Below are 72,089 nucleotides of genomic sequence, written 5' to 3'. Positions count from 1 at the left end.
AAGCTGTGCCTATCATGACAGATGGCACCGAGGGACAAGTCCCTCAAAGGCCTCTTGCACTGTAGCACAACAACCATGTGCCACGGTGCGCACCTACTATCATGACAGCAAATTGCTATCATGACAACCCTCTAAAATTCCAGAGCGCGCTGTTTCACCATTCGACGTTTGATTTGGGCGATTCAAGTGTCTACACAAAGCTCTTTGAGTCCTCTAGCTCATGGCACTAGTTTTATACTTAAACAATCATCCATTCAAAAGATAGACACCTGAACCCAAAATGGTTTGTTTTCATATCAAAACACACACAAATGTGTCCAACTCATAATGCCAATTGCTATTAGCCCCGGAGACACTTTGACCACCTCAAATGGACCACACACAACATGACCATTAAGTATTCTTATTCAAAATAACCATTAAAACCCTAATTCACAACAACATAAAGGGATGGATAAATTTCATCACACATGTCACTTAGTCATTTTGGCACATAGATCTCTTCAAATTTTTCACTTGTAATGGTAACTTGGACAAGCATACATATTTAATCCACAACATCAATCTTGGACCAAGATATGCACACTTATCATAAATTCACATAAATGATATCTAAAATAATGTCATGTTCCTGAGTTGGCAATATACAATGACAATATTCATTACAAACCTAAAAGAGAAAGGGAAGAGCTATACTGCAACGCTCTTCACTCTTGAATTGGCCCTTCCTTCCCCTTGCCCCTACCGGAGCCTTCACCTGTAAAATATAACCATAGGGTGAGATAAATATCTTAATAACAAAATAATTCACCACTGTTAATTAATATTCACAACCATAAAAGAGTAAAACTATAAAACTTTAAAATATACATTTAGCATATCACCACATACTCTCTTCATCAATACAAATCTTTTACCACTAGTATGATCATTCTACCATCCAAGCCTCCATATCATAGAAACCAAAACCATAGGCTCCTGGACCAAATGTACATTCACAATAATCCGAGCTCACCTTTAATGGTAGAATCACCCAGCTAAAGATGTCATATCCTACTTCCGGACTATAATTTCCCCCTATCACACATGAATCAAGGTGCCATTACTCCAACACTGCATCATTGATGTTAAGGAGCATTACTCTCCAATGCCATATCCCGTATGGATACTAAAGAAAAAATTCTCCAACACCGTGCCTTACTAAACACTAAGAAAATATATGCCATATGGACTTCCATTGCTCCTTCCTACAGGTGAACTTCTACCCCCTAACATGATCATGCCCACACTCAACATATATATCACATATACATTTCAAATTTCTCAACTTATTCATATATAACTTTCATCATACTCATCATTTACAAAATAGATTTTTATGCACAAAACCACATTTCGCAATATGTAAGGTTATCAAATCTCAAGTTCAAATCCACATATCTACTCACAAACAGTTAAGCAATATAATCAATCATTGTAAATTATTCCATTACCTCAACCCTTTGTCACACATAAAAGGGTTACCATGGCTTAATGTTAGCTCCACACATTCTAAGCAACATTCAATCTACACAATCAAGTGACAATCATCAATTATTACTTCGGATAACTCTAAATTCTCTAGGTTCTAAGAGTCTAAAATACCCAAATTCTTTTTCTAACAATATCAACCATTCTCAAACACTCTAACCATTCTATTAAACATCCCAACACACCAAATTCACTAACTAATATCTCACATTGTCTCAACATCCTCAAATTATAATTAAGGTTCATCCAAACCCTTATCAAAAATGCCTAATCACCACAAAACTCATAAACTTAGGGTTAGAGGCTTGATTTAACTCTCTAAGACCTTAAATAAACTAATAACTTCAGTCTAAACCCAAGAAAATTGAAATCAAAGCCCCTATTGCCCTAAATATCTAATTTTTTGCATAAAAGAAGGAGAGAGAGAAGAAAGGAAGGCTTATCCAATATATATGAAGCTTGAAAGACCTCTAAAATTAGGTTGGAAGCAAGCCCTAATAGCCATAAGTCTCTCTTTATTGCTACTCTCGAGTTCCTTCTTTCTCTCTATTATTTTTTTAGTCTAATTTGTGATTTGATAAGTGCAGATTTTGCATGTGCGCTACAGCACATGGCATAGAAAATCTCACAAACTTTTAAACTCCCTTTCGTGCCATGGCCCACTTGAACATCAACCTAGCTCTCTTCTAAGGCTGTTCAAAGATTCAAAAACTATATTAGTCTCCCATAAACCTCGCTAAATCAATAATTTATCTAAATTGACTAAATTACCCTTGAAAACACTAATAATTACTAATGAAAAAACTTAGGATGTTATAGTAACCCTTTTGTGTGACAAAGGGTTTAGGTAACCATATAGTTTATTATGTTTGTTAACTATTATAACAGTGTAGAAGTAAATACAAATGATAAAGTTGTGGTTTTAAAGAGTTTTTGTGCATAATTTGATATTGTAAATGATTTTAGCATAAAAGTTAATTTGTAAAAGGTTATTGATTTTGATTGATATGTATATACTATGTATAAATGTTTATGATGTGGAAATGTGAAGAAAAAGTAGTGAAAATTGTGAAAGTACAAAATCATAGGGGGTGGGAGTTCACCAGAGATATGTGGAGATATGTGAGTGAAAAATTCATATGGTCAAGTTGGCACTATGAGACATCTAGTGCAGCATTATATGAGACTATTACCACGAGACATTTGGACAATCTGGCAACTCCCTAGTACCCGTTAGGGTGCGGTTAGGAGTTAATGACGCCTCTATCACAAGTGTGTGAAAAAGGAAAAACCATAGTCTATAGGTGAGTTAAATTACCTTTGGTCAAGTGTTTCTACCACTAAAAGTATGCTTGGGTAAACAAGTGGTTGATTCAGGAGAGTCTATGGTTTCATGTTAGGGAGTATTGGAGGTTCAGTGGTTAAATGATCATGCTAGTGTAAAATTGTGTGAAATTGTTTTGAAAAGATGCACATATCTCATAAATATGGTATACTTGATATTACTATAGTTTTGATTTTTCATCATGGTTATTTATGGTAATAAGCATTTGATGAATTATATTGGTTATTGAAATCTTTATCTCACCTCGTAGTTATATTTTACAAGTGAAGGCTCTGGTAGGGGTAAGGGGAAAGAATGAGCATTTAAAGAGTGAAGAGCATAGTTTTATAGCTCTTCCTTTTTCTCATTTTGGGTAATGTAACGAATATTGTCAATATATAATGCCAACTTAGGTACATAATAATATTTTGGATATCACTTGTATGGGTTTTTATTATAAGTATGCATATCTTGGTCTAAGGATAATGTATGGATTATGTGTGTAATGGGTTTAGTTACAATTACAAGTGATGAATTTAAAGTGAATTATGTGCCTAAAATGACCAAGTTGATGTGTGTGCTAAATACAATCTACCCCTTTATGTTATTGTCAAAAGGGAGTTTGGAGGTCATTTGAGTGTGATTGCTTATTTGTATGGTATGAATGAATTTTTATGTGTGTGGTCCTTTTGAGGTAGTCAAAGTGTCTCTAGGGCTAATAGCATTTAGTATTATGAGTTGGACACCTTTATGTGTGTTTTATTGTGAAAACAAACTATTTTGGATTTGGGTATCTATCTTTTTAACAAATGATTATTTAAGTAAGAAACTAGGGCCATTAGCTAGAGGGCTCAAAGATCTTCGTGTAAACACTTGAATCACCCAAATCGAATGTCGGATGGCGAAACAGTGTGCTCCGGAAGTTCAAAGGGCTGTCATGAGAGCAATATGCTGTCATGACAGTAGGTGTACATCATGGCGTGTGGTTGTTGTGTCGTGGCATATGGGGCCTTTGAGGGATTCATCCCTCTATGCCATCCGCTGTGGTGAATGCAACTTGCGCCCCAACAGACAAACTAGAATTTACAGAAGAATGGCATTTTAGCTTAACTTGATGTGGTTTGTTTCTCATGCTTTCGTATTTGCTCTTATTTGATTTTTAACCATAGTTTAAGCTAAAAAAATATTTTAAAAAAATGTTTTCTTGGGATCCAATGTTTTAAACTAATTATCTTTAAACCCTTGAGTTGTGATATCTTTAGGGGATTTTATTTTATTCTATCTATCACAATAGTGTGTGAGTGTTGTCCTAGTAATGTCAAGACGGATATTAAAATTTGGTATTAGTTTCAAGCGTTACGAGACTGGTATGTGTGGTTATTGTGTTGGATGGTTTTTCTTATTGCATTCATGTTTAGAAGTTGGCATATTATATATATTTATTACACTTACCTTCCCTTTGCATAGTTATTTCATTTAACACTTTCTCTTTGTGTGGTTACTTTTATACTATCTTGAAACTTTTAAAGGACAATAAGTTGTATGCCAAACTCAGCAAATGTGAGTTTTGGCTAAGGGAAGTAAGATTCCTTGGTCATGTGGTGTCGGCAGAAGGGATTGCTGTGGATCCACACAAGGTAGATGCTATGTTGACATGGGAATTGCCTACCTCAGTGATAGAGATCAGAGCTTTTTGGGATTAGCAACCTACTATGCAATTCATTTAGGTATTTTCATAGATTGAGTCTCCATGAACTAAGTTATCTCGAAAGGATTAGCCATATGTGTGGATCGACAAGTATGAGTCAGCATTTCAAGAGTTAAAGAAATTGATATCTGCTCTAGTACTCGTTATTCCTAGTCTTTGATTACCATATATAGTTTACATGGATGCATTATTGAAAGGTTTAGGGTGCGTTTTAATGCAAGATAAGTAAGTTGTTGATTATGTCTCAAGACAATTGCGATTGCATGAAGAGAATTACTTGACCTATAATCTAAAGTTAGCAGCAGTGGTTTTTGCCTTGAAAATTTGGTGACACTATCTTTATGGGTCTATGTTTGAGGTATTTAGTGATGCCAAAAATTTGAAGTACTTAGTAGATCAGAAGGAACTAAACATGAGGCAACGCAGATGGATGGAATTCCTCAAGGACTACAACTTTGAGATCAAGTATTATCCGGGGAAAGCCAATGTAGTGGCAAAGCACTAAGCAAGAAAATGGTGCATGTTGCTCACATGATGATCCAAGAGCATCGATTACTTGAGACTTTCTTAGATACTCAAAGGAAAGCACCTCAAATGATGTTTTACAATGTGTATTCTACAATCATAACCAATGAATTTTGGAAAGAGTTACGAACTGCTCAGTTTGAAGACAAGTATCTACTGGGGATTTGTGAGGATATTGAAGAGAGAAGACTTATAAAATTTAGATTTAATGATAACGGATAACAGATATATGACTTATCAAGATTAGATTTGCATACCAAGTGACGAGGAGATAAGGAAGATGATCCTAGAGGAAGCACATCATAGTGAGTATACTATTCACCCTTGTGTCACCAAGATGTATCAGGATATGAAGCAAATGTAATGGTAGCTAAGAATGAAGAAAGATGTGACAGAGTTTGTGGCTAGTTGTCTAACGTGCCAAAATGTTAAGATTGAGCACCAAAGGCTTGGTAGTGTGTTGCAACTACTAGAGATCCCAGAATGGAAATGGGATAGTATATCAATGGATTTCATCACTAAATTGCCTAGAACTCAAGTAGGCTATGACGCAATATAGGTGACTGTGGATCGGTTGACAAAGTCAGTGCATTTCTTAACAGTGAAGACTACCTATTTACTTGAGAAGTATACTAAGGTTTATGTAAATGAGATAGTGAGATTTCATGGGGTGCCAAAAGACATTGTCTCTGATCGTGATCTGAGGTTCACATCAAACTTCTAGCGAGTGTTGTAAAGAACAATGGGCACTAGATTGAAAATTAGCACGGCATATCATCCATAAATGGACGGCCAGACTGAGAGGACTATCTAAACACTCAAGGATATGTTGCGAGCTTGTGCCTTAGAGTTGAGAGGTAGTTAGGATACACATCTACCATTAGTGAAATTTACTTACAACAACAATTTTCATTCTAGCATTGAAATGGCTTCATATGAGGCATTATATAGAAAAAGATGTCGATCGCCTTTATGTTGGATAGAATTGAGTGAGAGAAGTTTATTGAGTCTGGATTTAGTAGACCAAACCACCTAAAAGATTTAGTTGATTAAGCAAAAGTTGTTGATAGCCCAGAGTCGACAAAAGAGCTATGTGTATTGGCGTAGAAGACCGTTGGAATTTCTAGTTAGTGATCATGTATTTTTTAAGGTCACACCAATGACCGACATTGGGAGATCGATAAAATCTAAGAAATTAACTCCTAAGTTTATTGGCCCCTTTGAGATTTTAGAGAAGTTGGGACCTGCTGACTATCGAATTGCCTTACCATCGAGTTTATCGGGTGTGCGTGATGTGTTTCATGTGAGTCAGCTTAAGAAATATCAACTCGATCTTTCTCATGTTATTGAACCGGAAGAGGTGGAACTTCAAGACAACTTGACCTATTAAGCTAAACCAGAGCGAATTGCGGATGTGAAAGACCGATAATTGAGAAACAAGACTATTCGATTAGTTAAGGTCTTTTGGAATGGTATGACACCCAGTGATGTAACTTGGGAGACTGAGCACAAAATGAGGCAGTTATATCCCTAATTATTTACATAGGTATGTGTTTGAGCAAGATTCTAAATTTTGAGGGCAAAATTCCTAAAAAGAAGGGAGAATTGTAACATCTTAAGTTTCCCCATTAGTAATTATTAGTGTTTTCAAATGTAATTTGGTCAATTTAGATAAATTGTTAATTTAGCGAGGTTTATAGCAAATTAATATGGTTTTTGAATCCTTGGACAGCCTTAAAAGAGAGCTAGGTTGATGTTCAAGTGGGCTATGGCACAAAAGAGAGTTTAAAATTTTGAGATTTTCTGTGCCATGCACCATGGCAGATGTGTCAATGTGCCACAACGCATGTGCAAAATTTGTACTTATCAGACCTGAAAAATAGATTGGAAATAGAAGGAAGAAAGAGGGATAATGATAGAGCGAGAGAGAAGAGCTTCTAGTCTGCTAGGGCACGATCCCTAGGCTACTTTAGAGGCATTTGAAGCTTGAATCACCATTGAGTAAGTTGCACATTCCTTCTTCTCCCTCATTATGCAAAAATCTAAATTGGCAGGGTAATGGGGGCTTTGATTTTGGTTCCCTTGAGTTTAAACCAAACCTATTGGTTTATTTAAGGTCTTGGGGAATTAAATCAAGCCTTTAACTCTAAGTTTTTGAGTTTTGTGGTGACTAGGAATTTTCGGTAAGGGTTTGGACAAACTCTAAGTATAATTTAGGAATTTTGAGACAATGTGGGACATTAATTAGTGAAGTTGGTGTGTTGGGATGTTTAATAGGATGGTTAAGGTGTTTAGGAATGGTTGATATTATGAGAAAAGGAAATTGGGTGTTATAAGCACTTAGAACCTAGTGAATTCGGGGTTAACCGGAGTGATAATTGATGATTCTCACTTGATTATTTAGATTGAGTGTTGCTCGAGCCATATCATGCGTATAGAACATGTGGAGCTAAGGTTGAGCCACGGTAACCCTTTTGTGTGATAAAGGGTTAAGGTAACCATATAGTTTATTGTGTTTATTAACTATTATAATTGTGTAGAAATAAATACAAATGATAAAGTTGTGGTTTTGAAGAGTTTTATGCATAATTTGATATTGTAAATGATTTTAGCATGAAAATTTATTTGTAAAAGGTTATTAATTTTGATTGATATATATATACTATATATAAAAGTTTGTGACATGAAAATGTGAAGAAAAAGTAGTAAAAATTGGGAAAGAGCACGATCATAAGGGGGAGAGTTCACCCAAGATATCTGAGTGAAAAATTTATATGGTCAGGCTGGCACTATGGGACATTCGATGCAGCATTATATGAGACTATTACCATGGGACATCTGAGCAATCTAGCAACTCCCCAATACCCATTAGGGTGTAGTTAGGAGTCAACGATGTCTCTATCGCAAGTGTGTGAAGAGGAAAAAATCATAGTCCGTAGGTAGGCTAGATTACCTTTGGCTGGGTGTTTCTAGAACCGAAAGTGTGCTTGGGTCAATAAGTGATTGATTCAAAAGAGCATTGAAGGTTTCATGTTAGGGACCATTGGAGGTTCAGTGGTTAGATGATCATGCTAGTGTGAAATTATTGTGAAAAGATGCACTTATCTTATAAATATGGTATACTTGATATTATTATTGTTTTGATACTTTATCATAGTTTTTTGTAGTAATAAGCATTTGATGAACTATATTGATTATTGAGATGTTTATCTCACCTCATGGTTATATTTTACAAGTAAGAGCTCTGGTAGGGGTAAAGCGAAAGAAGGAGCGTTTGAAGAGTAAAGAGCATAGTCATATAGCTCTTCCCCTTTTTCTCATTTTGGGTAATGTAACAAATATTGTCAATATATAATGCCAACTTAGGTACATAACATTATTTTGAATATCACTTGTATGGGCTTTTGTTATAAGTATGCGTATCTTGTTCCAAGGATAATGTATGGATTATGTGTGTGTTGGGCTAAGTTACAATTACAAGTGATGAATTTAAAGTGAATTATGTGTCTAAAATGACCAAATTGATGTGTGTGCTAAATATAATCGACCCCTTTGTGTTATTGTCAAAAGGGGGTTTGGTGATCATTTTAAGTATGGCTGCTTATTTATATAGTATAAATGAATTGTTATGTTATGTGTGGTTTATTTGAAATGGTCAAAGTGTTTCTGCGGCTAATGGCATTTGGTATTGTGAGTTAGATATCTTTGTGTGTGTTTTATTGTGAAAACAAATCATTTTGGATTCGGGTATCTATCTTTTTAATGGATGATTGTTTGAGTAAAAACTGGTGCCATTAGCTAGAGGGCTCAAAGAGCTTCGTGTGGACACTTGAATCACCCAAATTAGACATTGGATGGCTAAACGACATGCTTCGAAAGTTTGGAGGGCTGTCATGACAGCAATCTATTGTCATGACAGTAGGTGCACGATGTGGCGTGTGGATGTTACACCACGGTGTATGGGGCCTTTGAGGGACTTGTCCATGTATGCTATCTACTGTGGCAGATGGACCGAAATTTATAGAAAAATGGCATTTTAGCCTAATTTGACATGGTCTTTTTCTATGCTTTCATATTTTCTCTTATTTGATTTTTAACCATGGTTTGAGCTCAAATAATATTTTAAAATGGGCTTTCTTGGGATCCTAATATTTTAAACTAATTATCTTTAAACCCTTGAGTTGTGGTATCTTCAAGGGATTTTATTTAATCCTAGTTATCACAATGGTATATGAGTGTTGTCCTGATAATGTTAAGGTGGACATTACAAAAGTTTATCGCTAATCACCATTCTCACAATTGTATTTCAACCGTCTTGTGTGTCTTGCTTCATTAGTCAATAGCTCAATTATGACAGTGATTCCTACTAACCCACCGAAAGCTTAAACCTACGACAGATAGGATCTCTATTTGTCTTTCTCACCTCTTCTAAAGTTTGTCGATGAACACCCTTCTCTGAGTCATATTGCCTCTAGTTGCCCTTTGAGTTTGAGTATTCAACTAGTTTTGGCCCCTAAGGCAATTTTTTATTAGCTAAACCCTATCTTTAATCTATCATTTGTATGGGTTTAGGACTTTTATCTGCTAGAAAATCTAATTACCTCCATAATTTATACTTCTGATGAGAGAAAAGGAATACAAGTGTTGTATCTTAATTGAGGAACATGCTTGCCTTCATAATTTTTGTCTTCTAGTTGTTTCTTTATATATCATATTTGAAAACATCACCATGATTAAAGATGATTTGAAATCATCTAAACTAATTCTTGTAATGAGCTGTAGGAACTAGAAAAGGTATTTAAGCTCAATAATCCAAAATTACCTAATGATGAGAAAAAGATGCGTTGGACAACTAACACTAAATTTAATACAACAAAATTAGGGTCTGAACTCTAAGAATGAATTCCTGTACACCATATCTTGAGTGTGAGATTTCATTTTATTATACACACTTTGCCTAGTTAGCTTTTATCCATATGTTGTTGTCTATTATCTTTGGCAACCACGCAAGACTAATGTAGTATATTTGCTGAATCAAATCAATGACTTTGATAGATCATATAAGCTATCAAAGATTCAAAAGTTTTGAGCTCTCAAAACTATAATTTTGCACTTTATAGATTTTGAGCTCTCAAATTCATGATTTCTATCAAAACTATAATTTTAGCTTTCACAAATGTTTTTCCAAGTATGTCCTAAACATTAGCTTTATATTTTATAGATGTTGAGATCTCAAACATATTCATAAAAGCTTTTTTCTTTTTCACATATCACATTCGAATTTCAAAGTATATAACTAACTCATTGAACCCCTAAATCATGGTTTTTCTTATCAAGATATTGGTGTTGATGGCAAAATTCTCAATTGTGCTTAAAAATCTATAATTTTAAATATGACGACAACTGCTTTTTTCATTGACAACAACCATATGCTCTATTGACAAAAACCATTTATTCTATGAATGACAACTAATTACTCCAATGACTACAACCATAAACTCCATTGACAACAACAGTATGCTCTATTGACTAGTGAACCATTTTCCTCTATGACTTGTGTTTTCTTCTTCCTTATGGATATTAATAAACAATGCAGAAATCTTTAAGTTGGAACTTAGTATTAATGACTAGTATGCAAAAATCTCTTTTTAACATATCTAATTGAACTTTTCTATTTTTTTCTAGATGAAGGAAGATAGAAGAGAAAACAACAACAACAGTGAAGAGATATACCATACCATTTCATACATGCTGCTCTCTAAGACAATTTAGTGAAGTGGCAAAGTATGTTAAGAGAAATGAGAAATTACAAGAAAGGGTTGAGAAGTTAGGATTCCATAAATTTTTTGATGTGTCTTGTAAAAAAATCCAAAGAGATATTTGTGGAGAATTGATGCGTGCTTTTGACCCCCTAACTCGTGAAATATACATAAAAGGAAAAATCAAGCAAATGAAGGCTAAGGATATGAATGACTTGATGGGCTTACATAGTAAGGGTAAGCAGATTACTGGGGATGTCAATGTGAATGACAAAGCTTTCAAGAATTTGAGAAATACTTACTATAGAATGCCTTATAAAGAAATAGTTGAAATGATTACATCTAGAAAGGAGCTAACTAAATTTGAGTTACTTTTTCTAATGTATGCATTGGGAACCTTACTATTGCCAACCGCAAGTCTTGAGGTTGATGACTGTATATTGAAGGTTGTTTTGCATATGATTAGGCTACATTCATTTTCAATGAACTTTGCAAGGAGGTAGAAGACTATAAGAAACAACTGTACAAAAGGAAGGGAAGGATAAGGAATAATATTAGGGGATGTATCTACTTTTTATGGTAAGTGTGTGTTTAATTTACATTAATCCAAAGTAATAGCCTTTCAAAGTTTTCCATGTAAAATTTTTATGTTTATACTAATCTATCAAGGTTTTAGGTATGGGGCTTCTAAAATTTTTTAGTTGGCCAAGGTTGTCTAAAGGCCATAGATACTCTGAAATATTGGGACAATGATAAAGTGAATGCAAGAGTAAAGTTATAGAAAAAGAGCAACCGAGGCATCTTACATGAGCTAACTACTGTAGATAGTAGTTCATCTATCAAGGTGTATCAAGAATCGGCATTTGTTCACCCGATATGTATAAAATGGAGTACAATGGATAGATATATGTGGTCTTGTTTATGCACTGAGCTAGAAATTGTCTTGCAGGAAGTAAGGAGGATGTACGGAAAAGAGTTGTCTTTTGTGTCTAGCATTGGAGAGGAACTAATGAGCTTGCAATCAATACCGCTTAGACAAGGGTCAAGAGAGGAAGAAGGTGAACAATCACAAGAGGAAGAAGATGATAATAAAGGGACAGATTCTAAGGGAAAGAATGAAGATGAAAAATTAGAAGAGGAAGGGCATAAAGAACCTGTTGATAAGGGGACAGCTTTTGAGAAAAAAAATGAAGATGACAAATTTGAAGAGGAAGAATATAACAAAGAAGGAGCTAAATGGAAAGGTTCCGAGGAAGGAAATGGAGATGAACAATCAAAAGAGGAAGAGAATGAACAAGAAAATTTAGAAGGGGAAGAAGATAAAGAAGAAGATGTTGAACGAAAAGGTTCTCCTAAAAAGAAGGTGAAAATGACAATTCAAAAGAGGAAGAGGACAAGGAAGAATGTGTAAGAGGGAAAGATTCTGATGAGGATGAGGAAGGGAAAGAAGAAGAACAATCAAGTAAACATCCTAGAAGATCAAAAAGAGATAAAAGACCACTGCAAAATCTCCATGGGTCAAAACTAATGCTGAAAAGAAGAGAAAAATGGATGACAAGGAGTGATTATTTCGAATATACACAACACTATGTGAGGAAGATGAGGGACACAAGTAATTCCCTATACTACACCTAAAAACTAATTGACTAAAATATTATTAACAATCTATTTATTTTTTTCCTTTTTCTTCAACAGGATCATTGTAGATTTATATGGCTACTACTTGACTCATGTAAAGCCATAATGTTTTGGTGGAAAGAGATAGATTAGTGATAATATGATATTAATAGTTGCTCGAACTTTGGTAGGTGACTAAAAGGAAAATGAAGGGAAAGTCCAAAGACATATTTTTGATTCTGAGTTCATGTTTAAAATGATTAGCAACCCTTTAAAATGGACAGTAGATGACAACAAGGGAGAAATATTTCCTAAGTTTATTGGATATAACATTGCTTATTGTTATTTCATTTTTGGCCTAACTCTTTTCCATAGTCACTGCTTTTGCTATGTCTTCAAGACCAAGACTAAGAACTTCTATGTGTTAGATTCATTGGTCAGTAATATGTAGTATTTACAAAGATAGCAAGAAGAGGAGGAAGAAGAGAATGCTGAGAAGAAGGGCAAGGGAAAGGAGAAGAAGAAGAAGCAAGGACAATTTGATCCCAAAGAAATGATGGCAAGAAGATGCGTATGTCTATACTTGTCACTCAATATTACTAACATCTATATTTGTCATTGTCTTGCTGCTTAAATGTAAATCAACATTGCTAACAATGCAAGTCTTAAGTTTATATAGGAATTGCTTTCACTTTACTTCGTACAGTTAAGCCACAATTGTTTGAGGATGATGTTAACACAAACATTATATGAGCTAAAGTTCAAATGCAAACTGATACGTAAGTTTCTTTTCTGTTTATATATCATTAAGCTTATATTTACATGTGGAAACTAAATTCTACATTATGTTTTTTATTTTATTTGTAGCCATACTTATGGGGTGCATGTTATGACATAGTTACAACCATGGGACAATACTATGAACAAGAATGGGCATACGATGCCAAAATGCTCCCACGTATGCATTCTTTACTTTACATTTTCACTCTTTTATGTATTGCATATTTGTTGCTGTTCCTTATAGAACTTACTTGTGATGCAAGATAACCTCTATAAGAAGAAGGTAGAACTCTTGTAGTGACTACTGAGTCATTGTAACAACGTGAAGGAGCCCAAAGCCATGTCCTTGTTAGAAGGATCCCAGCAATGAAGAAGAGAAAATAGAATATTTTTAATAGAACTTTAGGATCTAACTTTATTGATAATCATATCCTTTTATATAGTTAGCCTATTTTGTGTAGTTAACTTAGATAATGCTGTCATGGATGCTGATTACAAGTTTGTAAATGTGGCAAATAGTTTGTTTTATTAACTGAATGTTGACAAGTGGTTACACTTTATTGACAAGTGGCTATAAGTATATTGACAAGGTAGTAATTCACTATTGAAAAGTGTTAAGGCACTAGGTGTTATTATTCCCTTCAAAAATTAGCCAGTTAAAAGAACCTGTTGACTAATTGTCATTGAAAATTGACAAGTAGTAATAACTATACTGACAAGGTAGTAATTTGCCATTGACAAGTGTTAAGGTACTCGGTGCTGTTGTTCCCTTTAAAAATTAACAAGGTGCAAGAACCTGTAAATTACTTGCTGTTGGCAATTGACAAGTGGCTATAATTATATTGACAAGGTAGTAATTCTTTATTAACAAGTGCTGAGGTACTAGGTACTGTTATTCCCTTTAAAAATTAACAAGGTGCAAGAACCTGTTGACTACTTGCCGTTAGTGATTGACAAGTAGTTATAATTATATTAACAAGCTACTTATTCACTATTGACAAGTGTTGACGCACTTGGTGCTATTATTCCCTTGAAAAATTAACAAGGTGTAAGAACCTGTTGACTACTTTCCATTGGTAATTGACAAGTGATTATAATTATATTGACAAGTTACTTATTCTCCATTAACAAGTGCTGATGCACTTAGTACTATTATTCCCTTGAAAAATCAAGGTGCAAGAACCTATTAACTACTTACCATTGGCGATTGACAAGTGACAATAACTATATTGATAAGATAGTAATTCTCCATTGACAAGTGCTGGCGCACTTGGTGCTATTATTCCCTTTAAAAATCAACCAGGTGCAAGAACCTGTTGACTACATACCATTGGTCACTAACTATAAGGTATCACTTCATTTACAAGTTATGCATTTGCTATTGACAAGTGCTAATACATTAGGTGTAATAAACCAAAAAGTAAATAAAAAACAAATTCTAGATACATAAACAAAAAAATACACTTGTTTGTAATATTTTCTAGCATGGAATAGGATTCCTGCAAGTCTTAAAGGTATGACTAATCTCATGGCATCTTCTATAATGATAAACCTTTTTGTTTTGAAATTGAGATTCTCTTCTTTTACTCTTTAGTACACCCGGAGGCCTTCTAGTCATTGGTGGCTCCAAGAAGGTTTGGGTTAATAAGTTTGTCATCGTTAATGCTTCTAGATGTGGATAGTCATGTGTGGCTACCGGCTTCATGCTGTTGGCATATATCTTCTGTTGAGCAAAAAACTTGTAACATTCATCCATAAAATTATACACATTCCTATGACCTAGCTTGATTGTTGCACAAGCATGTGCATAAGGTATTCCACTCATTTGCCATGCTAAACAAGAGCATGTATGTGCTGCAAGATCAGCATTCAAATGTATTAGTCCACTAAGTGATATAGTTTGCATAGAGATCAAATTTTCTCCATAAAATTATGCATGTAAATTTTTAGCTCTCGCAACTTGCTCCATAACTTTTGCCTCAACATTAGGCCCAATACCATGTTTTTAATTTTCTATAGTTGCTTTGCTAGCAACCATCTTCTTTGCCAATTTCTCTATATGCTCATGTATTAAGATATCAATATTGTGTTTTCTCTCTTTCACAATCCAAGATTTAAAGGATTTTGCAAGATTAGTTGTGATGTTATCCCATCATTTATACCTAAACTTGTATTGAGCCCTTCCTTGGGTTTCAACCTATTGTACCAACTGTAGATAAAATATTCTTAAATTCCCCATTACAACATTAAATTCAGCCTCATGCCTTGTATAGGCAATTGCATCAAGTAATTTCAATGCATCATCTTTCATGTTGCTTGAAGTACGCCTCTTACCTCTATTGATTTTCATAAATGCTATGCTAAAATTTTCCTTCACAAGACGATAGCAAAATGCATGTCTCTCACCACCACCAAATATAGCTTGCACAGTATCAATAATTGCATTATTCCAATAAAAAACAATTGTTAACTCCACTAATCTTGTTATGTCTTTGACACTTTAAAGAAACTAAGACCAATCTTCTAATGTTACTAATAATGGCATTTGTTACCAGAAATAAGTCATTATCTGCGTCATATGTACATGTTGACAGCATTGTTCCCTTATATAGACCACTTAGATGACATCCATCTACATAAAGTATAGCTCAATAACCTCCTAAAAAACCAGATATAAAGCATCCATAAATAATGAATAACCTCTCAAATCTATTATTTAAGACATTCCATTTCGCAACTATCATCAAATCAGTTTCCATTAATCGATCACAAATCTAAGGGATTATGTTATAAGAATCTTCAGCATGACCATGTATTTCTTGCAATGCTTTTTCTCTTCCCCTATAGGCTTAACTGTAACTCAATCGCATACCATACTCTCTATACAAATCTCTCATAAGTTCATTGGCACTTTTGTCTATATTAGACCTTAGCATATCAACCATGATTGATGATGTTAATTTTGACCTTGCCAGGTCTGACATAATTAGGTTGTCTTGTGCATAGTAAATATGATCATTGTTGAATTTTGTAAACCCTTAAAATCTCAGTATCTTTCCCTACTAAATATGCTACAATGTTCCATTAGTAGCCCTTCACATTGCAATATGTAATAATCTTGTCTTTGTTATTTTTCTTAAACTTGTGGGAGATGCTATACTTGTATAATGCTTGTCTAAAGGCATCAACATTAGGAAAAAATTATCCTTTACCTACTAACAAATCCTTTCATTTAATAGAATTCATTTCAGGTATTGATATAGGTACCATTTGTACAGCACATGCCAATTCTAAGTCTTCAATCTCAGGATAGATACTTGGTAGTGACAAAGAGCATTCATCTGAAACTCTTAATAAATCATCAATCCTGTATTTAGTGACAATATTAGAATTATACTTTTCAACATTATTTACATTAATAAAGACATTTACACAACTTACACATGTTGGTTCTTTAATAGGCAATCCATTAATGCTTTTATGGTGTCATTCCTATTTGCAACTACATACACATGTCTACTTTATTTGTTATACTTGATCAGATGTTCTACTTCATCATCATCAACCAGATCTACAAGTGTGCTTGCATCAATGTTAACCAGACCTACAAGTATGCTTTCATTCCCTATAATTGATGATGTCATTCTTGTCAACTCTTTATATGTTGTCCCTTCCTTTATTATTCTTCTTCTAATACTCCCCCCAACATATTGCATACTTCCTTGGTCATCATTTAAAAAATGTCCCCCTATATGGAAAATAAACTTAATATATATTCTCTAGAAGAACTTGTCATCTTACAAGTCAACTTGCACCGCACACAGTGTATTGACAACTAGACACAGTGTATTGATAACACATTTATCCACTATTGACAAGACGTAGTGTTGTTTCATAACAAAGATTTTTCAAAAAAACAAGCTTACCTCATATGCTTGGGAATAATATATAAAATGTCCTATATGAAAAAAAATAACATAATACATGTTTTCCAGTAATACTTGCATTCTTACAGGTTAGCCTGCATAATACAGTGTATTGATAACTATTCGTACCATATTGACAACACAAGAAAACACTATTGACAATATGTAGAGTTATTTATATCAGATATTTGTCAACGTATTAGTGTTGCATTAAATTATTCTATATATTAGTTATGCAAACTAAATGATTGCATGTATACCTAGAAAGCATTATTCTACCCTTAAACAATAATAAAATTATTAACGCACAAGAAATCGTTTACCCAACCAATAATAGATATGTTACTGTTAATCGATAATTCATGTAATCGTTTAGTACCAATAATCGTTTACCTAGAAAAATTATTTTCTATCGATGAAATGTTGCTGATGTAGAAGAAACACTCCCAACTCACTTAGATGAAGATAGGGGCTATAATCATTGATATGAGGAAGTGAAAATTATCCTATCATGATTGACAATCATGGATATATAGCAACCTTCAGTATTGCTGATCATGGGTTTCGTGAGACGTGCGCGCACGAGCAAAATCTCCTTTTTAATGCTAGAGGGCAAATAGATAATTTCATTTTCAGAATTATTCATCCTTAGGTTCCTAGGGACTTAGCAGATATTTCTTGAATTCATGGGACCTTAGCGTATTTTAATTGCTTTCATGGGATCTTAGAGTGATTTTCCCTAAATTTTATGTAAAGGTCTTTCATTGCTATTTCCCTATTTTTCTTTTTTAATTTAAACTTTCTTATTTTTAATATTTTTTTTTTTCACGTATGATTGTGAGTGTATGGTTGACATTTGCGTGAGTGTATGGTTCTTCATTTGATCTTTTTTAGGTTAAGATTTTTTACTTTACCTTTTTTTAAAAATTATAATTTAAAGTTTAATAATTTTTCCCCTAAAAATATTAAAGGAAAAATTAATCATTTAATCCTTATACTTTGGACTTAATTGTAACTTAGTTCCTGAACTTTGACTCATTATGACTCAGTCCTTAAAGTTTTGACTTGATTGTAACCTAGTCTTTGAACTTTACTTCTTACAATTTAGTCTCTATAGTTTTAACCACTTAAATATTAGTCCTTATATCTTAAAAAATAAAATCATAAAAATTAAAATTATGTTGGTCCCCTTTAATCTTTATAAATATTATAAATATTAAGAGTTACAATTGAGTTAAAACTTCAAAAGCTGAGTTACAACGAGTCAAAGTTCAGGAATTAAATTATAATTGGATCTAAAGTATAAGGACTAAATGATTAATTTTCTCAATATTAAATTAGTCACAAAAATATATACAACAAAAATCATGTCTTTTTTTCTAAGGTAAAAAGGCAAAAATACCCACAAAGTGGTCATCTAGGGGCACCTAGTATTTTAAAGTGAGAAAAAAATGGCAAAAATACTCATAACGTTACATAAGTAGGTGCAAAAGCGATCAAATTGTTAACTTTGACCTAATGTCATTAACGTTAACCATTAAATACTGACTGTGTATATCACGTGTCAATCTTTATTAATGTGGACTAATAAAGGGACAAAAATACTCGTGAAGTTATTGGCTAGGAGCAAAAATACCTATAAGGTTACCAGAGTTGGTGTAAAAGTGATTAATCTATTAAATCCCTTAAATATTAATCGTTTAGCTAACACTTAAGTAGAAATTGACTATTTTTTTTTGCTGATATACATAAAAAATATTCTCAAATGAATTTTTATAAATGTTGATCGATTATTTTATGAGTACCTATAATATTACTTTAGTAGGTGCAATAGTGACCAATCTATCAAATTCATGTCACATAGTTTCTTTCTATCACCACGTATCTCGCCCCCTTCCTCCCTCCCTCTCTACTCATTTTTCTTATCTGTAAAACTTGAGGTTCAATATAATGAGAAAGGTTATACACAATCGAAGATCAAGACTAAACATACCTCTTACGCTACCCTACCTCAAGAAAATTGTCACATCTTTAAACAATTTCATTCATGATAAGTTCAAACTTTTTAAATAGTTTTTGCCATTGCTACAAATAAACAAGTTATTTAATTTGATATTAGGTCAAAAATGACATTTTCTCACATAATATTCATACAATGATCGATTAACTTTCAGAGAATTTCATCTGGGAATATTTTTTATCCATATCAGCAAAAAAATGGTCAACTTTTGCTTTTGTGTTAGTTAAATGATCAACATTTAAGGAATTTGATAGATTAATCACTTTTGCACCAACTCTAGTAACGTTATAGGTATTTTTACTCCTGACTGACAACTTCATAGGTATTTTTACCTTTTTATTAGTCCATGTCAACAAATACTGACACGTGACATGCACGGTCAGCATTTAATTGTCAAAGTAAACAGCGTTAGGTTAAAGTTAATGGTTTGATAACTTTTGCACCAATTCATGTAAGGTTATGGGTATTTTTGCCCTATTCTTTATTTTAAGATGCTGGGTACCTTTGGCTGACCACTTCGTGAGTATTTCTGCCCCTTTACCCTTTGTTTTATATTTTAACTAACTTTTGAATCAAATTATCCAAACAAATTTCAATTTGTCTAACTGACCTTTGATAAAAAAAAGATATCCAAACATAAATCACGTTACATTTACAAACTTTTTTTAACCTCAATTTATTAGCCTCAATTGAGTTATAACTTTAGTTATAAATTTTTTAATCCGAACACACACTTATATAAGTGTTTCATGTCTAAACTAAGGTTGGGAACATCCAAAACCTTAGTTGAGGAGTTATCCAAACACCATTATAAGTGCGTATTTGATTTTCAGTTTGTCAAAAATTAGTTTATTGAAAGTTTATTTAACAAAATCAATTTAGTAAAAGTCAGTTATTGTAACCAAATTTATATTTGGATACATTTTTTCAGAAATCAATTTGGCAAACTGAAAGTTGTTTAGATTAATAATGATTTATGCTTTTAAAATATACTTTTAAATATGCAATAATCAAAAAGGATATTAATTTATGATAATTTATAATTTTTATTATACAAACATAATAAATTAGAAATGTTTGAAAAATATGAAAAAAAATTTGAAATGGATAAATAATACTCCCTCTACTAAAAAATGTAAAACATTTTTAATCGAATCTTATCCCTTAATAAAGTAGTTACCTACTTTCTAACTAACCCTATCTTTTCATATTTACCCTTATTAAACACACTATAATAAATATAAAGTTATTATCAATAGAGGCACTTTTGTAAAAAAGGCAATGATTATAGACTAAAAATGTCTTATAATTTTTAACATTCAACTCCTTAACAAATGACTTACATTTTTAAATGGAGGGAATATTAAAAATTTTATTTTTAATAATTTAGATAATAAAATTGTATAAAATAATGTAAAACTAAAAAAGTTGGGAAAACATTTATGATAAAATAATGATACAACAACAACAATAACAACAACAAGCCTTTATCCCACTAGGTGGGGTTAGCTACATGAATTGTAAGATGCCATTATGCTCTATCATTTATCAAACTTTTAAGAATATTATTAATTAAGAAATTGCATTCAATAACTTCCAATAGTGTTCTTTTAGGCTTTCCTTTACCCCTCTTAACAAGGCTCAAAGTTATATGTTCCACTTTGCTCATTGGTGCCTCCTACTATCTTCTTTGTACATGCCCAAATCATCTCAAATGATTTTCTATCATTTTTTCCTCAATAGGTGCTATCCTCACTTTTTCGCATACGTGCTCATTTCAATTTTTATCTTTATGTGTATATCCGTACATCCATCATTCTCATCTCTGCTACTTCAACTTTATACTCTTGCTGTCTCATTCACTACTATACAATATAGTCGGTCTGATAGCAGTATGATAAACTTTTCCTTTAAATTTATTAGACACTTTACGATCGCAAATAATTCCTTTAGCTTTTCTCCAATTAAACCACCTAGTTTGAATCTTATGTGAAATATCCCTATTGATTTCACCATCATTTTAAATAATGGCTCCCAAATATCTAAACTTTTTCACTTGAAGTATAATTTGACCTTCCAATTTCACTTTCAAATTACTGTTGACTAGTCTTTTACCAAATTTATAATATAAATATTTCGTCTTATTTTTACTCAGATGGAAACCTTTCAACTCTAATATCCTCCTCCATAACTCAAGTTTACAATTAACCTCTTCTCTCGTCTTTGCTATAAGAACTATATCATCTGTGAAGAATATACATTATGATAAAATAATGATAAATAATAAAAATTAAATTATTTTTATGATATATTGAACAATAATTATATAAATAATTCAATATATATTAATACTAAAAATTAATATAATAAATTATTTTTAATGTAGTGTTTTTTATGGGTTGAAAATTGATAAACATATGTCATCATTATCATTGAATGGAATGTTTTTCAATAGGCCTTCTTTTTGTTGCTATTTATGCGTTGTTTAGTTTCTTGTTTATTTTTTTCCTCATTTTCTTGGCTTTGTTTCTAGATGAAGTCATGGGCAAAAAAAAAGAATCAAATGACAAAAATATTGAAAGCACTTTCAAAAAACTATCTAAAGTTGAGGTGAAGAAAAAGACTTTTTGAAGCTTTTCAAATGTATTTTTAAAATGAACTTTGAGAAAAATTTTAGGAAACCAAACAACTTTAACATTTATAAATTTTTAAAAGTTCTTTTTAAATATAAAATGTGAGAAAATCAAACAATTCTTTAAATAGATTTGAGATAGACTTTTTAAATGAATTTTTTGTAGGAAATTTGAAATTCAAACAACTTTTTAGTTTAAATTATATTTTAAAAGGACTTTTGCTTTGTTGAATATGAATCCAACAACCACTTAAATCATGAGTTTTGATCTAGTACAACTCAATTCTTGATATTTTAATTTAATAACATTAAATTTTATTATAATCTAAACTATTAAAATCTCCATAGTTTTAACTCATCAGAAATTTTAATTCAATGCAGTTCAACAATAGTAGTCTTTATAGTTTTAGGAATTTAAAACATTAATCTTTTAAGTTTAAAAGAAAATGATTTATATTGTTACATTAATAGATTAAAGATTAATAGGTAGGGGCATGTTTGTTTTTCCATATTGAAGTCCTTCCCGTGGGACCTTGGTAAAATTTTGCCTTTAAAATTTAAATTACCATGAAAAGACAAAAAAAGCAGAGGAACCGAAACATGTCCGAGAAATCAGAGCTGGAATGGAACGCACCATCCCAGTAGAGAAAAAAACTAGATAACGTTCTTTCAGTCTTTCTGTCATAGCTTAGTTGCTGTGCGTGTTTGTACTATCATCTCGCTCACCATTTGATGTGGCGCGCTTTATACGCTTAAATTCCACCCTCTTCAATCATTTTCTTTTCCAATGGCTTCTTCTTTGCCTCTTTCTCAGCCTACTACTCACAGCTTCTTCTCTAAAACCCAGGTTCAATTTCCCTCTTCTCGCTCTTCTCTTTCCTCCACTTCCAATCTTGACATTTTCATCAATTTTGGGTTTAATCTAAAGCAGTTGAAAGGATTTAACCATGGCTCCCGGCGACCTAGCTTCTCATTTTGCCGCGACAACGAAAACAAAATTCGACCTATCAATGCTTTGGTTGATACAGGCCCATTCCCCTTGTTTCAACCTCCCAAAGTTGAAGAGTCGTCGTCTGAGGTAAGCTTCAGACCTTCTTTCAGTTACCCTTTCCTCGGTTGTCTACAAAAGCACGTTACTTACGACGGAGATGGGTCTGTCGCACGTATCACAGGATATTTCAAATTGCATTTAAACATGGAGAATGACATAGAGGTCCAAAAATATCAATTAATTCAATCTAGGTCTCAATTACCATATTTCAGGAATTCAGAACTTTGAGTCTCAATTTTGTATATTGTGATAAATTTATAATTTATTTTTTAAATTTTAACATGGTTGAAGAATATTTTTTTCGTTAAGATTTGGAATACAAGTTGAAGTTGTGAAATTGAGAGCCGAATTTGCAAATTCTTAAAATTGGCACTTAGGGCTACGTTGAATTAATTGGTCCTTTTAAAATCTGTCATTCTTCCTTTAAGCATTTTAGATTTTGTTCTGTTTATCTGTGTTAGTATCAGTGTTTCTCAGCAGGTTGTTGATAGGAAGTAATAAGTGGGACCTGCGTAACTTCAGTAGCTCAGAGTGATTAAAGCTGGTTTTGTTATCATTAGTTGATATAATTTCAAACATTTCAGCACCAAAGATAAGTTTTGTTGTCATTAGGAAGTCAACTATTTTCACCATTAGTACTTGTGGGTCTTTAATTTTGATATGATTAGATAGTGCGTCTAGCCTTTCAAGTTTGATGTGAACCACATTATTTATACCATGAATACTTCAGTTTCTTCTTCCATGAATACTTCAGTTTCTTCTTCTTATAGATTTAATATTACATAGATATATATTTTTGGAACTTGTGTCTTGAAGTTAGTAGAACAAGTTTTGTTACTGTTAGTTGTCTAGGGATCTTCAATTTAATTAAAATTTTCAATTATGGCTTTATGGAAATTCTTTTGTTCCTATAGTTGGAGCCAGCAGACCCTGATTTCTACAAAATAGGTTATATTCGAAGCATGCGAGCTTATGGAGTTGAGTTTAAGGAAGGGCCTGATGGGTTTGGTGTGTATGCTTCTAAAGATGTAGAACCTCTTCGCCGAGCCAGGGTGAGTAGCTTTTAGCATGCATACAGCATCTTAACTAATGCACATTAAAGACTAATTGTACATATAATGAAATTCAGGGGAAAAAATCAGTTAATTATTTTTAAAAAACCGATGATCTGGCCATAGTCCAAATTCATTTTCCATAATAATGGCAATTGTACTTGCTTGAGCAGGTTATAATGGAAATTCCTCTTGAATTGATGTTAACTGTGAGTCAGAAGCTCCCATGGATGTTCTTCCCTGATATAATTCCAGTGGGACATCCGATATTTGATATAATCAACTCAACAAATCCAGAGGTACTTTTACTTTTTCTCTCAGTACAGTAATTCAAAGCGAGATAGACCTTACTGATTTTGTTGTTTGTTTGTTTGTATACTATGAAGCAGCCACATCATCAAACGGCCATGTTTGTTTTCAAGACATAATATACCGTAAAATCTAGATCTACATTGATTTAATTGAAGATTGGTTGTCTAGGAGATTCATAGCATTTTATATTGGAAGGGTTGTATACTTGCAATATCTGACAAATGCATCATACCCAAATCTTAACCTTTTAAGCTCCATATTCAGTGAGTTCCCTCCAAAGAAAAATCACAATAGACCTCTTCCTATATTTGTAACACTTCAAACTATTATTTTCATAAAAATGTATTCTTTTCAAAGATATCAATACAGCAACGACAGCAGCAACAAGCCTTATCCCATTAGGTGGGGTTGGCTATATGGATTGTATGATGCCATTGTGATCTATCATATACTAAGCTTTTAGAAATGTTTTTTAACTAAGAGATCTTGGTTAACAACTTTTAAAAGTGTTCTCTTTAGTCTTCTTCTACCCCTCTGAACAAAGCTCAAAATTATTTGTTTTACTCTTTTCACTGGTGTCTCACATGGTTTTCAAAAATATTAGTTTACAACAAAAATTTGGAAAGAACTTGTGTGATTTCAGAAAGACTGAGCTTTTAGCCTGCCATCTATCATTTATTTTGGTTTCTTTCCCAATGTAGATTGGTCATTAATTTTCAAGTTTTTTCACCCTTTTTTAAACCCTACTTTTAAATATGTCCACTTGTGAGATAAGACTTTTTCTTCTTCTTGTTTTTGCTTTTAAATCCTACTTTTAAATGGGTATGGATGCAAGTCTTTGGGCGGGTGGTGGTAGCATCCTTGTTTAACATGCTGACATCCCTATGCATGTCCTTGCTTCATAGTTTTGGGTATGATTGTAATTTGTTCTTATACGTTTTTCGCTTGTGTCATGTTATTGATTGTTGAATGTGGTCAGGCTCAGCAGTAGCACTTGCAAAGTTAAAATCTTAGCCTTTTGATTCAGATTATTTTAATTTTAATTGCGTGACTCTTTTGTGACAGACAGATTGGCACCTAAGACTAGCATGCCTACTGTTATATGCATTGGATTGTCAGGACAACTTTTGGCAGTTGTATGGTGACTTCTTACCCAGTGCTGATGAATGCACTAGCTTACTTCTGGCAACAGAGGTGAGTACAACCTGTTTTATAATATTACATCTTAGTTTAATAGTAGTTTAAATTAGATGCATTCCTTTCTTTAGATTAGAGGGATTATGACGAGCATGCTGATCAAAGAGACATCAGTATGACCCTTTGAACAGCTGATTCAACTTTCAAGTTTTCCATTTATTCTATGTCATCACAATGTGAACATTATTTTTTGCTACTTACATATGTTGTTTGATAGGTGCAAGATGCATATTCGGGTGTTCTGCAGGCCTATCTTGTGGACCCTCTTCTTTAATTGATTCTTGTCTCTAATTGCATTTGATGGACTTCATCATGATTAGAGTGTAGGAGGAGTCTTGCAACTAATCTTTCTGTGAGATTGCATTTGACTTAGATGTTTTTCCTTGGGTAATGTATTGTAACTCAAGGTCGTCTTCTTCTTCTTCTTCTTCTTCTTCTTCTTCTTCTTCTTCTGGGTTCAAAACATGGCAAGATGAAACACAAAATATATGTTGCCTCTTTTTGACCTGAATCCTCTTTTCCAAGGTTTTATTGTCAAAGATCCTCATAATTCATGTCTATAGTTACGTGCATAGCTGCTTTTTAAGACTTACTTTACATGTTATAGTCTAGCATTATTTATCTGCTCTCCTGTTCATCTGTATACCCTGCAGGCAGAACTTTTGGAGCTGCAGGATCCCAATCTTGCATCTACCATCAGGAATCAGCAACGCCAAGCCTCACAATTTTGGGAGAAGAATTGGGTAAAGGGCCAATTTCCTGTTTTATTTTAGTTAATCTTCTGATAATAGTATAAATGCATGATATAGCTCCTGCTATAGCCTATTTTTGGTTGCTACGGGCTCTTGCACTACATTGCAAGTGTAGCTAAGCAACTTTCCTGTAGCTCAACTATAGCAGATGCTGCAAACAGTATAAAAGCCTGTCTCCATCTGGGCATTTTACTATGCAAAAAACAGCTCAAAAATTAAATGTAATGCCTTCTAAGGATAAAGAACAGCAATCTCTCTTTTGAGGAAGTTTTCAACTTCCCTGTGCTCATAAGTAGCCACGCATAATCTGTTTTCTAGAGATTTGTGTCTTTCTTTTCACTCACTCTTTTCTCTATTACTCACTTTTTTGTCATGGGACATAAGACACCGACTAAAAAGGACCTTTTTATTTATTTATTTATTTATTTTCATTCTATAGGCTTTGTTTTGTCTCCATATGAACTCTTCATCTTTCTCTGCTAGTTTTCTAAATTATGTTGGTATTGTGCATGTTTTGGAACTTATGTAACCAATACTTTTTCTACCCTGCCCCTAGCTGATTGTTTACCTTGTGATACATTTTTCATTCCATTCTATTCTTTTGGGAGCCATTATTCAAAATGATGGCGAAATCAGTGAAGATATTTCACATAGAATTCAAGCTGGGTGGTTTAATTGGAGAAAAGCTAAAGGAGTTATTTGCGACCGTAAGGTGCCTAATAAACTTAAAGGAAAGTTTTATCGCACTGCTATCAGACCGGCAATGTTATATAGTAGTGAATGTTGGGCTCTAACGGGACAGCAAGAGCATAAAGTTGGAGTAGCAGAGATGAGAATGTTACGATGGATGTGCGGGCATACAAGTAAAGATAAAATTCGAAATGAGCACGTACGCGAAAAAGTGAGGGTGGCATCTATTGAGGAAAAAATGGTAGAAAATCGGTTGAGATTGCAAGCATAGTTGATGTGTTAAATGCAAGCATAGTCTTTTTATTCTTTGAATGTGTTAATTGCTTGATTATTATTTTGTTGTCATTCTAATTATATTAAATATATTTGATGTGTGTGTGTGTGTGTAATATTTTGCTCAAAATTCCAATTTAGATTGCCCAAAGTCATGCAATGTTGCATTAAATGTTTTTGCCAATTCAAGTGGATTACTTTTATGCGCTATCAATATGACTACGCTCCTTACTATCGTGTTCCATCAACTACAGCACTTCATTTCTTGTTCTTAACAAATCTTGTCAATCTTGCTCAGCACACTGGTGTTCCCCTTAAAATAAAGCGTCTTGCTCGTGATCCCCAGAGATTCATGTGGGCAGTGAGTATAGTACAGTCACGATGCATTAATATGCAAATGAGGATCGGTGCACTACATCAGGATGCAAATATGCTGATTCCTTATGCTGGTAAGCTTATTTATCTAAAATTAGGCTGACTATATAAAACATTTTTCTTTCATAGTGTAGTTACGCAATTGTCATGTTCTTCTTATAACTTCTTCATTAGTTACAATTCAACTGTTTGTCTATGATGCGTAGTCTGTTTTATGCATTATTAGAATTTGATGAACAAGTAGCAGGAGATTGTGTGTTGAATGAGTTTTTTTTTTTGGGAAAGAACTACTTTCATTTCTGTCATAAATTCTGGTCAAGGATAGGTTAAGGGTGCCAGATATTGTTTACCTCATGGAGTCATTTTCTTTTATTGGGATTGAAGATGGCTACATGTTGGGATCAGTTTGGAGTTCAAATTAATGTCATGGAATCTGTGGTATATTGGGACATAGTAATCCTCTCATTGACAGTCTACTGAATGAACTTAAATACCCCTGACGTACTGGAGTTCTAAGTCTGACAAACACAACAAATGATCTTCCAAAATTTTCCCCTAAACAGAATCTCTAATTATGTTTACAATTTCTCTAAATTCTCAGTTTCCTTACAAAATCTCTAATTTCATATGGATTGTTAGCTGATTGGAATCAGATACAATGAAATATTTCCAAATTTGCCCCAGAAATAGAATCCCTAATGGATTGACAATAATCGTTCAAAATATAATAAAAAACCCATTGCTCCTTAAGCATGCCAAAAGTCCAACTCCGATGATGCTGCCATGCAACCTCAGTGGAAATAAAGGGGACTGTTAAGTCTGTAGCAGGTCATTCTTACTAATTTTATGAAGTAATGTTGCCTTTGAAAAATGTTCAAAATTAATTGTGGATGTTGGTGATCTCAATGTTAGCGGGCAAATAAATAATGGTTCTTTTCCTTTTCTGGTTAATCGAGGTTGTCAACCTTTATCACAGTTTATTTCTATGTGTTTTCCTCTCTTCTGTAGCTCTTGTAGTTAATTCCTTTCCTTTTTTAGGTTCTCAGCCATCAAGATCTATCATTCTCCTTCCCTGAGCTAATTCCTGTATATTTATTGCCCCGTTCAAATAAAGCAAGAATCCAGAGAATAAATTTTCTGAGTTTGCTATAGTGAAAGGGTTGCCGATGCTATATATTTTGAATAAGAACTTCTTGCATAGTGTGATAAATGCATTTATATTTCCTCATTCTGAAGTTCCATCTGGGTCTCATTTATCACAATACCTACAATTTTTCCCTTCATTTTGGATTCCTCCATTTATTTTTTGTGATAGTTTGTTTAAATGTGTTTCTGTCTAACTCTGAGAAGTCCATCTGCTTGTCCTCCCCACCTTACTTGTCATGGCTGATTGCTTTTCCGTCATTTATAATGACGCACTCTGTTTCCTTGTTACAATAAATGATGACTGAGTGAAAATCTTCATTTATGTTTCCTCATCCAAGATCTTGTATCATATTATATAAGTTGTACATCTCTCCATTGAAAAATATGTAGTTTTGTTTAGGGTAAAAGCATATGTGTCCATGGAAATCTGACAGTTGCAATGTGGAATAAGAAATAAAATCATCAGTCACAGAGGAAAACAAGTGAGCATATAGTGAGAAAAAATGGATGTCATACATTCCTAGATTTGTGGAGATATGCTCACTTTTGCGGTTTAACCTCTTGGCTATTTTTATTTGTTTGACTGATCTAGTCTTGTTTTCCAGACATGCTGAACCATTCATTTGAGCCAAATTGTTTTTTCCATTGGCGCTTCAAGGACCAGATGGTTGAGGTGCTTATAAATGCTGGACAGAGGATTAGAAAGGGAGATGAGGTAAACCATACCTTGCTTTTGGAAAACGTGTTTGATAATTGTCTAAAATTAGAGAAAGTAGAACTGTGTATAGAAAACTGAGAGTTGTAGCTATTGGTTTAACTGTTTAAGGGGAAGTATGAAAAATCATTAGTTTGCACAGTGACATCGTTCAATCCATATAACTAACTTTACATAGTGGGATACAGTTTGTTGTTGTTATTGTTGTATTAAAAACTAGGGAGAATTACTGTGGAGTCCCAGCCAATTAATTCACTTACCCCAAGTCCCAAGAAATGCACAAATTTTTCCACCAAGTATCAAAATCATTGTGCAGCTACAAAAATACCGCTATATTATGTTTTTTTTTTAAAAAATAATATCATTCATCCACCACTGTCTCTAGAACTCTGGCCAGCCTCTGCTGGAGACCTCCTGGCCACTACTGCCAGTGTTGGCACACTTGCTGGCGTTGGAGCTCCGGTGATTGGTGGTTTTTTTTTTTTTTTTTTTAAATTAAGGAAAGGGTGGTCTTGGGAGGATTAGGACCCAAGACCACAAGGTTTTCAAAATGTTTGGTAACCATTGGGCCACTTATGCTTATTGATATAATAGTGCAAAATCTTATAAAATATTTAATGGTTGGTGTCAACCTGAGTAGAGGAAAATGACAACTTCAATTTAAGTAAAAGACAATTCAAGTATATGAAAATAACAATTTGGTAAAAGAGAATAATAACTTGGGTATACGAAAATAACCACTTGGGTGTCAAGAAATAACAACTTGAGTTTACGTATATAACAACTTGGTTATTTCATATTTCTAGTTGTTATTTATTTAAAATCAAGTTGTTATTTCTTGACACCCAAGTTGTCACTCTCCTTTGCCAAGTTTTTGATTTTTTTTCCATATATCAAGATGTTATTTACTTAAACTCAAGTTGTCATTGCCGTATGCCCAAGTTGTTTTTCTTTGCCAAGTTGTTATTTCATCTAATTGTTATTTATTACTTAAACTAAAGTTGTTATTTCGTGGTACTAAAGTTGTCGTTCTCCTTTGTTGAGTTGTTATTTCTGTATATACAAGTTGTTATTAATTTTTTGTTTTACCAAGTTGTTTTTTCATATCCTTAGTTGTTATCTACTTAAACTTAGGTTGTTATTTCCTGACACCCAAGTTGTCATTTTCGTATGCTCAAATTGTATTTTACTTAAACTGGAGTTGTTATTTTCTTATGCTTGAGTTGTCATTTTCCTTTGACAAGTTATCATTTTCCTCTACTCAAGTTGATACCAATTATTAAATATATATATATATATATATATAAGATTTTACACTATTATATTGACCAGTATAAGTGACCCAATGGTTACCAAATATTTTGGGAACAAGCATGTGTTTTAGCAACAAGCAGTGGTGGTCGGGAGGTCTCTAGTGGAGGCTGGCTAGAGCTTTGACGACGGTGGTGGATGAATGATATATATATGTATATATATATATTTTTTAAAAAATAAGGCAAGACTATTTTTGTAATTGTAGAGGGATTTGGGATTTGGTAGCAATTTGTACATTTTGGGGGGTTTGAGGGTAATTGAATTAGTTGGCCAGGACTTCACAATAATTCTCCCTAAAAACTATTGGTTATTTTGTTATAGTAGCTCCTAAGGATATTACTGTACGTTCTCTCAGGAATATTTTTGCATACTTGACTCTGCTCTTGCCTATAAATTGAGATCTCCTCCACATTTGTAATGTAACAGAGTGCACTTTGAAGAACACAAATTCTCTTCCCAATTTCTGAATTTTCTTCCTCATTTAAACGGTTTGATAACTTATCTGTTCTATAAGATTTGGCTTAGAGTAAGATTCCTAATATTTGTTCAATGCACGAACTATTATTATATAGTATTGGACAGATGGTGATTTGGCCTGGATTACAAGCCTTGGTTATGGCCATAGGGATTGAGGGGAAATGGTTTTTTTTTTTTTTGTTTATTTTAATTTTTTTTTTAATGTGTAGAATGTTGAGAAAATAGGGGGAGCAGAAGCTTAAGAAAAAAAGAAGAGACAGTGTATAAGAGACTGACCCACAGATTGTCTCAATACATGTGAAAAGGGAAACACTTATGGCATACTATACTTTCCCAAGTTCTTAATGTCTTATAAGGCTATTAAGGAAGGAAACAGAGAGACCAGACGGTTCAGTAATCCTCCTACAATGAACAACCATAAAAAGGAACCACACACACAGAGAGATGATGAGAAACATCATCTCAAAGCTCTCCAATCCCTTTGTATGTAATAATGAAATTGCCCTGCTCCTAGAAAAGCTCATGAGCTGAACCCTTGTTGAAGTAAGAATATCTTTCTCAAAAATCTACCAGTAAGAATCTCTGGGCGCAAATTTGTTTTACATTCCAGCTAAAATGCAATGCAAAACAGCAAAAGTGCAACTCTATCATATTGCTCTCTTTCCTACATCCTTAGTTTGAATTATGTAAAGAGAAAAACTTTCAAATGGTATGTGCTAGTTTATTGTTCCCCAAAATGGCAAACAACTTACTCCATAATCACTGAGCAACCACATGATGAAATTATAAGTGACTGCTATGTAAGTGTTATTGTATGATTGGCCTTTCTCTTTTGCATTTATCTTCAAACTAATGGTCCAGGTACCCTTTGACAGAGGGAAAGTATTATTGTTTATAAGCTATATAATATATCTTCATTGATTTTTTTTTTAGATTGGCTGGCACATTTTCAGAAAGAGAAGTATGTGGAGTGAAGAAATTGTCTTCCATGTCTTAGTTTGTAGTTTGTCTCTTGTTGGCACATTGTGATCCTGATTATATTGTCAACTACTTTTAACAGATGACCGTCGATTACATGAGCAGGCAAAAGAATGACATGTTTATGCAAAGATATGGCTTTTCATCATCTGTGGTAATTGTCCTTCCATTTCAAACTTGATGGAAAAACAATGCACTATAATTTCTTGCTGCTTTTTCCTGAAATCATTTGGCTGGGTCCCTCCAATCTTGTGAATAAGATCTTTAAAACTATGCTAGTTAAAAGAAGTCGGATGCTGGAAGCCCTTTGTTATGGATGTCAGCTATATCATAATTATTTCTGTAACCTGGAAAATTTATTTTGAGATCTCTTTTCAGTTATGATTGGTTCATTTCGGGTGGTCTTTAAGGTTTTGGGAAATTTCAATATATCCAGCAGCACTCTGAAAACTGTATTGGCCTGGTGTGTTCAGCTAGTTGAAGGGGATGCCCACTCAGTTTGAACTTTAAAGTTTGAACTTTGGCCCTATGAAGATGGCAGGCACGTTGCAATTATGCATCAGGCTTTGGATTATACATGTGTGTTCCATTTGAACCCTAGTTTGACCATAGTAAAACTGTACACGACGAATGTCAATTCTAGTTCATTCACCTGTCCATTTTTCAAATATCACAATCATGATAAAAGGATATTCAATCTTGCTAATGATATATCTGTTTCATAATTAGTTTGGTAAATGCTTTCCTGTGATTATCAAGATTCATGAACTGTAAGCCCAAATCACTTCAATTTGCAGAACCCTTGGGATGAGATCAAATTCTCTGGAGATGCACGGATACATTTGGATTCCTTCTTGTCCGTGTTCAATATATCTGGCCTTCCTGAAGAGTATTATCATAACAGTAGGTCAACTTACTGGGATCTGCTTTCTTGAATAATTTAGAGTTAGCTAGCTAATTTGTCTCTAAATTGTTAGGCTATTTATTTTCAGTCTCTGAAGTTAGTGAATAATGACTAAAAGATGATTAATCCTGTTGACATTTTCAAGTCACTATACAAGAAGATCAATATGTGGCCAATTCATGCTAATGATTAACTTATCCATTCACTAAACGTATAGGGGCCAAATTTTTTTTTTCCTTCCTATGTGTTGGCATTAATAAGAAATGGTGTGAATTTTGTGGCAGCTCTTCTATCTAAGGAGGGCGATACGTTTGTTGATGGAGCAGTCATTGCTGCAGCACGGACGCTGCCAACTTGGTCAGATGGGGATATACCTCCAATCCCTAGTGTGGAACGGAAGGCTGTGAAGGAGTTACAAAATGAATGCCAACAAATGCTTGCAGAATTTCCCACAACCTCCAAGCAAGACCAAAAATTGATAGGCAAGTTTTTAAGGAAACCATATCAGTTCTTATTTTACGCCAAAATTTCATCTTTGAGATCTTTTATCAGCAAGACTTTCAATTAAGAGCGGTCGATCCCAGTAAGCATTTCAAGATTTGAATGCCGAGCCCTATTTAAAAAGGGTTTGGAAAGTCCCTGCCCAGCCCAATTAAGGCCTCGAATGGCCAACCTCATAAGCAACTACACTTCAGGAAAGAAAGGGTCATTCATCGGACGGTTGTGTTGGACTTGATACTACACTTCATATTGAATGTCTGGTTCACAGGACCTGCCTCATATTCATATTGACACTTGCTGCAAGAAGGCCACTTTATTCATGCTTCTACTGTCTTTGCTCTCCTAATATTTTTATGGTAATAAGTACTTTTGGGCTAATGTCACACACTAGGTTGAATTGAGCCTGCTACGAAGTTCTAGCTCAAATTTGATGTGCCTGTTTGGTCTTAAATTTGAGTTTCTTTGTTGATAAAAGCTAATACTTTGCTTAAATATTTTATTCCTCAGATTCAATGCAAGATGCTACCAGGCCACTTGAAACTGCAATAAAGTATGTCAATTTCACATCATCAAGCAGTTCCATAAAATTCCTTAAATACTGTTAATTGGCTGGTGAAATCCTCGTTTTAATAGCCTTCATTGTGAACTTTGCATGAGCAGGTACAGATTGCACAGGAAATTGTTCATAGAGAAAGTCATCCAAACATTGGACATCTATCAGGAGAGATTGCTCTTTTGATCTCAAGTCACTAAATTGTGTTATTTTTGTGAAGGAAATTTTGTGACTTCCATTGATTATACGGACAATGCTACTGTGTCCATGAGCTGTATACTTAGGTTATCCATGCTTCTCTTTCTGTGATCTTTACTCTTTCTACTCCTTCATGATGCCCTGGTGAATTGAAATGGTATATAACAAGATGTGATGTAAAACTGGAACGAATTAAACAAAATAAAGTTAATTAAGGCATCTAAATAAAGGTCAACGTGATATCAACGTGTCCCTTGGCTTGAAAACTTTTCTTAATAATCTCTAATAATAATCATTTCCATTTTAGAACCGTTGACATAAACGTCTCGAGCTTTAGATGATTTGGTGGGGTGTTCACGCTCTTGGGTGTAAGGCGGTTGTTTCTGCTTCATGGTTGTTCTTTCTTTTTCTTTCTGGTTTGTAGTTTGTGTTCCTTAAGGTGCTGTTCCTGGCCTTTTATTCCTCGTGCTTCTCTTGATCAGTTTGTTTTGTGAGAAAGCAAATAGGAGAGAAAGGTGCCAAACCTTTTGGATGGTTTGGACAAAAAGAATTCTATTCATTATATAAAGCATTCGGTAACACCTTGGGTAATACAGATGAGACACATGTAAAAAGAATCTTTGGCCTATACAGATATTATAGGACATATGACTATATCTGGAAGAGCATATACACGATAAACTAATTACAAGATTAGCAACTTAATTCTCTGCTCTAACATGCCCCCTCAAATAAGAGGGTGTGATGAACGGTCCAATTTTCCAACGAAACTCTCAGAATTGAGGGAATGATAGAGCCTTTGTTAGACAGTAAGCTATTTGATAAGATGATGGCACATATCGAACGTCAAGTGAGCCTGCTAAAACCTGATTATGAATGAAACGAACATCTATCTTAATATGCTTGCTTCTAGCATGTTCAACTGGATTAGACACAAGTACATTAACATTAACATTGTCACACCAAATGACTAGGGTTTGGCGAGGTAAGAAACCAAAGTTTACACAAAAGAGAACACAACCATTTCAACTCTGCAGCCCCACCAGCCAACGACCTATACTCTGACTTAGTACTAGATCTTGACAGCATGTATTGCTTTTGGGAAGCCCATGACACAAGTGAACCCCAAGATAAACACAAAACCCAGTCATGGATTTTCTAATCAGCAATATCACTGGCGCAGTTAGCATCTGTAAAAGCCATTAAATATAACTTGGAATATGGTCTCAACTGTGTGCTAAAATGATAGGCTCCTTTGAGATACCTAAGGATTTGCTTCACAGCCTCAGAATGAATTGTAGTTGGAGCTGAAAGGAATTGATTGAGTTTGTTTACTGAGTAAGCAATATTTGGCCTAGTTGTTGTAATATATTGTAGAACACCAATGGCATGCCTATACTCACTGGGATCCTTTAAAAGTTCACTATCAGAAGTAGAAAAATGATAGCCAATAACCATAGGTGTGGTCACAGGAGCATAATCAAGCATATTAAACCTTTTTAATACATCTAATGTGTATTTTCTTTGACTTAAATAGATACCTATTTGATCGCAACAGATTTCGATGCCAAGAAAAGTGTAAGGGGCCAAGATCCTTCAAAGAAAACAAACAATTCAACTTTTCTATGAAATTCTTGAGATAAGTTGAATTATTTCCTGTCACAACAATATCATCAACATAGATTAATATGAACACAGTCAAACTACTAGTCCGAAGCATAAATAAAGAGGTGTCACTTTTGGAATTTTGAAATCCCCATTAAAGAAGAGTGAGTCAAAGTCGATCAAACTAGGCTCAGGGAGCCAGTTTCAAGCCATATAGCACTTTAACAAGCTTACAAACATGAGTTGGGTATCTTGAATCAAGAAACACCTCAGGTTGTTTCACATAGACATTCCCCTATAGAAACCCATTTCAAAAAGCATTGTTTACATCTAGTTATCTGATTTCCCTCTTAAATGTAACAACGATGGTAAGAATTACATGAATCGTTGCCACTTTGATGAGTGGGATGAATGTTTTGTTGTAATAGACTCTGACTAACTGCTAAAATCCCTTTGCAACTAATCTCGCCTTGTATTGTTGTAGAAACCCATTGGCATTAAATTTTTTTGTAAAGATCTACTTATAATCCACGACCTTCTATGCTTTAAGAGTTGAAACTATTGGCATGTATGATTGTGTTGAAAAACAAAAAAATCTTCTTGCATTGCTTGTTGCCATTAAGGAGAATGGAGAGCATCGCTTGCACAAAGAGGGTTCAACTTTTTGAGAGAGTGAATTGGGGTCTTCTACTTAAAGCAACTCAACAAATGGGTATTTAGGCTTGTGAATGCCACTCTTACCTTGTGTGACCATTGGATAAACATTAGTAATTGTTGTGTTAGGCTCATTTGACATTGTAGGCAACCCACTATTAAGTGAACTGGATAAGGATGAAGAGTGAAGCATGTAATGTGTAACATCCTACATGTAATGCATCAAAGTAAGGAATAAAGGTGCCTAAGTATGGTATTCTATGTTATAAAGCTGCAAGCGATTGTACACCTTATGAGAAGCCTTTGATGCACATAAAGATGAGTAAAATTAGAGTGCAACCTTTACTAGGCAATAAATTAACGAGAAAAGGAAGACAAGAATTTATGCACGTTTTACAATGTAAAGAGAAAAGTGTTTATGTGCATCGGTAATGAGAAATAAATATTATTTTAATGTACATAAATCAAGGACATGTTTCATGAGCAGCCAACGTTTTGGTATGCAAAATGAGTAACGTGCATCCAGCCTGAGCAAAATGTCTAGGAAAATTATCCTGACCAAATTTTATGAAAGTATGTGCAAAAGCATGTATCCGGTAAGCACAATTCCTAATGAATCCAGTAAAAGCATGTATTTGGGAAAATTCTTTCTCCCCAAAGTTCTAGAATTGCTCGAGCTATAATTGAGATTCTTCGAAACACCACCCACTAGACCTAAAGAGGATGAAAACCTCCCCATACTGTCTCTCTTCCTTTCTGCCTTTGCCTCCCTATCCCTCCTAGTAGCCTACTCTTAACCTGTGACACATTTCCTTATATGTTGTCATGTCGAGCAAAGCAATTTGCTATCAATACTCAAGGCATATCTTCTCTAACAATCTCTCTATTTTTCATCTTGTGTCATTACTATGATACAGATAGGTAGAATAGACTAACAGATCATTGAATCTTCGAATGAATTCCTCATCATCTAGACCCCTTTATCTAAATGCATGAAATTCTTCTTCTTTCTCTTTATGAAAGGAGATCGAACAGTAGTAGTCAAAGAAAATCTTCTTAAATTCTTCCCACGACAACCTTGCACCACCAAACAATCTTACTAAATCCTAACATTTATTAGCTACTCTAACTAACTATATTGTTGCTAGGTCATCTTCTGCTCTGATATGCAAATCACCACCTCAAATATTGTCTCAAGGCACTCTATCCATAACTCAACCTCACCGTTCTTTATATTGTCATTGAAGGTTGGTGGACTGAACCTCACAAATGTCTTTCATGCTTTATTAATAAATGGGTCTATATAACTTCCTTCTATATCCTCCTGATATAAGAGAAGATTAATAGAATTACCACTTAAATACACAATCAATAATCAAAGAATTTAGTTCGAAAAGCTTCAACCCAAGACATGTTTCATAGAATCATCAATAGTCATAATACATTAGAGAATACACAGTAGAAAAGACTTATATACATATGTCGAGATCATTGCATGCATTTGTTTTCACAATATCAAGTCAAAAAAGGGTTTGCAGTATGTGGCACAGAGCCACATGCCCAACTTTTTTATACCATACACTGCGGCATGTGATACCATGTGTTACGGCATACTTGTCCAAATTTCTACTATCATTTTAATAGCAAAATGATAAAATTTCGGCACACGCCATTTGCACATATGACATCCGATCAGAGTGATTCAAGTACCCACATGAAGCTTATTTCATAAGCTAGCTAACGAGATAAGTTTAGACACGATTTGATGGTCTAATTAACATTTAGACACCTGGGTACAAAAGGTCACTTTTTTTTGAAAATTTTACGCACCTAAGCTCTCAAATCGATCCCATTCTCTTATTAGACCACATAAGGCTTTAAATCAAGTCTAAAATGACCTAATATGCTTGATTGAATATAATATATCACATATATACATTTATATCGATATTTGACCACTAAACGGTCAATTTCTACATTTCTAACTTTTTCATAATCTAACACATTTTAACTCATCTTAGCCTTCTTGGACATTTTCCTCAACACATTCACATAAAATCACATCCATAACATATTTACAATATAATTTTAGCCCCAAATTACTCATTTTATCATAATTTTACACTTGGACTTAAGATTCACCAACATTAACCACAATTTCAACACAAACATACTTAAGTCATAGCCCTTGTTTCATGTCATCATAAAAATACACAATTAGGCTAAGATTTCACAAAATCATTACTTAAAACATGCATGCAACCTTATGGCAACTCATTTACACATATATATACAAATTATCAGTTCATTACATAATCTCTAGAATCACATGGCTTCAACAACTCAAGCTAGCCTAGACTCTCTACCCTTGCCCTAACCGTTGCTTTATCCTGTAAAAATATAACCACAGGGGTGAGATAAAAATCTCAGTAATAGAATAACTTACTCCTATTGACTATCACATGCATTTCTATGAAAGTAAAGCATATAATAAACCATTTAAACCTCATTAACATGGCATATATTACAAGTTCCACTTAAATCACATTAATGTTTCACATTTCACCTCTTTACACCACTTTTTACCACTTTACTAGCACAAGCATCACATAGCATTACATAGCATAATCATTGCCAACTGAATCTCCAAATCACCTCGACACGAAATCATAGGCTCGCCATAGACTAATGTACACTTTCATTGGCCCTAAGCTTAACTTTAGTATTAGAATAACCTGACCAAAGGTATTCTATCTCACTTTTAGACTATGATTTCTCCTAATACACACAATGAGGTGTCGTTGACTCCAACATTATATCACACAGATACTAAGGAGTTCTATATCCACCATACCTCAATAGGCACTAAGGAGGTATAACTTTCCAACGCTACACCTCATCGAGCACTAAAGAGAATATGCTATATGATCTTATCACTACCTTTCCATTCGGGTAATCTCTTACCCTTATGATCATGCTTTCCAAATCACATAGGTTCTCAATCACCACTTTTCTTATACATGTACATATACACATTTTATAGCAAACTATGTAGATTTCATCATTTGTTTAACCAAAAGTTCTTTTTATGTAATAAATACTCAATGCCATAAAACATGCTCAGTTCAAAACAATTTCATGCAATATATAGCATACTCACACACAGTTACAATAAACAATCAAACAAAGAAAGTTATTCGATTACCTTAACCTTTCTGTCATTAGAAAGGTTAACTGTGGATTTCAACCACCACTTAGTTTATCTCAAGCTTCCTTTCTCTACTCACACATCCAATATGCCAATTTGAACACATTTAGTGCATTTTAGCCATTTGGTTCTTTTTTACCAAAAACTCATATTTACTACCTAGGGTTGTATTCATCTGTAAACTATTTTTCATTTATCCATTCTAAGTCTATTACAAAATTACTGCTTCACATCACCTTAATCGGTCTTATTTCACTCAAATCAAATTTCTACCCTAAATTCTCTCTCAAAGGGACAAATTGAGCCTGCAGGTTTAAAGTTCTACCGTTTAGCTTTAAATCAATCATAAAGCTCTAATTTTTCTTTTGAAAACCTTTTTATTACTATTAGGCAAGAATCAAACCCCTTAAACTTCACCAATTCAATTTCTTTATAACTCATTTTTAGAAAAATTTGTGTAGAATGAAAGGTAAGAGTTATACGTAGCTTACCTGCTAAGTTACTAATTAGAAGCACTTTCAATGACCTGAAATGGCTTGCCTTAGCTGATCAACCCTTCTTCTCTTCTCCCTTTCATGTGTTTTCAATTTCTTCCTCCTTAAATTTTTGAAATTTCATAACTTAAGAAGTTATTTTTTGGTCCATACAGCGCGGCACATGCAGTACAAGTTATGGTATGTAATGTTTGCCTTGACATTACCAGGACAACACTCACACGTCATTGTGATAACTAGGATTAATAAAATCCCTTACCAAAGCTACCACAACTCAAGGGTTTGAAAATAATTAGTTAAAACATTGGGATAAAAAAAACCCTTTTTAAAATATGTTTGAGCTCAAACCATGGTTAAAAATTGATTAAGAACACATACGAAAGCATGTAAATCAATTCACATTGAAACAAACTAAAACAAGTCATTATGCCCTTATCTGGTCCATCTACCGCAGTGCAAGCTGTGCCCATTACGGCGGATGGCACAGAGGGATGAATCCCTCGAGGGCCTCTTGCACCGCAGTGTGCATCTGCTGTCATGATAGCAAATTACTGTCATGACTTTTCTTTAAACTTTTAGAGCGCATCATTTCGCCATCCAACATCTGATTAGAGCGGTTCAAATGTCCACATGAAGCTCTTTAAGCCCTCTAGCTAATGGTACTAGTCTCACATTCAAACAATCACTTGTTTAAAAGATGGACACCTGAACCCAAAATGGTTCATTTTCACAACAAAATACACACTATAGTGTCCAACTCACAAGACACAATGCCATTAGCCTCAAAGACAACTTGACCACCTCAAATGGACCATACACCACATAACAATTCAATCATAACATACAATTGAGTAATCATGTTCAAAATGACCACCAAACTCCCATTGGACAATAACACAATAGGATGGATAAGAATTCAACACATCAATCAATTGGTCATTTTGACACTCAAAACATTTAAAATTTATATATCACTTATAAATATAACTTGGCCAAGCACATGCTTAATCCACCACATCAATCTTGGACCAACATACACACAGTTAACATAAATTCATATAAGTGATATCCAAATAATGTCATGTTCCTAAGTTGGCAATATTTAGTGACAATATTCATTACAAAATCAAAAAGGAGAAACGAAAGAGCTAAACTATAATGCTATTCACTCTTCAGATGCTCCTTCCTTCCCCTTGCCCCTACTAGAGCCCTCACCTATAAAATTTAACCACAGGGTGAGATAAACATCTCAGTAACCAATATAGTTCATCAAATATTTATTACCATAAATAATCATGAAAAAGTATCAAAACCATAAAAATAACAAGCATACCATAATTATGAGATAACTGTAACTCTTCTCAACAAAACACATAGTTTTACACTAGCATAATTATCTAACCACTGAACCTCCAATGCTCCCCAACATGAAACCATAGGCTCTCCTAGTTCAACTACTTGTTGACCTGAGCACACTTTCAGTAGTAAAAATACCCGGCTAAAGGTAATCTAACCCGCCTACCAACTATGGTTTTTCCCTCTTCATACACTTATGATAGAGGCGTCATTGACTCTTAACCGTACCCTAACAGGTACTAAGGAGTTGCCAAACTGCTCGGATGACCTATAGTAACAGTCCCACATATTGCTACACCAGATGACCTATAGTGTCAGCCCGACCATATGGATTTTTCACTCACATATCTCCACACAAACATATTTCCACATATCTCAGGTGAATTGCTACCCCCTATGATCATGCTCTTTCACAAATTCCATCACTTTTCATCACATTCCCACATCACAATCTTATATACATAGTATATATATATATATATATCAACTAAAATTGATAACCTTTTACAAATTAATTTTTCACGCTAAAATCATTTACAATGTCACATTATGCACAAAACTCTTTAAAACCAAATTTCATCATTTATAATTACTTAAGGTTTGTCCAAACCCTTACCAAAAATTTTCAATCACCACAAAACTCATAAACTTAAGGTTAGAAGCTTGATTTAACTCCTCAAGATCTTAAATAAACTAATGGGTTCGGTCTAAACCTAAGGGAATTAAAATCAAAGCCCTCATTACCCTAAATGTTTAGATTTTTGTATAAAAGAGGGAGAAGAGGGAATGTACAACTTACCTAATGGTGATTCAAGCTCCAAATGCCCTCAAAGTAGCCTAAGGATCATGTCCTAGTAGACCACAAGCTCTCCTTCGTCACAATCTTGATATCTCTCTTTTTTTTCTTTTCTATTTTTGATCTGTTTTTCACATCTAATAACATGTATGCCATGACACGTCATCATGCCCACCATGGCGCATGGCACAAAAAGCTCCATAAAATTTTAAACTTTCTTTCATGCCATGGCCCGCTTGAAGCTCGACCTAGCCCTTTTCTAAGACTGTCCAAGGATCTAAAAACTATATTAATCTCCATAAACCTTGCTAAAGAACAATTTATCTAAATTGACTAAATTACCCTTGAAAATACTGATAATTACTAATGAGAAAATTTAGGATGTTATAATTCTTTCCTCCTTTTAAGAATTTTACCCTCAAATTCAGAACTTGCTCAAACACATACCTGTGTAAATAATTGGGGATACAATTGCCTTATTCTATCCTCAGTCTCCCAAGTCGCATCACTGAGACTCATTCCCTCCCAAAAGACTCTAACTAATCGAATGGTCTTGTTTCTCAATTGTCAGTCTTTCACATCTACAATCCGCTATGGTTTAGCTCGATAGGTCAAGTTTTCCTGAAGTTTCACCTCTTTTGACTCAATAATATGAGAAGGATTAGGTTGATATTTCTTGAGCTGACTCATATGAAATCCATCATGAACACCTGATAAACTCGACGGTAAGGCAATCTGATAGGCAACAAGTCCTAACTTCTCCAAAATCTCAAAGGGACTAACAAAACCTGGGAGTCAATTTCTTAGCCTTTATTGATCTCCCAATGCCAGTCATTGGTGTAACCCTCAAAAACACATGATCACCAACCAAAAATATCAACAGTCTTTTACGTTGATCTACGTAGCTCTTTGGTCGACTCTAGACTATCAACAACTTTTGCTTAATTAATTGGATCTTTTGGGCGGTTTGGTCTACCAAATTCAGACCTAACAAATTCTCTTACTCAATTCTATCTAATACAAAGGCAATCGACATCTTCTTCCATATAATGCCTCATATAGAGCTATTCTAATGCTAGAATGAAAACTGTTGTTATAAGTAAATTCTGCTAATGGTAGATGTATATCCGAACTACCTCTCAACTCTAAGGCATAAGCTCGCAACATATCCTTGAGCATTTGGATAGACCTCTTAGTCTATCCATCCGCTTGTGGATGATATGTCGTGCTAAATTTCAACTTAGTACCCATTGCTCTCTGTAATGCTCTCCAAAAATTTAATGTAAACCTCAAATCACGGTCAAAGACAATGTCCTTCGGCAGCCTATAAAGTCTTACTATTTCATTTACACAGACCTCGGCATATTCTCAAGTGAATAGGTAGTCTTCACTACTAAGAAATACGCTAACTTCGTCAACCGATCCACAATCACCCATATTGCGTCACAGCCCGCTTGAGTTCTAGGCAATCCAATAATGAAATTCATTGATATGCTATCTCACTTCTACTTTATGATCTATAGTGGTCGCAATACACCACCAGGCCTTTGGTGCTCAATTTTAACCTTTTGGCATGTCAGACAGTTAGTCACAAACTTTGTCACATCTTTCTTCATTCTTGGCCACCACCATATTTGCTTCATATCCTGATACATTTTGGTGACACCAAGGTGATTAGTATACTCACTACAATGTGCTTCCTCTAAAATCGTCTTTCCTATCTCCTAATCAATTGGACTAATAACACAATTGGTCTAAGTCTTGTGACTAAGACTGACCTAAGCTCATTAAATAGAGAAAGTAACCCATCCAAGGCTTCATTCCTCATCTAGACCATAGTTTCCCCTTTTTACAAATAATTGAGGTATCACATGCCAAACTATTGCCACACTTGGTGAGCTAGCACTTCCAAACAAATATATAACTAAACACCATGGCCACACGTGATGTAGGAAAATAAAATATGGTTTTATTCTACTCCAAGTAGGGTGAACCTCCCACCTGCGTATACATGATCATGCAACCACATGTTGCTAAAATCCACCTTTCACAATCATGATCATGCGACCACTTGTTACATTGATCCACATTATACATACATTATTGATCATGTTTGCACATAGATGGTATAAATTAACATCAACATCATAATTCAACATTTACAAAAATATTCATACTTTTATATTGATGATTATATTATAGGGTTAATGAGCAAATAAGACCTTGAGCTATGTCCTCAAAATTTCCTTAGACATTAAACTCTTAAAATATGCAAAATAAACTCTATTTTTAAATTCATAGCAAAATAAACCTTGACCATTAACTTTTTAACACCATTACTATCCACACAGGCACTATTCAAGGTTTATTTTCCTACAAATTTAACCCTAACTGTTATAGTACCCATGTGAACAGTAATGATGTTAAAGAAGTTAATGGTCAGGGTCTATTTTACTATGAATTTAAAAATTTAGGGTTTATTTTTCATATTTAAGAGTTCAAGGTCCAGGGTGTAATATCCTTAATTTTAAATCCAAATTAATTAAGTGTAGATAGACTAATTAAGTGTATCTATGAGGTGTGTGGCTGGAGAGGCCTAACGGGCATGTTTGATCTCAATTTCAGTTCTAAATGTGATTTTAAAGGAGAATCAGGTTACCCGTGAATAGAAAAGGAAGAATTTCTAAAGTGAGTGATTTTGTACCACGCATCATGGCTTGTGTCTGCCGCGATGCATGTGTGACAACATGCCTGGAAGAGGCCTTATGTGTCATATGCTGTGGCAAATTGTGTGTCCCTAGCTACACATGGTCAGATTTTTACAATATTAAGTCGTGAATCTGAAGTGAAAAAGAAGAGAAAACAAAAGAAAATGAGAGAGTGGCATAAAAGCTAAGCTAGGGCTTGAAGAAACTAATTGTTGAGAGTTATTTGAAGCTCATAAATACCTAAGGTAAGCTTCCTTGCTTAAATCTTCCTCTCTTCTTCCATTTTCTTGATGGTACAGATTAGGGTTTGATTGTTAATGGTGATTTTTGATCCCTAGAAGTTATGGACCCAAACCCATTAACTTAAATAGAGTTAATGGGAATAGATTAAGCTAAGTAAACTTAGTATTTATAATTTTATGATGATTAATGGTTGGAGGACATTAAATGTCTAAAATTCTTGTAAATTTGGTGGTTGGGAATAATGTGGCTTCATTAATGCCCATTTAAGAGCTCAATATTATTAATGAGAGTTAAAGGAAGCTAAGAAGCCTTATGGGTACTTCTACATAAGTCTAGAATAAATCTTGAGTGTTAAGAAATGATGAAATATTAGTGAAAAATAGCTCAAAATGGATATTGATGTTTTGCATGGTATATACTTGTAATGTAACTACTATTGGCACTATTCAAGCTTCTTAAAAGCTTCGGGAGTGAATAGTTAGGGTGTGAAACCTTTAATCTATCAAAAGTTTGAGGTAACTAGGGGAATTCTATCTTATGCTTTTTTGTGTCTATTAGTTTATTGATTTATGAATTATCATTTCAAATGTATAAAATAGAAGAAATGCAAGTCTGACTTAATTTGTGAAAAAATCCTCTAGATCAAATTTGTGACTTTTATGCCTTATGATGCAAATTTTTTCCTTGAGAACAATAGTAGTGGATTTTTGTATTAATGTCTATTGGGAGTGCAATGATTTTTACAAAATTGAGAAGTAAAATGAATCTTTATTTTTAAGAGGAGTTCAATAATGTTGAAAATGAAGAAGTTCAATGATTTTAAAAGTGTGAGATACAACAATTATGAATTGAGAGTTCAAAGATTTTGCAAATTTAGAAGCAAAATGAATCTTTGTTTAAGAGGAGTTCAATGATGTTTGAAAATAGAAAAGTTCAATAATTTTAAAAGTATGAGGCACAATAATTGTGAATTAGGAGTTCAATGACTTGTTTGATTTTGAAGTTCCAAGAAATGTGTTGAGAAGTCCAATAATTGTGTAATGTGAAGTTCTATGAATTGTATACATGTGAAATATGCCATGGATGTGCATTGCATGATCTTGAGAGGCGGAAGTTCGCCTAGGAAGCAGAGTAGATGATAAATCCACATAGTAAGGCCCCATCTATGTGATGGATTGCATAGATTGATTATATCCATATCATCCAACTAGTTCAATGAGGGACTCAAACCTAGCTAGCTATCCACTGGTTCAATGCTAATCTAGGGTGTATGACACCCTATAGTGTGAGAAATGGGGGAAACTGTGATTCATAAGTAAGTTGGATATGCCTTGCCCGGGTAATCCCCTCACAAGTGTCTAGGCTAGGAAAGTCAAGAAATATAGACTATCCCATTAAGTTATAGCCTACAGTTTCATGTTGGAAGAATAAGAAGGATATAAGGGAGGTGTGATCATGCATATAGTAAGTAAAGGCACTTTTTGTCAATATTGAGTCTATAATGATAACATTTTGAGTTGAGTATTAATTTTTACCATTATGCTTGTCAATGATTTGCTTGATCAACTCTATTTATATGAAAAGTGTTAAAAGCATTGTTTTCTAGATAGATACTATTACGTGAGCTGATTTGTGAATGTTTAATTTCTATTGTCTCACATGGGTTAAAGTATTAATAATAATGGCCACTTGCATTTAAACTAAATGATATGCATTAGTATAGGCTAGTCAGACCTTAGTTACTGAGTAGTTATACTCACCCCATTATCTTCAATATTTTAGGGAATAGCTCAAGAAGTATGGGTAGAGGAAAATACCTCAAGGCTTAGGATCACATTCCATTTTTAATGGGCCTCTTTATTTTAGGTAATTTATATGTATGAGAATTTCGATTGCCAACTAGGATTTCTCTTTTTGTTACTTACTTGCATTAAGTAAATTGTAAATTGTAATGGTATTTTGGGCCTTAAGGAGAGAGTTGATTATTATGTGTTATGATGATAGTGCCAAAATACTAATGCAAGTGAGAGTAGTGGATATTATGTGATGATCTGGGAAATCTTGATAAAAATTTATGGCAAATTCCCCCTACCTATGTTTTTAGATTAAAGGGTTGAGTAGTGAAAATTTGATCTTGAATCATTTCTTGTGTTATGGTATATTGCATGAGTTAGTTTTAATGAGTTGTATGTGGTCATATGGTTGCTGGTGGCTTTTGGTCTTTGGTTTTGGTTAGGACACTTGAAACTTGTGAAATTTGTCATAATAGTGTAAGTTTTGAAAAGGGTGTCCAATTTTTATTTTAAAAAGAATTTGAGCCTGAGACCAATGCCATTAGTTAGAGTCTAAAAAGATCTTTCTGTAGACTCCTAGTTCATATCATTCTGATGTTGGATGGAGATTTGGGCCACATTAAAAGTTGGCCCTAATGCTGTTAAATTGACAGAAAAATTCACTATCAAAATTCATGCATTTGTGCTATGGCACATGATATCACAAGCCATGACGTATGTCACAGAGGTAAACACGCCACGGTGTATATTCAACAAACTGTGGTGCACGCCTTATAATTTTTCAAAATTTTTCTTGTTTTAAATTCTTGAACTAATTTACCCATTTATGCAATGATCCCTTACTTCTGCATATTTTCATACTTTGATTTTCCTTTTTGCAAGACTTGAATTGATTTTAATTTTGTAAACTTGGGGTCCCCATTTTGTTTTCCAATGAGAATTCTGTATTTGATGATTACTATTGTCTCATTTTTCCAATCACTTAGGATTTGGGTTTAATTATGAGATTAAAAGGAGGAGGATATTACACAAGGCAATTTTTGAACAAGAGTTCAAGGTTCTATTTGCTCATTAAACCTATATTATAAGATCATACAATAAGGATCTTGCATTCAAAACCAATTTCCCACTTTACACGAATTCTAAATCAACTCACACACTTACATGCTTATTCATAGGTATAATCACATTTATAAATCCTTAAATATGCTTTAACAAGTCAATAAATAGAGTGAGTTATTTAGTTATCTCAATCCTTTTGTTATCAAAAAGGTTAACTGTATAGTTACCACCCTTTTCAACCTCTCACAAGCTCAAGCAACTATAATAAACACAATTAAATGCTAATTATTAATTATTAGCTCTAATATAAACATTATTTAGCTTGAACAAGCCACCTGCAACATTTAACCTTTATCATTAGCTAAACCAACACCCTAACAATATTCCATCAACTTTATTTGACTTTTAAGAGGCTAGATAACACTATTTTAAGCTCACATTGCTCAAAAAGTGCCAAATTTAACCTAAGGTTGCCAAACCCTAGGTCCCAATTCCAAAACAACATAAACTCACCAACTATAGGTATAGAAGTTAAATTGACTCCCAATGCTTCATCTAAGCTATTGGTTCATCTAAATCACTCCCACATCAGAATTGAAACCCCTCTAATCCTAGCTCAAGTTGAAAAATGCAAAAGAGAGGTAGCTAAGATGTAGAGGGAGCTTACCCAACTTGAATCAAGCTCAAAATACTCCCTAAATAGTGTGGAACTCAAGAGATCTTTCCTTATTTTATGTCACCCTATTCAATTTCCTCTTCTCCTTTATTTATCACAAGTTGCTCATGACATATTTAATGAATTTGTCTATTTGCCACAGCAAATAGTGTTGATTTAAAGTCCATAATTTTTGGGCCTTTTTCTTATCCTGATTGAGACAATCACCATCCTTGCCTAATCTATGGTTGCCCAATTGATCTATTAGTAACTCAAAAACCAATTAGATTTGTTTACTTTATTGATTTACTAATTTACCCCTATGTAATTAAATTAATCCTATTTTAAAATTTTGGAATGTTACAAAGTGACCTAATTAGTGATTGCAATAAAGACTCTGGAACACCAGGTGGTCCCTCTGAGTAAATTGAAGACAAATGAAGTGTCACTAAAGTAGGTTAAATTTATGGAGTTGCATTTAACTCAGGCAAAGTAATAATCATAGGCATGTTATAATACTTTTTAGAGGAATGAGTGAACTTGTTAAGTAAACATATAGCAAAAGGAAACATAGAGGAGTCAAATATAACATGTCGAGAATTGTATATCTGACTAGTGGAACTAAGACATTTGAAACTTTTTTGTTGAGTTGTGTAAACCAGAAACACATTTCTAGCTATGAAACTAAGACTTATAAAGCTTCAAGAAAAGATAACAGGCACATTTAAAAGGTTGAAGTGACTTACAGTCTGGTTTTATTTTTAGTAAAGTGAACAAAGGTGTTGAGTTTTGTAAAATAAGGGTTAGAAGTTGATTAATTAAATAGATTGCTACTTGAAATGCATTAACCTAGTAAAACAAAGGCATATGAGCTTGAGCCAATAAAATGAGCCCCATCTTAACAATTGGCAATACTTGTGCTTTGCTCGGCTATTTTTTAGTGAGGTATATAGACAAGTAAATCTCATATTAATGCCACGTGATGCTGCCACTAGTATAAATGTTTGTATTCAATCCTTCTATCACAATGAGTACTTTTAATCTTAGCATTAAATTGACTTTTCACTAATACTTTGAAATGATTAAAGGCATTTATGGCTTCTTCTTTATGTTTTAGTGGATAAAACCATGTATATATACTAAAGTCATCAATTAAATGTATATAATATTTATGTCCATATGCAGACTGAATAAAGGAATGTCCCTATAAATTGATGTGAATGAGTTTAAGAGGGATAGATGCATGTGAAGAAGAAGAAGAAGAAGTAATTGAAGGAGCTTTGATTTACCATATTAACAAGCCTCACATACATATTTATCATCAACACTAACTTTTTTATTATGCTTATTTAAAAGTTCTTTAAAATGTAACATTAGGATGACCCAGTTTGTAAAGCCTAGATAAAAACTTTGAAAAGTGTGCAGTAGCTTGAAAATCAAAAGTAGTAAAGAACATTTATGGTTGCTCATTTCTTGTTAAATATAGGCTTGCTCATGACTATTCGTGCATTAGTATTTGTCTTGTCTTCTTGCCCTTCATAGTACAATCAGATGTAGTGAATTCAACATGAACTTGATTGTCTTCAATCAACTTAGATGAAATCATGAGATTCTTAGTGGTAGAGGGAACAACCAAAACATTATTCAAAGCATTAAATGTGGGAGTGACATGACCATTAGCTCGACTATCAATATATTAGGTGGGGTTGGCAATAGTGCTAGGACTAGCATAGTACACTATAGGATCTTGATAGAAATTGTTAGGGTCTAGTAGAGGTTGGAAAGTTTAGCCAAAGCAACGGTAACAATGAGGCACAATGTGAACATGATGATGATAAAGGTGACACAGTAAAGGCAATTTCATTGACCACAAGAACGACCTCTACAGGCACCTCAATTACTGTACTAGTTATGACTATAACCATTTGTTGAATGACATTGACATTAGGTTGAAAAGTAAGAGCCAAAAACTGATTAGGTTACTCTGATAGACTTTCATAGGCAAATAAAGAGACTTGAGCTTCAATCCAAGGCAATCTTGATTTATCAATCATCTTTATGAACATGTTGTTGCATTTAGCATCAAGACCATTTAATGTCTGAGTTATCAATTCATCATTTTCAATAGAAGAACCTATAAGAGCAAGTTAGTAAATTATATTTTTCATCTTAGACAGATAATCCTCCATTTTAAGGAAATTTTTTGAAGGGCAATGAAGCTAGGCTTTGTTAAGCATAATCCACTCCTTATTAGAGGCATTAAACATATCTTGAGTATTATCCTAAAGGTCTTGGATAGTTTGGTGATGAGACAACTGAGAGTTAATATCAATGCTCTTGGTGTTATAAAGCCATCCCACTAAGAGCTGATCAATAGCAAACTAGTCCTTATATGTTGGATTAGGTTTCATCTCAATACTTTCTAAGATGAACTAAGGAGGTATGTAGGCAATGCCATTAATACAATCCTTAGGTTTGTGACCCTCAAATAAAGTCAAAATAGCATACTCTTATAATAAGTTGTTGCCTTGATCTAACTTGATTAAGGTAGCTTGGATAATTAGCTAAAGAGAGGGATGATTTTCATGCTCATGTGAACAATGATGGTGAGAAGAGAACTAGAAGTAGTGTGTACACTAGATAAGGCAACCATGAAAAAGCAAGAAAAGAACTACCAAGAAGACATTAAGAAAGAATGCTTTGATATCAAGAAATTAAATAAGAGAGAAATGTCTAAAGATGCCAAACCTCTTGGATGGTTTAGATAGAAAGAATTCTATTCTTTATAAAAATCACTCAGTTACACCTGAGCAATACAAATGAAATACACATACAAAGAATCTTTAGTCTATGCAGATATTAGAGAACATGTGACTATTTCTAGAAGAATCGATACATGGCTAACTAATTACAAGATTAATAACTTAATTCTCTACTCTAACATTCTATTTGACATGTTTCTCTTAGCTTACAATAGTTCACATGTTGCTTTTAGTTGCTAAAACTTTCTAGTTTTTAAAATTTTGAATGACCCTTTTCTTCATGTTTTAAAGTTTCAAACTTTAGTTGGTGTTTATTGGAATCTTAGAGACTTGGTCCTCAATTTTTAACAATAGGGTCCTTTCTTTGTAGTTTATTTTCATTCTGAATTTAATTTAAGATTTATCTTAGATCAAGGTGTCTAGTTGTTATAAGGTTATTCTTTATTGTGTTCCCTTTGTATGAATCATTTTCCTTTTCCTTAGATTCATTTCCCTACTTTCTACTTGGTCTCTCCTTAACTTATTACGCTAATTATATAGCTTCTTTTATTGATAAAATTTAGGGATGTTTATGTGGTTTGATTGTTCATGTTTATTTTTCTAATGTCAATCTTCATGTTAAGGTATCTATGTCTAATATTTTTTATCTTTTGAGGAACATAATTAGTTATGTTTTCTGAAAATGATGATCCCTTTGAAGTCTCTCTTCTTTTAGAAAATATTGGAAGACTCTATTTTTTATTCTCTATTTAGTCATTTAACTTCTCAATAGATGAAGTCAATTTAGTCTAACTCAAACAAGTGTGATATTCGAGTTTGGTTCTCAGGTTTTCTTTTATTACTTATAAGTATCCTTCTATTGGAGGTAATCCTATTTGAGGCAAAGTTAGGCACTAACTGTAGGCATCTCTTCAAGCAAGGATTTGAACCTTTGTCTATTATGTAGTAAGGGACTAGCCACTTTTACTAGACCCAACCCTATTGGTATTCAATTCTTAGGTTACTTAAAGCTAATTGCTATTTATTTTAAAGAGCTTGATTATTTTATGTGAGGTATGAAGAGTACTCTATTGAAGTCCAACCTAGATAATTCTCATCTAAAGGCCTATTTTCACTACTTCTTCATCTATCTCTCCATTATGTGTATTGTTGCATACACCTTTTTGAGATTGATTTGACATATCAAGCAACTAAGAGGTTTAAGGGCACTTAGCTTAATCATCATGACTCTGATAACTCTTTAAGGCCTGATGTAGTAAAAATGATTGTCATTGCCTTTGTTTCTTCTAATCATGGTTGGAACATTTTCTCCTTGTTAAGGTGTTGACCTCCTACCTTGCCAAACTTTTCTTTCTTCCTTAGTTATGTCATTCTTCATGGGCTTGTGGTTCTGAACACTTCTCTTTAAGCTCTCTTAGTATAGGTCTAGTAAATAATATAAACTAGGGTTAGACTTTATATTTAGGCTTTATAGTTTTAATGGTTCTATAACAAATGGTTTTAGTCGTGGAAATGCTCAACATCATTCTAGAATTCTTAGAGGTGTGTATGGAAAGCATTTCTTGAGAGAGAACAACCCTTTAAATGGTGCTTAAATTTCTCTAGGGATTAGGTTCATGGCTGCCGGTTATAGTAATTGTAACATCTCAAATTTTTAATTTTGAAATTTTGAACTAATTATGGGTAAATTAGTAAAATAAAGTATTATTTATGTTAATTGCATTATTGGATTGCTAATGAAACTATTGGGATGTTTGGATAACATTAAGAATTGAGTAAGGATGATAGTCAAGCCAAGCAGGCCTGAGTAAAGGCCCAAATTGCATGTGAGTTAATTGGGCTATCTATCATGGCAAATGCCTCTTATGTCACAACAAATAACATATAATTTAGTTAAATCAAGTCATCGATCAAACATGGCAGAGAGGAAAGAAGGGAAAGAACAAGAAGAGGAAGGAGAAAGGAGTTTCCTTTGCTTGGCATTAAAATTTGGGCACCCAGGAGTTAATTATGACCTCTCATCTTCTAGATAAGCTTCATATCTCCCTCCTCTTCTAATCTACCCTAATTTATTTTGATTCAAGATGTAAGAAAATGAATTTTAAGTTGATGGAAGGTTTTGGTTTGGCCCCACTGATATTTATAAGGTTGTTGGAGTTAAGTCTCTACATTTAAGATTGATAGTTTCTATGGGGTTTAAGGGGGAGAATTTAAGGTTAAATGAATCCTAGCTCTATGTGAGGGTTTAGAAGTAAATTTAATTCCTAAAATGATATGATTAAGTCTAGTAAGAGTCAAATGAATTTAATGAAAGATTATGAGGACATTGAATTGTCCAAAGATACAAGTTAGAATTTAGGTTAGCTTATTTAAGAAAAGAAGTTGTTACATTAGAATGAAAATTGACTTATGGTCATTTTAATATGTATATTATCATAACACAAAACCTGTTAGAGGTTGTTGAGGCTAGGGAAGCGTTGACTTACTATAAGTAACTTTTTTAGTGATAAAAGGGTTGAGGTAACTAGATAATTTTGCCTATTTATATGCATATTAGATTGTTTACAAGTTTTTATAAAATAAATGTTCATTTATATATATATATATATAATATGTATTATTTTTAAAATATTTGTAATGGGAAAATGTTTTTGAAAGATTTTATGTGTGTGTGTGTGTAGTTTATTAAATGAGTTTGTAAATTGTTTTGTGATCATAAATGTTTAACCGAGAAATGAGAATACATTTGAATGGTATGTGTAAGAAATGATGCATTATTGCATGGCTTGACATGATCAATGTGAGAAAGTGGAAGTTCACCCTAAAGAGAGTAGATGAAAGTCTATACGGTACTATTAATACTATAGGTAGCCCGAGTGTTTAGTTATTATTTTGGGAACACCATTATCACCTGTAAAGGTGTGGGCTAAAGCATTATGACACCTAAAGTATTTGAAAAAGAGGAATCCATAGTTCAAAAGTGGTTACAGTGCCTTTAGCCGAGTTGCCTTTCATATTAAGTAAGATCAGGCTAATCTAGTCACATATATTTGGTCTAGTATATTATTAGCCTACGGATTTAGTCGAAGGTGGTTGTGAAGGATAAGGTATATATATGTGATTATGCATGTTATATCTTATTGATAATTCCATTGTTTGCCATGATCACATGTTTTATAGTTATCCTACTTTGCATGCTTGTTTACAATTTAATTTACTGATAGATAGTTTAGATTACTTAGTTACTAGGACTCTATCTCATCTCATGGTTACTATTTTATAGGTGATAGTGCTAGTAGGAGCAAAGGAGAGGAGTCAGGCAAAGAGTAGTCATGTTTACTAATTTTGTAATGCCCTGAAACTATATTTAATGTGTAAATGATTATATATCCATGCACATTGCCAACTAGGATGTGCATATAGTTTTTGAATGTATTTGCATGATGTGAATGATTGTTGTGTATTGCATTTTGGTCTAAATTATGTTTTTGAGATGTAATTGGGGTGTGGGGTTGAAATGCTAGTGCTAGTACATGTTGGATAGTGCTTAACTTGGTTATGTTGTAAAATGTCCAATTTGTACAATGTACAATGCCTTAAGCATTTGACCCTATTTTGGTTGATATTACAATTTTTGATTGGCCAAATCTTGTTTGAATTGTATAATTACTTTTATATATGTTCAATCAAGCATTTTTTGGTCCATTGGATGTGGTTCAAGTCTCAATTGAAGCTAATGGCAAATGGTTGGGTTTTAAGACACTTGGTTACATATTTCTTTTAGAAAAGTGACTATTTTGCATCTAGGTATCAGTGTTATTAGCTAGATGACTAAATAAGCTCAGTGTGGATACTTGAATCACTCCAATTAAACGTCATACAAAGAAATGGTGCATGTCGAAAGTTAATCCTGGTATGTTGTCATGATTTGCATGATGCGTAGCAGCACATAATATAGTGCAGACTAAGGTTCTCTACATCATCTTCCGTGGCAAATAAAAAAATCACTATTTTGTATATTTTCATTTATTTCTTTGAATGTTGTCCCTATGCTTTGGCATCTATTAAACTCTAATTTTCATTGACATGTTTGAGCTCAAATACTTGAATGATTTTAAAATGGGATTCTAGTTTTAAATGTTTAATTATTAATTTAACCCTTTCTAGAATGGTAGCTAAAGAGGATTAGTTAAATCCTTTACCATGGTAATTGTCTTGTTATGATATTGTCAAGTCAAATATTACAATAATGCTTTAGGAAACTAAAAAAAATGATGTTAACCTCCTTGATGCTTCAAACATGGGTGTGAGTCTTGGTTTTGCAAGCTTTGTAACCAAAAGCTCAGCTCATGAAAATATGATGTAGGTCAACAAAGAGATACATTGAAATGGGTAGTGCTATGTTATCCTTTGTTTTCTTCAGGCTACTTGTCATGTTACTTTTTGGTTTTCCCTAGCTCTGTTTTACAATCATTCCATAAGGCTCTCAAAATAGCTTGCGATTGAGTCTTCTAACTGTGTAGATACATTTGTATTTAGGATATTTGCTTGTCGTGGCTAGTTTTTGGCCAAATTGCCAACTTTTTGTTCTCTTCTATACCTTCTAGGTACCCCTTCCACAAGTTTGCTTGTATGGAGATGGATCACAGAAGAACATGCAATTTTTTTGAGAGAATAAGCATTTACAGAGGTACTTAAAAATCATCTATCAACAAGTTCCTAACATTAATAATGAGATTTGATCTTACAACCTTGTGAAATATGAGCTAAATCCTTGCTAACTCGATTAATTTTTTATTGGTAAGATCATGCAATTGTTGCATTGAATGCTCTAGTCTCCATCGATTAGCAAGTCCTCATCCTAAATGCTGGTAGAGTCTTTTTGGACTATTGTTATGGGAGCCCATTACTTGCTGTTTTATACAGTTCTTTTTATTTCCTTTTTTTTTGTATAAAAGGTTGATCCTTTTTAGGTGTGCTATACTAATGAATCTTTTTAATAAATAAATTTGAGCTTGATTAAATAAAAAACACAACCACAAGTATTTAAATCAATTGGCAATAGTTGTTCTATCTTATCCAAAGGTCCCAAGTTCGCATCTTGAGAATGTAGTAGTATAAGTTGCCAGGGGTGCCCACCCTTATGATACTTGTTATGCGTTGATCCAGATTAGTCTAGGTTCTATTAAGTCATTACTTCTTAGGTGAGGCAGGTTCAAAATATTAGATGCTTACCAAAAAAAAAAAAATACATCTCAAGAGCTAAGTAAGATGGAGGGAAGAATTTATATTTTATATCCCAATGACTTTTTTCCTTTTATATCCATTTTATATGTATGCATCATTTTATCTGATAGTATAACTTGACTTTGTGCTTTTTTTTTTTAATCCCAATGACTTGTACATATTATAAAGCAATACATTCATTTTTGGGGGAGGGGAGAGAGGGGGCAAGGGAGAGAGAAAGGGAGTCGGGGGAAGAGAGAGAGAGAGACTAGAGTTGAAAATAAGGATCAGGTTTGAAATGGCAAGTTTGAAAGCCCTATTTAAATAAGGGTTTGGTATTAAAAAAATTGGTGATTTTTTGAAAAATTGAGATTTTAAGCCCAGCCTTGATAAATCCTAAAAAAAAGGCTCGGGCTCTAGCTCGAGCGACTCTCTAAACCCTATTCCCTAAAAGATTGATAATTTTTCAAATATTGTATAGTCAAAATAATTGATGTTAGTTCTTTTGTCATTTATTTTAACACGATATTAACAAATTTTTTAATTAATTTTTTAAATATGATTACTTTGTAAGGTCTATTTCTTAGGCTTGATTAATGTTGTACTCTAGAATACATAAGTTTTTATATTTTTTTGATTTAATAAGATTGATCTAGATTAAAAATTTCTATCTTTATTTTAAAACTTGATTAAAATTTCATAATTATATTTGTATTTATTTATTTTTTTTAAATTTTTTAAAAAATAAAATAGGCTTATAGGCTCAGTTTTAAGCCCTTCACATAAGGATTGGGTATTAGAAATCGACCATTTCTTAAAAAATCAAGCTCAATGACCTGAGTCTTTAAAGGCTGAGCTCGCCTATCCTTCTACTTCTAAGATAGACTTATACTTTTTAATTGATTGAACACGCAAACTATTTTGTGAATATATCCTATTCTTTTACACTTTTTTTTTCACTTTGAATTTTCATAGAGTTGGATTTTATTTTTAAGACATCTTTTGGGTGAAAATCAAAGAGAATAAGGATAATTAAGAATAATTATATGGTTAATTCATCTCTCAAAAACTAAGATTAATTAAGAATCTCATCTCCCCGTATTACATCGAATATTTAAGATTCAACATGACTAAATTTAAAACGAAGAGTTTAAATGAAATAGAGGAGAAAAAATTTTAAATTTGAAAAATAAAACAAGAGAAAAAAAACTCATAAGGAAAAAAAATTAAAGACATGAAGCCGCGCGCAGATATGATACGTGACCTTATGAATAGTGAACATTTCAAATGTCACGTACTTTGTGCATAACATGCATGGATCATTACGCTGTTAGCAGTTCTGATTAGAACAAGAGCTTAATAAAATTCTTTTATTTATTTTCTTTTCACCAATAATCCCCACAAGAACAAGTTCCATCTCTGAAATGATGGAACCTTCTTACATCTCTCAAAATAATCTCCCTATTCATGATCTTTGATATGAATTTAGAAGCAAGATGACAGTCATTGCAGACCCTAAGGTTCTTAGCTACTCTAATGGTTGTTCCAGGAGGAGTATTCAGAAGGCCAAAAGCTATTGCCAGTTTCTCACTGTGTCCACACAACAGAGGTTCTTTCTCTTCATCATCAACATTGTGAAGTACACAAGAAGTATCAGGCACATATCCCTCCTTTCTCATTCTCTCTGACAGAATTTCAAGAAACTCATACAAATTCTCACTTTGTGGATGTGTCATATCCCCAGCCACAAACTTATGCACCTCATCACCAAACTCAATCCAACTACAACCAGGTTCTTTCCTCACTCCCATTTCTTTCATTTTCTTCCTAATAACCATTGCCTTGTCCCACAATCCAACTGAAGAGTATATGTTAGACAAAAGAACATAGTGGCTTGCCACATTTGGCTCCAGCACAAATAGGTGCTTTGCTGCAATTTCACCGATTTCTACATTCCGGTGATTCCTACAAGCGCCGAGCAAACTACTCCATGCTTCCAGTTTATCCATGTCAGATGGCATCAAATTGATCATCCTATATGCCTCTTCCACTTGACCAGATCGACCAAGCAAGTCTACAAGACAAGCATAATGATCAGATTGTGGTTCAACCCCACGTTCGTCTTTCATTGTATTGAATAAAGCAAGGCCTTCATCCACTATTCTGGAATGGCTACAAGCAGCAAATATAGCAATATAAGTCACTTCATTAGGCCTCACTCTGCCGTTCTCGGCTCCTTCAGCTGCCATTTTTCTGAAAAGTTCCAAGGCTTCCTCACCTTTCCCATGCATCCCATATGCCATGATGAGAACGTTCCAGGTGATAACATTTTTTACAGGCATTTGATCAAACAACCTTCTAGATAAGTTCAAGCAACCACATTTTGCATACATGTCAACTAGCGCACTTCCTACAGCAACAACTGTCGCCAGCTTTTGCTTGATGGCGTAGGCATGAATCTCTTTCCCTTTACCCAGTGCTGTCAAGGCAGCACAACCAGGAAGCACTGTCATGAGTGTTACGGAGTTTGGCTTGAGGGGAACTCCATCATCCTCATAAACATCATCCGTGCCGAGATTGTCTTCATCTTCTTCTCTTCGCATGTCTCGTAGAAGATTAAGTGCATCATCATGCCTTCCACAAATAACATAACCAGTGATCATTGTATTCCAAGCAACTATATCTCTTTCACCCATGGTGTCAAAGATGAATTTCGAAATCTCTATCTTACCTATTCTGGAATACATGTCCATCAATGCATTTTGCACGTATCTATCCTTCTGGAGGCCCCTTTTTAGTATATAACCGTGGACGCCTTCTTTGTATAAAAATTCTTCACAACGCACGCAAGCTGGTAGAATGCTTGATAATGTAGTTGCATTAGGACAAAAATCAGAACTAGATATCATTCCCATGAAGAGATTCAAGGCTTCCTCATCAAACTCATTCTGTGCATAACCAGCAATAATAGCATTCCAGACAGCAACCGTCCTTTTCGAGATTCCATCAAAAACCAGTCGACCATTTTCAACTGCTTTGCAATTGCAATACATGTCAATTAAAGCACTGCCAACAAAAGAATTATGAATTAAATCAGTGTTTCTCAGGGCATAAGCATGTATTTCCTTTCCAGTATTTAACAGCTCCAATTGGGAGCAAGCAGGCAGAACACTCGCCAATGTAACCCCATCAGGTTTAACTCCATCAAGAAGCATAAGGCGAAGGTGTAACAAGGCCTGCACAAAATGATCATTTTGTGAGAAGGAACTAATAATGGTGTTCCAAGAGACCAAATCTTTGTCATCAAAGAGCTCAAATAAAGCTTTTGAGTCATCAACTCTTCTTAATTTCGCGTACATTGCCATCAGAGCATTGTTTGTGAATGATCTACAATCCCCTTTTCTCAGAGTATACGCATGCACTTGCTTTCCAAGCCTAAGCCCATCATGCTCACGCAAGTTGGAACAAGCAAGAGCAGCACTCACCAAAGTGAACGAGTTAGGCTCCAAATTTTCCAATATCATAAAACGAAAAGCCTCTAAAGCGAATTCCCACTCCTCAAATCTACATAACGTAGAAATCATTGAATTCCACGAAACTTCATCTCTATCAGTAATTCTTTCAAACACCTTGTAAGCACCCACGATATCTCCACATTTCCCATACATATTAACAAGGGAATTAGCCACGGTCACAGAAGACAAAGCAAACCCGAATTTCACGACATGGGCATGCATCTGTATGCCCAAATCCAAATCCTGAATACCCGCTACGGCTTTTAGAACAGCAGGGAAAGCGAAGTTGTCGGGTTGACCATCCGACAGGGTCATCATCTTTATATATGCAAAAATGGCTTCGTCGAATAGATTGGACCGAGCCAGTGAGCGAAGATCTTCGATCCATGAGGAAGGAGAACGAGATTGTAACAGAGGTTGTACGGTGGAAGTAGTAGTGGAGAAGTTGGGGGCAGGAGAAGTCGGAGAGTTGGCAGCAGCGACGGCGGTGATGTTGCTGTGGCCGTCGCCGGAGAGGTGGGTTAGAGCAGGAGGAAGGGGATTGTGAAGAAAAGAGGAAGAGAAGGGAAGAGAGAGTGGAGGGAGAAGGGGGGTTAAAGAAGACATGTGGTTTAGTTAGTTATTGCAGTTGAAAGGTTGAAGCTTCATTGGAGGAGGCTGCTCATCACCTTCCTCCTTCCTTATCCAAATCGAACTGCAAGCTTACATGTTACTCCTCTCATTTTAAATTATAAAATATTTTTAATAAATTTTATTAATATATTTAATAATTTTATTTTTTTTAAATAAAAATATAAATTTTAAAAATATTCATAATTTAATATATTAAAAAGAAAAAATAAAAATTAATTATATAAAGAGAAAGGGTAATATGAGAAACAATAAATTTAATGAAACCTTGATATATTCAAACTATCTTATATTTAGGATAAATTTTTTTTTTAAAAGTACCCTATAATTTGAGACGGAAGGAATATTTTTACATCAAGCATATACAAAAGTTGGTAATTGATTAAGGATTTAAAAACATAAGATAAGCTATGACCTTAAGTTTTGCTACTCTACTAGACTCTATTGAAAAGGTCTAAGGATGTGTTTGGGTAAATCAAATTTTACATTTGGAAATTACTTTCTAACATTTGAAATAGGAAAAGTTATTTGGGTACCAAATAATTGGAAAAATGTACTTTGGAAAAGTACTTCATAAAATAATTTGGATGTAAATTTGTGAAAGTAACTTGTGATAGGATTTGAAAAGTAAATTTGAAAAATTAGATATTTTTTGACCATGCTAACTCTTAAATATGTTATTCTTTTATTTAAAATATATCGTTAATTTATTAAAAATATAATTATTATTTAAATAATTATTATTACATCGTTAATTTATTAAAAATATAATTATTATTTAAATAATTATTATTATTATTAGAGATCAATTTTTTAACCTTATAGATTGAATAATTAATCTTATTAATTTTTAGCATTGATGTATATTCAACTATTTATATAATTTTTGTTCAATGTATCAAATTTTATATTTTATACTGTTATTAATTAATATATCAATTTTTTTATTATTTACAATTTTTATTAACCAACAAAAGTTTGTCCAATTGGTTAAATATTTTTTTGAATAAAAAAATTTATCATATATATCTTTTCAATCATGTTAATTTTCAATATTAATTTATGTTAAACTATTTATTATATAATTTTTCAACATATTAAAATTTATATTTTTTATTTTTATTATTTAACATATTCAATTTTATGGTATTGAAAATTTTTATCATATTTTTTAAACATTTTATATATATTAGATTTGTATAATAAAAATTATAAATTATCATAAATTAATATTTTTTTAATAATTGTTCATTTAAAAACATTATCATAATCCTAACAACTTTCAGTTTACTAAATTGACTTTTTAAAAAAATATATTTAAACATAAATTTTGTTATAGCAATTGACTTTTATTAAATTGATTTTTGTCAAAATAAACTTTTAACATATAGACTTTTAAAAAATTAAAAACCAAACACACACCAAAAGAACAAGCCAATCTCTGGAAGGGTTGATGGAATAGCTGATCCCTTGTGAGCAAATTAATTTTTTCAGCACAATCGGTGTAGACATTAAATCTTTTGAAAGCCTCTTCCCAAACGGATTCCAAACCCTATAATAATCCATGAATCCGCTCGATAGCTGGCGGACAAGGGGTTAATTTGCTACTGAAACCAAATAGCCAGTTACCATTCAAATCCTTAGCCAAGGTGATATGATATTATAATAACTCTAATGTGATACACTACCTTACATTTGAGGTAGCATATTATAAGTTCAAATATGAGATCAGATATCACGCCCACAACAATTTGCAATTTTAATCTCAATTGATATTATAATATTCATTCATGAATCTTTGTATAAATTTCACTATAAATTCCTTGAAGAGTTGGATAATGTTTTTAATGAAAATGTTAAGGAAAGTCAATAAACTTTAGTTGGAACGAAATATAAGCACTCTTGCTTCAATATTTAAATAATACAAGTTAAAGAAATGGACATCTTGCCTATTGTTATTTTAAAAACAGCTCTTAACTACAGTGAAATCATTAAAAAAAACAAAAGCTTAGCCTTACCGTGGCACTTATTAGAACTCTAACAAGAAAATCTGCTTTTAGGCCAAAAAAAAAAACAAAAGAAAAGAAAAAAAACAAACAAAAACAAGAAAATCTGCTTTGTAATTCGCTTTATTCTCTGTGAATGTTTTCAGGTATATCAAAAATCAACTCTTCAAAACCTTTTCTTTTTTTTTTTTTCAAAGTCCATATAACATTCATAAGCCATGTTTCAAATTTTATACCATAGATTCATATACGCTTGAAAAAAAAAAATTTATTTGAGTAATAAAAATATTCTCGCCATTATAAAAATACATACAAAAATCTCAATCTCAAATATTCATCAAATACTTGCTAAAAGTTCTTTTAATAGGATGAGGCCATTTTAAGTAATGGAGATTCATAATTTAAAAATAAAATCAACATAACTTATAAGTCATATCACAATGATATAACTAAACACTACTTATAATATCTATCTATCTATCTTTTTCTCTCTCTCTTCACACACACACACACAAATAGCAAGCTTATTTCTAGTGATGCCATGTGTTTTTTATGTTTAATTTTTTATGTTTTATGTTTATTTCAAAAATGAATAAAGCTACTTGTCCCCCATATATCTATCAATTATTCCATTTTAACTGAAAGTTTAGGTCTAGTGACTTTCCATTATCCCAACTTAATTTCAAATTTATAATAATTAAAAAATAATAATCAAATTCAATTTTATAATATATGTATATATAACTAGAACAACAAGTTAAAAGTCTGTCTCAAAAAGGGTGAATTGGGCATTGTAAAAATTTAGCTAATGATAATAAGATTAAAGAGATGAGTTTAGAATGATATCACCAAACACAATAAAAAAAAAAGGAAGAGAAGCTTACACAGATATTTATCCTAATTCAGCTCTAACCACTTAAGCCCACGTCCAATCCTTAAGCACCACTTGAGATTTTCTCTACTAGTTCCACTAAGATAATCTGAGCCTTCGTCACACTTAGTAGCCTTAGTACAATCCTCTACACTGACACTACATCTTCTTTCATGAGTGTCAGTACTCATGTCTGCAACTCTGAACAAGGCAACATCCAGAAATTGGCTTATGTCCATTTTTCACCCATCTCACTCTCAATTTATCTCATTCGACTCAATCTTCATTCTATTCTTAGCCCATTATTATAAAATGTAAATTTAACCACACATTTTCCGCCACAGTTGGTCCAAAAACTGTAATAATAAAAGATTTAGTAACAATATGTAAATTAGGTTAAAAATGAATCATTTATGATGGTAGACATAAAATCCAACTTTCGCCATAAATGATATCAATAAAATTAATTAATTAATTAATTAAATTAATAATTGTATATGATTTAGTTATACTAAAAAATTAGACATATTTAGGGCAACAGGCACACAAAAGGCCTATCACCATAAATCACATTGAAATTTGTTGTAATATTCATTTAATAAATTAAATAAATTATAAACTATAATCTTAATTAAGACTAAATTATTATTATTTTTGAAATCAACATATTAAAATAAATTTAATAAATTAATTAATATGAAATAAAAAATTAGTTAAATGAACTAAACAAAATAAATTATTAACAATATTTTAAATGATTTAAAATTTATGATATAAAAATTATGTAAGAATTCAGTGAATATAAATTAAATTTGATAAATAATTTTAATTATTATCGATTAATTATTTTATTTTAATATATTTATAATTATATTATATTATATTATTTATTTATAACATATTTATAGCAAAAAGTCAAATGTGTAACTACCCCCATAAATAACCCTCAGTCGATTAAAAATTTGCTAAAATTAAAAAAATAAATAATAAGTAAAAACCTAATTTAATATGAAAATATTAAAAATTTTTAATTAAATGTATCTTAATGCAGACACATTATATAATAAAAAATTTAAATTTACATTAAATAATAAAATAATTAATAAACATAAACTAAATTATTTATGACGATAGATCAATGTTGGACCTATCGCCATAAATGATACAAGACAGTATTTCAATTTTTAAAAATTTAAAAAATAAATCATAAATATTTGATAATGAAATATTAATTAATTTTAAATAAATATATTTAAATTCAGATATGTTAATATGTTTAAATTCAGACACATTTATTGTGTGTGAATTCAGAAATAATTAAATAAAAAAATTATATCAAAAATAAATTAATAAATAAATAATTTATTTTGTTTGTTTTTTAGACAAACTTTTGGTGATAGGCACCCCTCGCGCCCCCAGCTCCTCATTCATGCCCCCAGCTTGGCTTTCTATGCCATCAGCTCCCCTCTAGTCTCTCTTATGCCTAGCTCATTGCCCCCAGCTCCTGTTACTCCCCTCAGCTCCCTCCCTCCCCTCAACTTCGTCTTTCCCCTCAGCTGCCTCAGTCCCGTCGTTAGTTGTCATCCCTCATGTGCCCTAAGCTCACCGCCTGTCATTTGCCCCAAACTTACCCTACTCATAGCTCCCCACCGCCCTGAGCTCACCGCCCCCAACTCATTCACTATTGCTTGCCTCTTACACAACACGCCTCCATTGGTAATTTTCTAAGTTACCCTTTTAGCTTCACAGAATTATTTTTTATGCTTTGATTTCTCTACTTTCTCAAGTACTGGTGGGGTTCCTGATGATGTTTTCACCATTCATTGAACAAGTCGCGCCTTTAATTATTTCCAGCAATCCAGTGTAGGTAAACTCTTGGAAGAAGAGGCTTAATGACTTCATTCTTTTTGTATAACATAATAAATACTTAAAATGTATACGTATGGTTTGTTTAGTTGGCATCATTACCAATTCTTCCGTGAATTTAACACCTTTGGCGTGTATGTTTTTATGTTATTTTCTTACTTTTTTTTTCTTTTTTAGTTTGCTTGTTAGGATACTTTTTGAACACCTATTATCTTAAATTAGATTATTGTTTGATGATTATATGTGATAAATTAAACAGGTTTTTTATTAGAGTTAATAATTATTGATAATTCAATTTAGATGTGTTTAAATCATGGTATTGAAAACCCAGAATGGACCGGCTGGGTCAACCCAGAAATCGGTGACTTAGTCCCTTATCCAGTCTGGGTTTACTCCTAAACCGGTGAGGAAATGAATTGGTGTAACCCAATCAACCCAGGTTCAACCCGGTATAACTTGGATAATTCGATGGGTTGACTGGGTTAATCGGGCTAATATTTTTTCAAAGAAAACCCCAAAACGATGTCATTTTGGGGGATTTTTTTTCATTTTTGATTTTCTAAAGCGCTGAGTTCGGAAATAAGATAAGAAAAAAAAAGTAAAACTAAAGTCAAAAGTGAAAAATTAAAGGCAGAGCACGCTAAGTCCAATCCAGACCTCCAGACAGCATTCAGTTTGACCTTTCATCTGTCTCTCCTCTCTCGCCATAACCTAATTGGCGTCTCTTCTTTAGCTCAGTGTTCGTCTCTTCTCTAGGCTCCAGCTCTATCTCCATCTCTGCTGTCTCCATCTCTTTTCCAGCTCAGTCTTTGACTCTTCGTCTCTTCTATCTCCATCTCTATTGTCTCCATCTCTTCTCCAGCTCAATCTTCATCTCTTCTCCAGCTCTGTCTCTATCTCTTCTCTAGACTTTTGAGATTGAAGGGTTATAATTGTAAGGATAGATATTTAAAGTGTTGTATTTTATTATTGTTGGACTTTTGAGTGGTTGGATTTGGTTGAATGTTTTTATAATTAATGTCTTTTTATTTAAATTGTATTATTTTAATCATGACTGGTTTGCCACTGGTTCAACCCCGATTGAACCACTAACCCATGACATAGTGCCATGACTGGTTCAATAACTGGTCTGGTTTTACGTACGTTAGTTTAAATTAATCAAATTAAGGGGTTTAGTTCCCAAAAATCTTAATTTATAAGTCATTATGTTGTTGATTTTTTTTAATTTTTGAGATATTGATTTTTTTAAAATTTATTATAATTTATTTGTTGGACTTTAATCATTGATATTTGTTGAATTTTATTCAAATTGGTGTTTTAGTAAGGTTAAATAAAATAATATAATTAATAATTTATTTTAATTAATTAATTTAATTAACTTATTAAATTGATTTAGTGCCTGGGAAACCTTGCTTTATAAATTATGTTGCCAAAATTTTTTAAATTTCAAATCATAAATTAATTGTTGGTATTTGAAATAGGTAATGATGAACTATAATTGGATAGATGCTTTACAAACAAGTGATGAATATGAGAGGGGGTAGATCAATTTCTAGAATTCGCAAAGAACAATATTCCTAATAAGGGTAGATCAATTCCTAGAATTCACAAAGAACAATGTTTCTAATAATAAAGGATAGTTATATTGTCCATGCATTAAGTGCTTGAATGGGTTGTGAAGAAGTCATGTAGAGATTAAGTATTACCTAATGTCTTTTGGATTCTACAAAGTGTGCAAATAGTGGGTGTTGCATGATGAATATAGAAAACATAGTGTGCCATGGGGTAAGGAGGATGATATGGATTTTAGTGATTAGATAGAAAATATGTTATGTGATATTAGTGTTGAAGTAATTAAGAAGGTGCACAAATATGATAGCTTATGTAATGATTCAGAAATGCCTTTGTATCCAGGGTATACAAAATATACACAACTAACAGCGGTATTGAAGTTGTTCAACTTGAAAGCAAGATATGGATGGTGCAATAAAAGTTTTACGAAGTTGCTTAGACTGTTAAAAGAAATGCTTTTCGAGGGTAATACACTTCCAAGTAGTTACTATAAGGCAAAAAAATATTATATCTAATGGATTTGGGGTACTAAAAGATACATACTTTCCCAAATGATTATATATTATACAAAAATGATTTTAAAGTATTAGATGATGTCTACTATGTAGGGCATCACACTACAAAGTGAAAGATATAGATGTTTGTGATGATTCCATTACTAAGAGGTCTCTAGTGATTCCAATACTGAGATTTAAACATTTGCTCGCTAATCTAAATAAGGCAAAAAACTTGAGATGGTGTGCTGATGAGAGAAAAATTGATGGCATGTTTTGGCATCCAGTTGATTCCCTATAATAGAAAGAAATTGATCAGTTATTTCCTAAATTTGACAGTGACCTTAATAATCTTAGGCTTGGACTATGTATAGATGGAATGAATATGCTTAGCAATCAACATAGTTTATAGCCTATTCTATTAGTGGTTTATAATCTTCCTTTATGGTTGTGAATGAAACACATATATAGTGCTATCTTTAATAATTTCAGGCCCTAAACAATCAAAAAATGACATAAATATTTAGTTGACACCATTGATTGAAGATTTGAAGATGATGTGGGAGGTAGGTGTGGATGTGTTTGATTCATATTAGAGTGAGTCTTTCATGTTACAAGCTATGACTTTTGGCACGATAAATGATTTCTCTGCATATGAAAACTTATTTGAATATAGTGTGAAAGGGGCATAAAGCATACCCTATTTGTAAAGAGAATACATCCCATCAATAACTAAAATATGGGAAGAAGACAATGTATCTTGGTCACTAAAGATTCTTGAGACGTGACCATCCTTATTGCATGCAAAAGAAGTCATTTAATGGCTATCAAGAGTATGATAAAGCTCCAAAGCCATTAATTGCTGGCTTGGTATATGGACGGGTGAAAGACATCATTCTGGTATTTAGTAAAAGCCAAAAGAAATAAGCTAGAAAGAATTAATAGAAGAAGAGGTTTATCTTTTCTTATTACCCTTATTGGAACACCCTTGAAGTAAGATACAATCTTGATGTGATGCTTTTGAAAAAAAATATGTGTGACAATTTAAGTGGAACACTGTTAGACATAAAGGGAAAGACTAAGGATGAAGTCAAAGCAAGACTAGACTTACTTCACATGGGAGCATGAACAAATTTGGGTCTAAAAGTCAGAAGGAAAGAGAACTTACATGAGCCCAGCCCCTCATACATTGTCTAAAAGAGAGAAAAAAGTTTTTAAGTGTCCATATGGTATTAAGGTGCCACAAGGATATTATTTAAATGTTAAGAACCTTGTATCAATGAAAAATTTAAAATTAGTTAGTTTGAAATATCATGATTGCCATGTACTAATGCAGTAATTGTTACTAGTAGCAATTCAAGACATATCAGATAAAAATGTGAGACAATCAGTTATTAAATTATGTGTCTTCTTTAATGAAATTTGTAGCAAATTTATTGATCCTGAGAAATTAGATAAATTGCAAAATGATGTTGTCATTACCTTATGTTAACTTGAAATTTATTTTGTTTCCTCATTTTTTTGACATCAAGGTACACTTAATTGTACATTTGGTGAGAGAGATAAAGTTGTACGGCCCTATTTATCTGTGTTGGATGTATCCATTTGAGTGGTACATAAAAATTCTTAAAGGGTATGTAAAGAATCCCCATCATCTAGAAGCCTTTATTATTGAAAGATATGTTACTAAGAAAGTTGTTCAGTTTTGTACTAAATACCTATTTGAAGTAAAGTATATTGGAGTTCTTGAGTCTCATCATGAGGGAATAAGAGTTGAAGGGCAAGGTATATAAGGGATGAAAATAAAGCGCATGACATATGAAGAAATGTAACAAGCATATATATTCTGAATAACACAAATGATGTTTAAGATTATTTGGATGACACAAAAAGGAATTAAGGGATCAGTACCCTAAAAAGTTTGATAAATGATTGCTAAGTGAGCATAACAAACATTTTCCTCTATAGTTTAGGGCAAGGGTGAAGGATCATTGTCAGACATCTAATGTTTCTAATACAATAAGATGGCTAGCCAGTGGGCGTAATATTGATATTACAACTTGGAGTGCATATGACATTAATAGATATTTTTTCTATACAAAAATACAAGATGATAATAGCACAGTATAAAATAGTGGGGTAATAGTAGAAGCTGAGGCAATTCATTTTTCTAGTGTGAAAGACAAAAATCTAACATTGGTATCCTCATCATATTTTGGAGTCATTGAACATATATGAAAGTTTATTACTTTAAATTTAAGGTGCCCATTTTCAAGTGTAAGTGGGTTAATATTAAGAATGGTATTCAATAACATAAATTGAGTTTTACTTTAATGGACCTTCATAAGGCAAAACATAAGGATGAGCCTTTTATTATGGAAACTCATGAAAAAAAATTTTTTTATCACCAATCCAGTTGATAAAAGGTTGTCTATCATACTATTGGGAAAAAGTCTCCTTACTCATCGTGAAAATGATAAAACAAGTTTTGACATTGAAGAAATTCCTCCTTTTATACCAAACTAGCCCCTGTTAGATGTGGAAGATAATAATGACATATATGACATTAGAACTGATCATGATGAAGGCTTAAGAGAATTAAAATATATTTATAATGTTAACATAATATTAGTGGATTCTTTTTATTCCTTTTGTTTTCTTTTTTACGCTTTCATTTTTATATTATATTTTTTCCTGTTAACATTATTTATCTTATTTGTTTAGGAAAAATATGAAAAATCTCTCCAATAATGGCACTGAAAAAGTAAATCCTAAAAGAGGTAAAATAAGGGCCACGCGACTAACTAAGTTGGCCAAGTACATAGAAAGATTCATCTTAAATTTGATGAAAATGACCAACTAATTAATAAGAAAAAGGGAAACATTTTTAAGAGTTTTGTGAGTCTTGTGGCTCGTAAAAAAATTAGTATCTTAAAGGAAGAGTGGGATAATGTAAATGAAAGTGATAGAGATGATGTTTGAAAAGCTATACTAGTATTTTTAATTGCTTTATATCATACTTACTTTTTATTTTGAAATATATGTTGTTTCTAAATTCATTATTGTCATGTGTTGTTTTACAGATTACATATGACATAAAAGAAACTCTATTTTTAAAGGACAAGTGGCTAAAATATGTCAAGGACTGATGGAAGGACTTTTAGTCCAAACTTACAAGAAAATATGTATTTCCCAAGAATGACAATGAAAATGATGATAGTGACAATAATAGTGGCATGGAAAAACTTTAGCAGAAGTATCTATTTATTGATTATGATATATGGATGAAATTTGCTTACAGTAGACATAATGCAAAAATTTTGGTAAGCAAAAGAAAAATATTATATTAAATTAGTATTTTTAAAATTTTATTTTAATAAATGCTTTTCATTGTTTGTTAATAGGAAAAAGTCAAAAGGGTTAAAAGTGTTGAAAGAAAAACATATACAACTATACTATATCTCGAGGAGGGTATGCATATGTTTATGACATAATGACTCAAGAGAAGTGGGAAGCTAAAAGACAAGCAATGGGGGTTGATAATATTGAAGACATTTTTCCTCCATCTTCAGTTTATAGTCAACATCTCAATTATATGGTTTAAATTTACTAATTGCATTAGTTGATTGTATGTTTCAGGATGCTCTTATAGAAGCATCCTCTCAGGTTACCTTTGTATCAATTAATAGGAAGGATATATTGGCCACAGCCTTAAGAAATGAAGAGCACCCTGACCACGTTAAGGGGGTTTCAAAAGGCATGGGCATAAGATAATATTTTGGACCACTACCATGTTTTGATCTTATACCAATACGGTAAGTACAAATGATGATAGCAGAATGCAAATCAAGCACAATGATGGAAATGCAATAAATAATTAGTAATCTACATATGCAATCACAACAAGCACTAAAATATAATGGTGTTCTAGATCCAGGGTGTAATCCTAACCTATCAGAGCAAGGAATGCCATGCATAATTTATGTGGAGGATTATGGCAAATGAGCAATTGCATATGGAAAGGTGTATAACTATGCAACTATTATAAATCCTCAATTTTTAACCAGATTTATTAAGCCCAATTAGAATAATTAAGCATACTAGCGAGATGTGTGGCCAGAGAGGCCTAATAGGCATGTTTGGTTTCAATCTCAGCCCTAAATGTGAGTCCGAAGGAGAATTGGGTCACTTAGGAATGAAAGAGGAAGAAATTTTGAAAGGAAAGATTCTGTACCATGTGCCATAACTTTTAGATAAGCTGTCG

General features: G+C 33.1%; 2 protein-coding genes across 3 annotated transcripts; one reads left to right on the top strand and one right to left on the bottom strand.

Moving 5' to 3' along the window:
* The first annotated feature begins 22,420 nt into the window (after positions 1-22,420).
* LOC129307134 (protein PLASTID TRANSCRIPTIONALLY ACTIVE 14) lies at positions 22,421-34,422 on the top strand. Of its 2 annotated transcripts, XM_054948014.1 has the most exons (13): positions 22,421-22,668; positions 22,753-22,899; positions 23,787-23,924; positions 24,098-24,223; positions 25,302-25,430; positions 26,087-26,176; positions 27,447-27,597; positions 29,275-29,384; positions 32,236-32,307; positions 32,951-33,056; positions 33,342-33,539; positions 34,066-34,108; positions 34,219-34,422. In XM_054948014.1, exons 1-13 carry the CDS (start codon positions 22,609-22,611, stop codon positions 34,295-34,297), a joined length of 1,449 nt encoding a protein of 482 aa, XP_054803989.1. In that variant the 5' UTR covers positions 22,421-22,608; the 3' UTR covers positions 34,298-34,422. The 2 variants fall into 2 exon arrangements, with proteins under 2 accessions (XP_054803989.1, XP_054803988.1); XM_054948013.1 differs by having other exon boundaries at positions 22,421-22,899.
* A 23,805-nt stretch (positions 34,423-58,227) lies between these two features.
* LOC129304888 (pentatricopeptide repeat-containing protein At3g57430, chloroplastic) lies at positions 58,228-61,053 on the bottom strand. The gene has a single exon (XM_054944722.1). It carries the CDS (start codon positions 60,990-60,992, stop codon positions 58,257-58,259), a length of 2,736 nt encoding a protein of 911 aa, XP_054800697.1. The 5' UTR covers positions 60,993-61,053; the 3' UTR covers positions 58,228-58,256.
* Between the last annotated feature and the right edge of the window lie 11,036 nt (positions 61,054-72,089).

Source organism: Prosopis cineraria, unplaced genomic scaffold (assembly GCF_029017545.1).
Source record: "Prosopis cineraria cultivar Desert tree isolate PC_DT_omini unplaced genomic scaffold, ASM2901754v1 PC3, whole genome shotgun sequence".
Lineage (NCBI taxonomy): Eukaryota > Viridiplantae > Streptophyta > Magnoliopsida > Fabales > Fabaceae > Prosopis > Prosopis cineraria.
This window is presented reverse-complemented; position numbering and strand designations above follow the sequence as displayed.

Bases quoted from the DNA above. Each gene is read 5' to 3' on its own strand.
- LOC129307134 (XM_054948013.1), top strand. From the start codon at position 22,609: ATGGCTTCTTCTTTGCCTCTTTCTCAGCCTACTACTCACAGCTTCTTC. The intron at 24,224-25,301 runs GTACTTTTACTT...CTTTTGTGACAG, and splicing joins TCAACTCAACAAATCCAGAG to ACAGATTGGCACCTAAGACT. The intron at 33,540-34,065 runs GCAAGTTTTTAA...TTTATTCCTCAG, and splicing joins GCAAGACCAAAAATTGATAG to ATTCAATGCAAGATGCTACC.
- LOC129304888 (XM_054944722.1), bottom strand. From the start codon at position 60,992: ATGTCTTCTTTAACCCCCCTTCTCCCTCCACTCTCTCTTCCCTTCTCT.